The sequence below is a fragment of the Panthera onca genome, chromosome A3, assembly GCF_046562875.1.
Source record: "Panthera onca isolate mPanOnc1 chromosome A3, mPanOnc1 haplotype 2, whole genome shotgun sequence".
In the NCBI taxonomy this organism is placed as follows: Eukaryota; Metazoa; Chordata; class Mammalia; order Carnivora; family Felidae; genus Panthera; species Panthera onca.
The window spans coordinates 25344642-25415601 of record NC_138341.1 but is presented as its reverse complement, the minus strand read 5'-3'; the positions used below and the strand labels follow the sequence as shown (position 1 = coordinate 25415601).

Here is a 70960-nt window from a genome sequence, read left to right as displayed (position 1 = left end):
GTTTACCTATGAGGTATGTGCTATGCCCTGGAAGGAAAATAAAGATGAGGAAGCCTCAGATACAGCCCCAAGTAGCACACAGTCTGGTAGGAGAGAGAGGACATGTATGTAAATAACCTTTATATAGGTGGACCATGATAATGGCTGAAGAAACTCAGGAGCAGCAGAATGCTTTGAGGATTCAGAGGGGACACACTCATTTATAGATGGAGAAACCAGAGAAGGCTTCATGGAAGTGGTGTTTGTACTGGTGCTCAAGGATGGTGTGTTAGCTTTCCATTGTTAGCCTAACAAGTTACCACAAGTTTAGTGCCGGACACAACACCTTGTAAGGTACAGCACAGGGCTATAGTGAACAATACTGCATAGCCTGTTTGAAAGCTGCTAGGAGAGTTACTGTGATGAAGTTCTGTAGGTCAGAAGTGCGAGTATAGTGAGGCTCCTCTGGGTCCCTTGCTTAGTTTCACAAGGTCAAAATCAAGGTGTTGGGAGGGCTGCGTTCCGTTCTGGAGCTCCTGGGGATGAGTCTCACTCAGGTTGCTTAGTTCCTTGTGGTAATAGGACCGAGGTCCCATATCCCTGCCAGCTGTCATCTGGGGGCCTGTCTTTGCTTCTAGAGGCCACCACATTCCCGCCTGTGCTTTATATGTCACCCTCTTCAGCAGTGGGAGGTGAGTCCCTCTCAGGCTTTTAATCTCTCCTTCTGTTACATCTCTTCTGACCCCAGCTGGAGAAAGTTCTCTGCTCTTAAGGGCTCCCGTGATCATATCTCCACCTGGAGAGTCTAGGCAACTCTCCCTGTTTTCAGGTCTGTAACCTACATTGCACCTGCAGAGTCCCCTTTGCCATGCAAGGTAACTAACATGTTTACAGGATCCTGGAATTAGGGCGTGGGCATCTTTGGAGCACCATCACCTGGTGCCTACCCCTGATGGTTAGAATTTACACATGGTGGGCCACGTCAGAGGGTTCCTCGTGCAGAGGGAATGGAGAGGACAAACCGTGGAGGCAGGAGACCACGTGCAAGGAGAGTGAGAACAGCTGGCTTTTCTAGAGTATAAAATGGCCAGCTTCCTCCAAATGATGAGATACGTGGGCAAGCTCTTGGGTAGAGTCAGACCTTTTGAACGAGAGTAAGGCAGCCACAGACCCCCGAGGGCCTGGAGAGTGACGTGCCATTGCATCAGCACTGCGGGTGAAATTGCTGTGGTAGCGCTTCTACGCTTCCTGCGCAGATTTCCTTCCTCGCGATTTAACCGTGTAAAAGCTGGGCGCCTTCAGTAAGTAACTTTTACATATTATTACATATCCGTTGCACAAAGTAGTGACGAATCAGAAGAACGTAATAATCACCCATCACCCGAAACTCTCAGAACTGTTGCTATGTGATATGCTAATGCTAATGCTTTGTGAGATGCCTTTAAAAGTTAGTAATGCATGCACTCAGCTTTCCATGTCTATTAATATTTTCTCTCGATGTTATTTTTAATGGCTATGTGGTTTTCTATTGTATGGGTGGCACCACAGTTTGTTTACTGCGTTCCCCGATGTTGACATTTGGCTCCGTCCCAAGTTGTTTTACTATCATAAACAACTCTGAGATGAACACGACAAGAGTTGTTTTTACGGGGCATGTTGACCAGGATGTCAGCAGACCCTCGGCGGGACTGCAGAGGGGGGGCCTGGGTGTGGTCCCAGCTGTAGGGTGTGTGGCCCCTCGCCCAGTTTCTTCACCCAGGCCTCTCGGCTGTGCCCAGGTGTGTGGTTTGTTGTTAACTTGATCCAGCTGCTCCTGAGGGTTCTGCCTGGGACCCTGGAGCTGTGGCAGGAGGAGGGGCGCGGAGCAGGGGCTGAGGGCTACGGAGGGCAGTGGGAGCTCAGGTGCGGGGGGGGGGGGGGGGGGGGGGGGAACCTGATGGGTGTGGGGGGCTGGGCAGGCCCAGAGTCCTGGTGAGAGGGGGCCCCTAGGGAGACCCAGCCGAGCTTCCCAGGAGGCCTCTTGGAAGTTGTTTCCCTTGGAAGGAAAGGGAAGAAAACAGCAAAGGCATGTTGCTTTAACAGGCTGTAGGGAGGATGAACAAACCGTGGCTGCAGGCTGTAACTAGGACAGTGACAATATTTGTGCTTCCTTGGCTGCTTCCAACTCCTGCTACCCTGTTTTCTCCTCCCCTGCCTCCAGCTGCCTGAGCAAAATGGAAGGTCTGAGTGGGAGACCGCACAGGGATCTTTCTGGGGCCATGGAAACATTCTGTTAAATGGGGTGTGCGTTTTGCATCTATTAAAACTCACGGAATGGTGCACTTAAGGGCTATGTATTTCACTGCATATAAATGATCCTCAATATTTAACAAAAAAATTAAGGGTTCTATGTTTGCAAACCAGCAGGATCTTGCGATTTTTGTGCAAGGGAACATAAATGGTTTAAGGCGGAGTACAAACAGGAAGGAAGGCCCAGGAGGGGCTGACCTCCTCGGTATCCAAGTGAGGGGATCCCTGGTGAGAGGCTCAGTGTAGTGGGCTCTGACCCTCAGCCCTCATCTGCACGAAGGAGACAAAGCCTGCCTTGCAGGGGGGTGCTGTGGTGCAGGTTTAAGATCCTGTATAAGACAGCCGAGCACCGGGTGTGACAAAGGACAGGGAGTGAACATGTGGGAACCATTCCTAAAACTTTGCCAGGGATATCAGGCTGCCACTGTGCTCTGTGATTCCCTATGCAGGATGGGGAAGAGTCAAGGGGCCCCCTGGGAAGAGGGGAAAGAAGCTAGACCTGGGGATGCTTCTAAGTATTTCTGAGTGCCAGGAAAACCCCCATCCAGGACTGCTACCCTGTGCCTTGGCAGGGTGGGCAGTAGGGGAAGGGGCGAGTGGGGAAAGACTCTAAGGGGGCGAGGCAGGGCCCCAAGGACTTGGCAGTTCTGACCGAAGGAGGTAGCACGGGGTGCAAAGCCAGCAAAAGGGAAGGGCCGCGTAGCCCCTCGTGGCGCAGTGCTGGTCACATGACTCTTCTTGAGGCCGGCCAGCCCCACCCTTTATTCTGCCGCCTGTAAAATAAACCTGGTTACAACAATAAAGTATTAATCTAAAGTAAATTTTGGAGAGATTATAGAAATACACATCTACTTTAGCTTTAATATTATTCATATTTGAACAGCAAGCTGCACGTGTTAAAGTCTAGTTCCTGAGAACACACGTACAGGCTACGCTTGTGTTGATATCTGTACCCCCTACGTACTATAGGGCTCACCACGCACCCTGTAATAAGTTAAATCAACAACGATGAACCAACCGTAAGTTATTACCAAAGGCTTAGAAGAGCAGCAATTTAAAATCATGACAACAGGGGTGATCCTCTGATTATAGTGAGTCCTTCTAAACCTACTGGGGACCTGCAGTGAGTTTTTTGGACACATGCCTCATAGAGTCCACAGGATGGCCTTGTACTGCATGGCTGCCCTCTTCCTGGGGAGAACAGTGAGTTGGGGTCCACTGTAAAACTGAGTAAATTTCATTAAAATTTTTTAAAAAATTTATTTTTGAGAGAGATACATAGAGCGTGAGTCAGGGAGGGGCAGAGAGAGAGGGAGACAGAATCCGATGCAGGCTCCAGGCTGTGAGCGGTCAGCACAGAGCCCAATGTGGGCTGGAAACCACGAACCCGGTGAGATCACGACCTGAGCCGAAGTTGGATGCTGAACCGACTGAGCCACCCAGGTGTCCCTAAAACTTAGTAAGTTAATTTTTTTTTTATTAGAGAGAGAGAGAGAGAAAGCATAAGTGGGGGAGAGGGACAGAAGGAGACAGAGAATCTCCACACTCAGCATGGAGCCCAATTCAGGGCTCAATCCCACAACCCCTGGGATCATGACCTGAGCCAAAATCAAGAGACACTGAACCAACTGAGCCACCCACGTGCCCCAAACCTTAGTAAATTTTTAACGTGAGTTTACAAATCCCAAATAATAGTAATTCACTTAATAACTCATTAGATAGGTATTTGCTAAGTAATCTTTTGATGTAAAATGAAATTATATACAAATGAAAGGGAGGGTCGGTGAGTGATTTACCAGAACCCTCCCAGCACTCCATGGGACTAAATATTATACACTGCAAAGCCTTGGCCTTGAGCCATGGACTTGCCTCAGCTGGTTATTGAAAATGCAGCTTCTAGCCCCCCGCCCCCCCTTAGAGAGATTATAGGAGTTAAAAGTGGGATCTAGGAATCTGCACTTTAAACAAGCTCTTGAAGGGATGCTAATGTTAAATGGTCCACAAGTAGGAAATGATTGAGAATGCCCCGGAAAAGAGGGGGTCACTCTAGGCCAGGTGCCGTGCACACCTGCTATTCTGAGAATGTCTCCAGCATGCCTGTGTGTTTCTTTATGAGTTTTGGGTGGATCGGGGGTTAGGCTGGTTCCTACAGCCAGAGGCAGGGAAGGCAGTGAGGAAGGGCCCAAACACGGTGGGCTCTCTATTTGGGAGGAATGTTGTGGTTGGTCAATGAGTGGTGGCAGCCTAGAGAGAACTCAGGGCCTCTCACTGAGGGTGGGGCTGAGGGATGAGAGACTTAGAAGTTGAGGAGAGAGGGGGAGAGGGAGAGCACCATGGAGAAGGCTGGAAGTCCTAGGGGAAGTAGCAAAGGAAAAGTAATGCACACAGCACCAATTACCTACCTCATTCACAGCTCTGAGCTGGGCATTAGCATACCCTCCTACATGTGGGGAGATGGTGCTGGGCAAGGTTAACCAATTGGCTAAAATGAATATGGATGTCAGGTTTCCATTCCAGGCTCATACAGTTCCTGAGCTCTTCTCTTTACCTAATGCTTCGTAAAGCAAGTAAATGATTTGTAGCCACTCCAGCCAATGTTTTATCAGTATTTTATTCATGTACCCGGCATGATTGAGCTTCTACTAAGTGTGAGGCGCTGAGATAAGGGCAAGGGTTTGATTGGTAAATTAAAAAGACACTTTCCGAGACTGAGTTATGTGTAACTCTAACTTTGCAAATAGTTGCAAGAACTAAAAAGGAAAATCACAGCCTTCATAAGCAAGACAGCAGGGGCTCTTAATTTAGACTGGGGGAATCAGAAAAGTCTCTGCAAGAATGTGATATTTGAGCTGAGACTTGAAAGATGGGTAGGAATTAGCCAAGCTCAAGTGTGAAGAAGAATGTTCCAGAACTATACTCCCCAAAGGAACTTTCTGTGATGATAGAAATATTCCATATCTGTGCAATCCAACATGGTAGCCACAAGACACATGTGATGATTGAGCACTTGAAATCTGTCTAGTGTGACCGAGGAACTGAAGTCTTTTTTTTTTTTTTTTAATGCTTTATTTTGATTTCTGAGAGAGAGAGAAAGAGAGTGAACTAGTGGGAGAGGGGCAGAGAGAGAGGGAGACAGAGGATCCAAAGTGGGCTCTGTGCTGACAGCAGCAAGTCTGATGCGTGGCTTGAACTCATGAGCCATGAGATCATGACCTGAGCTGAAGTCAGATGCTCAACTAATTGAGCCACCCAGGCACCCCAAGGAACTGAATTTCTAATTTTATTTAATTTCAGTTGATTTGAATATATATATATATATAGAGAGAGAGAGAGAGAGAGAGAGAGAGAGAGAGAATGAATGAGAATGAGTCACATGTGTCTAGTGGCCATTATATCGGGCAGCACATCTCTAGAGCCAAGTGAAAGTTTGTGCAAAGCACTTGAGTTCAAAAAGGCTTCTAGAATGTTGGGTAAAAGGGGGAGGCAGGAGGCGGGAGCAGGCAAGGCCTGGAGGGAATGGTGTTCAGAGTGCAGGCACCTGTGGGCTTCATGGGGTTTTCAGTTTTATAGCTATGGGGACATTGAAGGGTTTTGAGAAGAGGAATACCGTGGTCAGTTTTATATTTTAAGAAAATTGCTCAGGCACCTGGGTGGCTCATTTGGATTGAGCATCTGACTTTGGCCCAGGTCGTGATCTCACAGCTCGTGGGTTTAGGCTCTGCGTCGGGCTCTGTCCTGACAGCATGGAGCCTGGAGCCTGCTTTGAGTTCTGTGTCTCCCTCTCCTTCTGCCCCTCCCCTTCTCATGCTCTGTCTCTCACTCTGCCCTGTGGCAAAAGCATTATAGCAGGTGAAAGTGGGAGAAGAGAAACCAAGGATGAAGAGATGCTGGTGGTTCACTGGAAATGATGACAAGTGGGTGGATTTGTGGTCTAGTTTTCAGGTAGAATTGATGGAACCCATGGTTTGAAAGGCATAGAATCTGGCTTCCTAGATCTGTGTTGTCTAATATGGTAGCCACCAGCCCCTGTGGCGACTCACATTTAAATTCATTAAAATAAATGGTGTTGCTTGCCTGCACTGGGCACATTTCATGGGCTCAGTGACCACATGCGCCCCCTGGCTGCCATTATGGGACAGCGAAGCTTTAGTGACCTTTCCCACCATCGCAGAAACCTCTACTGGATAGTGCTGAGGTCACTAGGAAAAGTATTTACAGTAGGATCTAGAAGAGATCAAAGAGGTCATCAAGTCAAACACCTTCATGTTAGAGGTGATGGGCCAGAGGACGCTCAGCTGATGTCCCTAGAGTGGTACATACACCAGGTTCTCAGCCAGCAGCCTCCTCCACTCGCAAGCTTTGTAAGCATCACTGGCAGAAACACCAGCTTCCCAAAGGGTTTTGCTTCTCAAGGGAAAAGCCTTGCTTCAAGAACAAGAACAGAGCACTTCTTGCTTTTCCCCAAGTTTTGTCCGGAGGAGGGGGATGGGAGCAGGGGAGAAGGGCACGCGGATGGCCTGATGACCCCATTGACAGAAGGTTAAGTAAAGAGCTACTGGCAGTGGCTGAGTAAGCAAAGCCCTCTGGAAGTCTCAGGCCTGATTCTGATTCAGACCATTTAATCATTGCATAGTAGCCTGGAGAAGGAAGAGTGAGATACAAAGAGCAAGATGCAACCGCCATTATTGTTTCTAGCTAGCATGGCCCAGTGCTGGAGGCCCAGGGACCAGGGTTTCCATCCCTTCTGCAGAAAAGAACTCACGGCCTTCTGAGACCACATTGCACACAGTGGGGCCCATTTTGTCATTCAGCCCCATACCCTCGCTTGGTGTCTCCAAAGACATCCCAAAGAAGTGGGTTCCAAAGAACTACCACCGGCTTACACTTTACATATGAGTCTAGACCCCAAGTAGGTCTTGTTTCCAGAGAAGCAAAAAGAAAAACAATAAGGAAAAAAAAAACCTGAGCTAGCAAAGCTTCCTGGTGACTTGGTAATTCTGGGAACAATGAAGTGAGTACACAGGAAGTAGGTAAAAAGAGAAAGAAAAAAAAAAAGCCTTGTTATTGTCACCTCTGAGCTTTTGGTTATGGTCAGGGCTTAGTTTCAGATAAGTCAGGTGGTAGAAGGGGAGGGGGAGGCTGCCTGAGAGCGGGCTTGGGAAGTTGAGGAACACACAGTGGAAGCCAGCAGATGTCTAAGGGCCTGTGATGCTCCAGGACTTTGACTTGCTGAACCTGAGACAGCTTCCCTGTGGACAGTGGCATGGGTTTCTCTCCATCTCCCCTCCCAGCTCAGGCTGCTCAGGACTGCAGGACTCAGGTTCGTGGCTCACAGCAGACCGCCATATTCCCCCTTGATGAAGGCAGGTGTGTTCTGATGGCCTTTCAGCTTCTCCTGCCACTCTCTGCCTTCTTGGACTATGGGCAGATGACCCATTACTATGACACAGTAATATGTCCTCTCCTTCAGTCAACGCTTGGATTCACATCTCTCCTATTAGTGTTGTCATCAGTGTTTGAACAGGACAGCCATTAGCTGAGCGCTGTGTGCTGGGCACTGTGGTGAATGCTTCTCATGCATTAGCTCAAATAAACATCTCAATACTCTGTAGGACTATGTTATCTCCACTTTACCAGTGAGGAAAGTGAGGCTCAGAAAAGTTAGAGCAACCATATGATCCAGCAATAGCGTTCTTCAGTATTTACTCAAATGAGCTGAAAACTTATGTCCACACAGAAACCTGCACATGGATGTTTATAGCAGCTTTATTCATAATTGCCAAAACTTGGAAGCAACCAAGATGTCCTTCAGTAGGTGGAGAGATAAATAAACTGTGGTATAGCTAAACAGTGGAATATTATTCAGTGCTAACAAGAAATGAGTTATCAACTCATGAAAAGACATGGGGAAACCTTAAATAGATATTACTAAGTGAAAAAAGCCAACCTGATAAGGCTACATATTGTAGGATTCCAACTATATCCCATTGTGGAAAAGGCAAAACGATGAAGACAATAAAAAGACAAGTGGTTGCCAGGGGTTCAGGGGAGGGATGGATGAATAGGTGGGACACAGAATTTCCAGGACAGTGAAATCATTCCCTATGACACTATAATGGTGGATACGTATCATTTTTTATTTGTCCAAATCCACAGAATGTACAATACAAAATGAACCCTGATGTAGGCTGTTGGCTCTGGGTGACGATTTGTCAGTGTAGGGTTCATTGATTATAACAGATATGCTGTTCTGAAGGGGGAGGCTGTTGCAGGGATTGAGGTATATGGAATGCTGTGATTTCCATTCAAGTTTTCTGTGAACCTAAGAGTGCTCTAAAAAATAAAGTCCATATTAAAAAATGTTTAAGTACCCGTCCAAGGTCATAGCACTAGTGAACAAGGGGACTGGGACCCAAGTGCTGGACTCTTTAATTCCAAATACAGTAAAACCTTGGATTGTGAGTAACTTCTGCAAGTGTTCTGTAAGATGAGCAAACATTTCTAGTAAATTTTAACTTGATAAATGAGGGATGTCTTGTAATATGAGTAGTACATGATGCCAAATGTCACATGATCACAACTGTATCAATGGTTCTTGAAATTCGGTTTGATAAACAAATGCTTTGGATTACAGGCATGCTTCTGGAATGAATTATGCTCACAAACCAAGGTTGTTCTCTACCATATCCTTCACCTTCATGCTATCCCACCTCACTGTAGTCTTTTGTACCTCGTAAGTAGTTTTATTTTTCACTGTGATTCCATGATGTGGCCATTAATTCCATTTTCCAGATAAGGAAGTAGGCTCAGAGAGCCTAGCCAACTCACTTGAGTCACCAACTTGATGGCGGAGTAGCTGAATGGGAACTTGAATCTATGTCAGCGGATTCAAAGCTCTGTTCTTATCAGATAACACCTTGACCCTCTGATCTAGAAACTCAGTTGGCCTCGAAACACAAAGTAGTGTCTTGACTGATTGCCTCCACCTCCCAGGTACTATATTGCCCCATGTTGAGTTATTACATCAGCTGCTGAAAGTGGATGGAGCCCTGTGAGTCCAGGACTTGGGTCATGTCTCCACCAAGGCAAGATGCACAAAAAAACAGCTTTGTCACTGGTCCACACCCTGAATAAAGGGGTGTGTGATAAATTCAGAGAAGGGATCAGGGATGTAACTGGGCTCCCTTCACTTCTCACCAGAGAAGGCTCAGTTCTTCCTGTGAAGATAATGTGATTCTGGGCTGGCCAGACCTCCTGGTTTTGTGGGGGGAAACTTGTAACAGGGATGGAGAGGCTCTTTGGAAACACTGGGAATATTCAGGACTCCCTTCTTTCTGTGTCCCCTCTTTAGAGGGAAGTTTGACAATGCCTTCTCCTCCTCTGTGGGCTGAGAATGTGCCTGAAATAAATCCTGACTACATTGGTCTTCCCCCTCCTCCTTGTCTTTCTTCCCTTTGCTTCTAGGTCATGCCCCCTTCCCTGTTCACTCAGGAAAGATGGAGGCTGCTGGCCATGTCTGTAGGATTCCATGTCTTTCAGGCTGGCACCTCTCTTTCTTGGCCAAAATCTACACTCTAGCTCAATGATTTCACTGTTCTATGGGGCGGTGGGGGGACAACCTGCAAGACAGTAAAATATTGAGTGCACAGCCACCCTGCTGTGGAAGAGGAACTCAAAACTTAAGGTGATAACCATTGAGGCTGCCAATGTGGAGTTAGGCAGGTTGTGCACTGTCCAAAGGTGGATGGTGGGGGAAGGAGTGATGAGTGGGGTCTGAGATAGAGACCTGCGTGTCTTGACCGAGCCGTGCCACCTCAGTCCAGAGAGGTGTATCTAATAAACACAGAAGTGCCAGGTGGCCTGAGGTGGTTTAAAGAGCAATGGTGATCACTGTTCATAATCAGCATTACTGTTATTTTTATTCCTAAATACTATTTGGCATAGCATGGAAAGGGGCTGGGCTTGGGAGTCATGTCCTGGGTTCAATCTAACTTCTCCACGTACCAGAGGTAAGAACTTTGTAAGTCTCTTGGCCTCAATGCATCACCCCAAAATGCTTCCAAATACATATGTTCATAAACACACACACACACACACACACACACACACACACACACACACACACACACACCAAAGAACAAAGGCTCTGTAAGGAAAGCAAAGCATGGGTCACCATTCTTGTTTAACAGAGGTAAAGTTAAGTGATTTGCCCAAGGGCACTGAGTTGTAAATGGTAGAGAAAGGATGGAAGCTGATCTTCTCTCTTGGCTCCAGCGCAGCTCACCCCCACCCCCACGTGCACACAAAGTGCTTCATACCTGTGTGTACCAGCATGATGTTCAGAGCACTCACATGTTCATTATCTTCTGTGAGTCTCAAGGAGAAGCAGGTGAGGAGGATGGTGGATGCATTTAGGGTGATCAGATGTCTGTTTTATCCAACACTAGGGCATGCGTATCCAGCATTAGCCATGAGTACAGTTAGGGAACACAGTTCACCAGCCATTTGCTGAACGATATTCTTTAGTTTTTGCATAGACCTTTGCAGTTCCAAATGTACTTCCAAATATAATATTGAAGATCTTGTTTGATCTCTACAGCTCAGGAAGGAAGTGGCTGTTTTGCAGATCAGGGGGTGGGGGCTGTGAGGAGCAGGCTGGCCGGAGTGCGCCCATCTGAAGGGCCAGAAGTGCCACCCAAATGGCGTTATAGTGCTGAGCCGGCACCTTCCCCAGGACACCCTTTGCCAAGTCCATGGCTGCCTTTCTGTGTATCTCTGTATCCCCACCTATTCTCTCTCTCCCTCTCTCCCCTTCACACACACACACACACGCATGCACACACTCTCTCTCACACATTCACACTCACTCACACATCATTAGGCTATAGACTTGGACCTCCCGCCCCCCGACCTGGCCACAAACACACATCCTAGAGGTGGGGTGTAGACTTTGGCCCCCTCCATACATGTACACACACACACACACACACACACACACACACACACACACACCAGCTGTGGGGTGTAGGCTTGGACCACAGCCTGCTCCCTCCAGGAAACTTTCCTTTGCCTCAGCCCCTCTCCAGGGCTGGCTGTCCCCTACACACAGACCCGGGCCTGTCCTCATCCTGAAAAGGCAAGGAAGGTACTGGAAGCTAGAGTCGTGGAGGAGGCATCGGGGAAGCAAAGGTACCAACTTCCCGACTTGGTGGTCACATAGGCTTTTCTGTTTTTACTTCATTGGACTTGACAGCTATCGGGGAAATACACAGAACTTAGCTGGGTTTCTTTCTAAGTAAGAATCAACAGGGGCGCCTGGGTGGCTCAATCGGTTGAGCGTCCAACTCAGGTCCAGCTCAGGTCATGATCTCGCAGTTCGTGAGTTCAAGCCCCGCGTCGGGCTCTGTGCTGACAGCTCAAAGCCTGGAGCCTGTTTCAGATTCTGTGCCTCCCTTTCTCTCTCTGACCCTCCCCCGTTCATGCTCTGTCTCTCTCTGTCTCAAAAATAAATAAACGTTTAAAAAAAAAAAAAAAATCAACTGTCCTCCTATATCATGTCTTCTAGGACCTTCCAAGCCCCAGAAACACTTCTGTTTGCAGTCTCCTCACCAAAGGCCCTCAGAGCAAGGCATGAACGCCCTGTGGAAGAGCTCTGGATATTTTCAGTCATGGAACATTCATGTGACCTGGAATGGGAAAGGGCTTAGGGGGAGCTCTGTGGGTTTTCTCTTATTCCTAGACCCTCAGTGGAGCAGAAATTCCAGGCTGTGTGTATTTTTTTAAAGGTTAATTTATTTTTGAGAGAAAGTGGCAGGGTAGGGTAGAGAGAGGGAGACACAGAATCTTGAAGCAGGTTCCAGGCTCTGAGCTGTCAGCACAGAGCCTGATGCAGGGCTCAAACTCACGGACCATGAGATCATGACCTAAGCCAAAGTCTGACGCTTAACTGACTGAGCCACTCAGGAGCCCCTGCGTTGTGTGTATTTAGAGAAGGCCACAGGAACCCTGAGAGAGGAAGGTAACACACTGGCCTCCATTCTGATGGGTACCTGGGAGTGCAGAGGCTTCTCCTTTCTATTCCTGATGCTCCAAACCCAGGACTCTGTCCAGGGGCTCCCCTAGCTGTGCCAGGGAGAGAGGGGAACCTGGCAGCAGAGTCTCTCATGGGCCTGGCTTTGGACCTGAGCTGTCACCCACATCTGCCCCTGCCAAGTCTGCAGGTATTTCCAGAATGTCTCTTGTGGGTGTGCTGTGCTTTCCTCAGCCCCCGGGGGAAATTGCTGAACTCTGGGTCACTTAAGGAGGGACCTGAGAGATGGTGATGCCAGCCTGGCCCCTGGTGCATAGGACTACCCAGTAAATACTCAGGAAGTGGGTACTTATTCCTGGCTGATATCAATAGCCCGTTGCTGACTCTGTATGTGAGCTTTCATTCCAGCCCCAGCTATAGCTACACCAGGCCACGTGGCAGCCCCCAAGGGTGTGAAAAGAACAGAAAGCAGGCATCACGGTCTGCTGATTTAATTACTGCTCTACAGAGCAGCCGAGGTTTGGTCTGGAAAGCTCCTAATGGCAGGTCTGTCTGTGCAACAAGAGCAGACATTGTGAGCTTTAAATAAGGGGTTGACAGGCCACTGCTCACAGCAATGTCAGACCAGCCAGTCAAGGCAGACTCCTCTGGCTTCCGCTCACTTTCTTTTTGGCCTCAGGCCTCAGGCATCAGGCGTGGTGCTCAGATGAGCTCCACACTGGCCTGGAGGAGCCTGTGGCCAGGATGGGTAGAGTGAGATGGGCCGGCCCCTCTGCGAAAGCCGAGGCTCTATTGTGATGTCCAAAATGTGCATGTTCTTTTCATTTATCCACTCAAACGTTTATCAAGCTCCTAGTGTTTGCCAAATGCTGTCCTTCCCTGGGGATGTGATTGTGAATGGGGTCCTTTCCTGGGGATGTGATCATGAATGGTGAATCTGGTGGTGAATGGTCCAACACCCTGTCTTTGTGAGACTTTTTGTTCTCCAGTGCACTTCAGCTGGTGCTTGTGCCTGGCTGTGAGTTCACGGAACAAAGGAGGGCTCTCCAGCCAGTGTTCTTGTGCATTATGTGGAATTTGGCCCCAGGTCTAAGGTGACTTCAGTGTTGACCCTCAAAACCCCCAGTGAAGGAGTGTGGTCCTGTTTGCATCCTACTCCCCAGGCAAATCATGGCTGCCCTACATGGCCCGAGGGGCCAGGCAGTCCAGTGGCCACAGCTCATGCTCCCCCAGGTGGCCACTTTGTGCATATGCGTGTGTGTGGTTGGGTAATTTCATTTGTGTTCAAGCTAGAGGTCAGTGCCTCATTTATCCCACTTAGTTTTTTTTTTTTCTCCTGAATCGGGATTATTTTCTTTTTCTTGATCAAGTTGAAGGCCTTGCTTTTTCTTTCTTTTTATGATGCTAGTGTAACTTTATTTAAAAAATTTTTAATTTAGAGATAGTTGACATGTAACATTATATAAGTTTCAGGTGTGCAACATAATGATGTGTGAGAGAGAGAGAGAAAGAGAGAGAGAGAAAGTGAGAAATGATCACAATATGTCTGTTTAACATCCACAACCACACATAGTTACACTTTCTTCTTTCTGGCCCAGATGGCCAAACACACACAGCATGTGTTTGGTGGAGGAAGGGCAAACTTTTCTCTGTAAGGACTGGCTGTTATTTCAGATCTTCTCAGGGAGGAAACTCCTAGGCAGCCGACGCATTTCCCGGGGCATGTATGTAGACTGAACTGTAGGATGTCATGACCCATCCGCTTGCATCGGGGCTGTTCAGAGATGCCACGCAAGGCCTCTGTCAGGGCTCTGGGGGCTGCCCCGCTCCACCCCTCCTTCCACCCAAGCCAGCGAGAAGCAGCCACGCCATCTCCCCACGGACCGCTCTGGGTACATCCCTTCCTTTGGCCCGCATGGCATTGCTCTTGCCCTTGAAGCCTTCAGTCTGGTATGGCTGAGAGTGAAGAACCGTGCAATGCGGTGATGTTAGCATGTAGAGGATTCAGACAGGACACCTGAACACCAAGGGATCAGATGGCTGGTTCCCTCTCTCTGTGTTATTCTCCATTTACTCTCCCAATTTCTTGTCTCACATGCTTTCATTTGAAACTAATAATGAGGGCCAACTCCGTGCCGGGTGCTGCATTTGTATGAATTGTTTGGCCCAGTATCTCCATGGTCTGACCTCAGATCTCCTGCCCTAGTCACTGCAGTATGCAGACCCTCCAGGACAGGTGATGCCCATGTCATGCATGCCTCATTCACGGTCAAGGCTAAACTTTGTCCTTGAACCTGTCATTCAATTAGTTCAAGAAGGTGGCTGACATTTTTTTGTTTCTTGCTTGTAAGACCTGAGGCTCTACCTCTCCATGCCCTTGGGTGAAACCTGCCCAGGCCTATAGCCCACAGGTCTCATAAGCATCACTTGCCTTTTCTAGATCCACCATCATAGATGCCCCCAAAAGGGACCCTCCCTAGGAGGGGGGTGATGGCAAAACTACCCATGAAGTCCTGCTCCAATGTCCATTCTCTGCATGATCTTTAGGCAAGTTCATAAAGCCTCAGTTTCATCATCTGGGAAATGGAAGTAAAATGAGAATCTACCTCATGCTGCTGTTGCTGAATTATATGCCGTATCTTGCTGTAGGCATTTAACAGAGTTGACACATAATAAGCACTCAACAATTACTACCTATTATAGGTCCACAGCCTGTTATCTACAGCTATAAAGTAGAAAAAGCTCTGAAAATTGTATGGTTGGTGTCAAAACTCATTTGGAAGCAAAGCCTATCCTGAAGTGGCACACAGCTATATTTAGAAACGCTAATGAGCGAGTGCTCTGGAGCCCGCGGGGGCTGTTACATGATGTACACGCCGCATTCCCCGTCTAAACTCTGAAGCATTCTGAATTCTGAAACACACCTGGTTCCCAGGGTTTCAGATAAGGGATTGTGAACCTGGACTACTTAGAAGTGCAGAGTCAGTATGTCCTCTGACTGACTTTCAGTAGCAGTGACTGTCAGCTCTGGAACTCTGAGAGCCAAAATCCTAGAAGGAATAGAATTAACTCTTTTCTCCTAGAAGAAGTCACAGATGGGTAGTGAAGGGCAGAAAGGACCAGGGGTGAGGCCGTCAGTTGAAACAATATATTTCTTGCTTCTTTGCTCTTGTGATCATTGGAGAGTTTCTACAGGGATCTGGTCCTGGAAGAGAACTATCTTTTCAGCCCATTTCCGTTCCCAGATCCCAGGGTGCTCTGGTCACTTTCTGCTTGTTCAGTGTTTTGCTAGGCAGAGCTGGGGAAAGGAAAGCAGAACAATTGTCTTGTCTCCAGTAATCTCTGCTCTTACTGAGGATAAAGGGTGTGCACTCTTGAAACAGGTGGGAAATACGTTAGAAGATTAGGTTAGATCAGAATATATTAGAAGATTAAGAAATCAATGTTCAAGTGAGTAAAAGAACTAGTAAGTACTGTATGTAGGAGTCCAGAAAGGGACCCCCAGGGTGGAGGGGCTAATCTAAGGCCAGTTAAGTCTTAGAAAAGCCCATGGAAGGAGGAATAAAGGAGAGAAGAAGCAGCACTGACATTGGAACAGAAGGAAAAGTGGAGACTTTGGAACTCAGTCTATACCCCTTGAGTCCCAGCTGTGTGGTTTGGACAACCTAGCTAACTTTTCTGAGCCTCCACTTCCTCACCTCTAAAGTAGAGATAGAGATAGTTGATCTCACTCCAGCTACGGTTATTATACATGTTAGGTAAAATACTATATGTAAAGAGTTATCAGAACACCCCTTCTTCTTTTGGTGGCCATTGTCCTTGCCCTTTGTCTTTCAGAATCTTAGCTCTCATTGGTTCCATGGCAAAGGCATATCAGCCAGGAGGAAACAAATAACCAAACAACCATTCAATTGGTCAAAACCTCGAACAGATCTGCCTCTCCCCCCACCCCACCCCCCAGGGCAACATTTGACAGCTCTCTGGCACTCAGCCCCTCCCATCGCTGTAGTGAAGTCACATCTTCCATCACACAGTGGACTGGGAGAGGCGGTTGGCCAGTGGAACTTTGCCCTCAAGTCAGAGATATTTGCTCTCAGGAGATCTCATTTTATTTTCTTCTTAGGACCTCTTGGCCTATTGACACACAGCACCACCCCATGAGAATATTCCCCATAGATGCCAATTGTCCTGCTATCTTGATTCCAATGTCCCTGTCCAGCTTCAATAGGTCATAAAAATACCCAAACTATATAAATCCTACATATCAACTAGGGGAGAGGTCAAGGGGAAATGTAAAACAAAGGAGAGCAGAGGTTATCCTGGTAGAAATGCAGGGTGAGAGAAGGCTGAACCTTATCTAATATAGTAGGAAAAGGGGAAGAAATAGCCGCCAGGGAGGAGTTAACACCAGAGCCAGCCACCCAAGCAGGGAGCTCAGGAAGGCTGTCTCAGTTCTGAGGGGAAGCATCCGCACCCCAATATCAACACTTTGGAGAGCTGGAACAGAGATGGCTTTGGCCGAAGGGAAGCTTTCATAGTATAGCAGCAGGAGTCTGGGAGCATTATCATCATCATCTAGCTTCATGAAGGATGAAGGTTCACAAGGATCCTTTCTCTTGTGGGGGCTGGTCAGGAAGAGCACATGGGCCTCTGTGGCCGGTGACAGTGGGGACAGCAGTCTGGCTCACGTAGACAGGATGCTTGGTGGTTTAGATGCAGAGATTGGGGGATTTTGAACACTGAACTGAGACTTCATCTGCAGTCACTGGGGTGCCGTTGGGCATTGTTGAGAGAGCTAACTTGGTGACTAAAAATGGTGTGAAAGGAGCCCTGTGATGACAGATGAGTGTGAATGTTTAAATGAGGAAGGGAAAGAAGTCAGGGAAACTAGTAGGAATAAAAAGGAAAGGATGGGCCCTGGTGAATTTTTGTTTGTTTGTTTATTCCAATTTGTTTTATGTTATTTTATCCACTTAAGTTTTTATATGATTTACTGAGGTGAAATTCACATGCAATTAACCATTGTAGAGGGAACAATTCAGTTGCACTTAGAATAGTCATAATGTTGTGTAACCACCACCTTTCTCAAGTTGTAAACTTCTCCGTTACTCCAAAGTAAGACCCTGTACCCATGAGACAGTTTCTCTCCATTGCCTTCTCCCTCCAGCCCCTGGTAGCCACCAGCAGTCTTCTTTCATTATGGATTTATCCCTGTGAGATGTCGCATCAATGGAATCACACAGTATGTGACCTCTGGTTTCTGGCATCTTTCACTCAACATGTTTTTGAGTTTCATCCACATTGTAGCACATATCAGTACTTCATTCCTTTTAAGGGCTGAATAGTATTCCATTATGTGGATAGACCAGATTTGTTTACTCGTTCATCTTTAGTGGACATTTGGGGTGTTCCACAATTTGGCTATTGTGGACAGTCAGTAAGAACATATGTGTACAATCCTGATGACATTTAAAAAAATTTATTTATTTATTTTGAGACAGAGAGAGAGAGAGAGAGAGAGCAGGGGAGGGGAAGAGAGAGAATACCAAGCAGGCTCCACGCTGTCAGTTCAGAGCCCAATGCAGGGCTTGAACCCACAAACCATGAGATCATGACCCGAGCTGAAACCAAGAGTTGGACGCTTAACTGACTATGCCATCCAGGCACCCCTCCCCCTCCTGATGACATTTGGAAGATGACTTTAATGCTGTGTCTTTGTGTGTACTTTGCCTGGATGCTGTGAACCTCTGACATGTACTTCAGAGGTTAGGGGCCCAATTTTAGTCACTGGTGAGCCAGGACACTGGCATCAGTAGGCAGAAGAAGCTATATATTGAATATCCCCCATCCTGTTGAAACAGCTCCAAGTCAGCTCAAGAAGCCTGGGAGAGCGGGAGAGCACCGTCTGGTCGCAAGCACCTTAGGTTGGGGTCAGAAGGCAGGCCAGTTTTTAAGTGGTGGCCCTGCCACTCCCAGGCTGGGCAGTAGCTTGTACGTCTCTCAGGGTGTGCCGTGACCCCTGCTGGCCTTCCTCATAGTGCTGTTGAAAGGCTGAAGGACCTGTCTTCTGGAGGGGCTTCTCAAGCAGTCAAGGATCACGAATTTGTGCTCTATTATTTCCCTGTTAGATGATGTGCAAGCTGACACTTCTGAGTCACCCTCTGTACACGCATGTGTTAGTCACAAGGCGTTATTTGCAAGTATTAGAAAATGAACATGTTCAGAAGGCAACTGGGTAGCCCACAGAATTGGAGAAATGAATAATCGGGCTCACAAGGGCAGGGACTGCACAAGAACTGGGTCATTTTTCTGCCTTGCATGGCTCCACTCAAGGTTCCCGCTCCCAGGAGAGGGTCTGGATGATGGGCTACTCACTGGACCAGGGGAGGGCAAGACTTCCTGACTGAAAGCTCCATCAGGCCTGCCCCCTGGGGGGGGGAGGAGGTGGCTCTCCAAATGCAAACAAGGGAGCTGGTACCAGAAGGAAGAGGAAGTAAATGCTGGGAGGCCCCAGAACCTCAAATGTCCACCAGAGACAGTCTTCGAACGGTTTGTGCAGAAGCCAGCTGGGGCTCTGGTGCTGCCCTTCTGTGCCACGTTCCGCACGTGAGGTCCAACAGCTCTGCCCGAGAAGTTCGGACCAAATGGCATCTGGCAACTAAAAATACCCTGGGCTCCGGGGAACCAGCAGAAAGAGGTCTTCCGAAGCCAGCCAAGGTCCTCGATGTATGTAGGAAACTATTAATCACACCCTGTGATTCTTCTTGGCAGGAGTTGTCTTTACACTTTAAAAATAAATCAATGTGAACTGAGGCCCACTGGCCCCTCCTTTCTTTAATTATCCATGCCGGAAATAGTTGGTAACCCCCCCCCACTGTCCATGCCCCCCACCCTCCAGCAGGGTGCCCTGCTCCATGGGAAAACAAGAATTTCTTATCAGGTCAACAGGAAATTCTATTTTTATTGATGTTAGAATTAAAAACACCAAAGGGAGAGAAAGCACTCTCCTATCCGAGGCGGGCACTAAATTTATCCCCTCCCTGAGGCGCTCCCCTTCGAAATCGTTAACTCCCAGCACTCAGTCCTGGGTTTGCTCCCAGGCACGGTGACGCAGGAGATGTGACATCCTGACTTGTTTTTTCCCTCTAACCTGGGGCAGCAGTGCTGCCATGAAGGTCACATGTGGCTGCAGGAGGGCCGTGCTCCATGCAGGCCATGGTCAGGCCTGGGGAGCTACGCCAGAGATGCTCACAAATCTGCTGAGACGGCTACCTCAGAGGTCCTGGCCAAGAGTGGCCCTTCAGCGCCAACACTCCCTTCCCCCAAACAGTTAGGAGAACGGCATTGGTTTGCTGTGAGAAACCAGCCTCAGGAAGATCAGGGAAGGAAAGCCAACATTTACTGAGGCCTGACTGTGTGCCGAGGATGTACCTGGCAGGGCCAGGCCTTTCGATCTTCCCAGCACCCGTCAAGTCACATCAGCACCTTCCCCATTTTACAGGGGAAAGAGCAGAGACTCAGAGAGGATTCTCGGGCATTGGAACCTGGGTCAACTCGATTCCAGAACCCACACTCTTTTCTCTTTACCACCAATATCTTGTTTAACATCCTGCTGCAGTTCAGAAGCCAAGCTAACGGAACCAGTGGCCACTAGTGGGGGCGCTGCTGGCTGGGGGAGGGGCAGCCCTGCAGGACTCCTTTCTCTTGGAAGGGACATCTGTCTGTTGTGCAGGGAGGCTGCCTCCGCTTGGCTTTCAGTGTAGCACAAATAAGCACCTCCTGCAGAGGGTGGTAAGAAATTCTCTCAACATGCAGCTTGCTTGGACTGAAAGTCACGTGACTCCTTATAACGCTGCTAATGTACCCTGAGCCTTTTGTCTGGGATTGGTATAAACCAACATCTTATTTGCTTGCCGAGTGGCACTTTTTGGTCTCTTCTGGGTTTTGTTTTGGTTCAGTTTGGTTTTGGTTTTAGCGGTACAGCTAAAAGAATGTTGCATAACACCTAGGCTTTAACTCTACCTTGGAGGCTGGGATCTTGATGGAATTCACTTCTCATCTTGGGGCTTCAGTTTCCTCATCTGTAGTAATAAGAGGCTGTTAGAGCTGTGCCCTCAATCCAGAGGCCATGAGTCACAAGTGAGTACCCTAAATGTGACTCATCTAAACTGCGATGTGCTGTAAAATGTAAAACACACGCTGACTTTCAAAGATAGTGTCCCCCGAAAGAATGTAAACTTTCTCAATAGTAATTATATTGATTACCTGTCAAAATGATATTAGTTTGGGTGTAATGGGTTAAATAAAATGTATTATTCAAATTAATTTTACCTGCCTATTTGTTTTTACTAATGTGGCTATTAGATCATTTGAAATATATATATATGTGATAAGAGTGGTTCTCACGGGCAGGTCGAATTACACCTCCTGGGTTCCTTTCCATCTGTGGTCTGGTCAGTTAACTTGTGCAGCCTCAGGTGGAAGGGGAGCTTCACTGAAGGCTCTTGAGGCGGCAGGGACCCCCGCCTCTGGCTCTTCCTCCTCTGCTGTTGCTCCTATGTCCTCCACGTTGCTGGCTCACAGTGGAAAGGGGCAAGTCCACAGCCGCCAGTGTCCTTGTGAACCGGTGTCTGTGGCAAAATGTTTGCTCTGACAGGCACTGCACCAGCTCGCGGGATCTCTGCCCCCAGTAAGAAGAGGTCACCCGTACTCTGAGATCCTTCCTGCTCTGTGGTTGACCATCCCCTTAAGAATGCGAGGCATGTGGCTAATGGCTGAGGGGCAGCCCCAACTTTGCCACCGTGTTCAGGAGTATGAGATAGTCTGCCACATGTTAGAACCATGATAAGTGTCTTAACTTCCAAAGAATTGGTTCTTTTTGCGCAGAGATGACCTAGAGAAAGGAGATCAAACGACAAAAGAAAAGGGCTTAAGAGCTAGTCCTGGACAGAAACACAATGACCCGGTTAAAAGGCTGAAAGTCTTAGGATACTCAAGAATGGGGGTGTGATAAGAAAAGACAAAAGAAGCCCCCTCGGGACGAAGCAAGCCCACACCTCTCCTTGTAGGGCACACCTACTGCCAAGAAACAGGTACTTTTGCAGCATCAGTTAAGGTCTGTGAAGGTTCATTCAGGGAGGGACAGCTAACGGCAGGGTCTGGTAAATGAGACCAGCAGAAGCTCCTGCCTATGGGCAACTGTGAGAGGACCTAGAAGGTGGGAAGGGAGATTCGAGGGTGGGTCAGCGCCTCTGCCTGGCCTTTGCCCCACCTGGAGAAAGCAGTGTTGGTCATTCCCACGGGAGAGCTGGGATACGCCGAAGACCACTGTGGATCACATCGTAAGTGCCTCCTCTGTGCAAGGCATGTAGTGAACGCTGTGGGGAAGATCATGCACACAGAGGGGCACATAGCAAGGCAGACTCAGAGGGGTTTTTGTCCCATGTTCTCATTCTAGAAGAGGAGAAACTGAGGCCTGTGAGCAGGAGTGACTTACTTAGGATCACATAGCTATGTCATGGTGGGAAGGGGTTGGGATCCCAGACTCCTGTTTTAGGTCCTTGTCTCACGGATCTACAGAATGGTGTCAGGAAAGAAGCATTGGACCAGAGGTTAGGGGAACCTAGTTCTAGACCTGAGTCTCTATTAATGACGGGACCTTGGGCAAGTCCTTTCACTTCTCCCAAGCCTTAGTTTCCTTGCCTGTGAAGCAGAGGATGGGACTAGGTGGCCTCTTAGGTCTCCAGTTACGGCCATCAGGACAAACTAGATTTTGCCGTGATGACAAACACCCTGCAAATCTCGGTGGCTCAGGAAACGAGGGCGACTTGGAGAGCCAGGAGGAGGGGCGTGTGCCTTATCTTCTAGGCCCTGAAAGTTCTGAGCAGGTCTGTGAACTTGTAAAGCAGTGTGGGGATGGCACCAGCAGCGCCAGAGAAGGGGTGGGGGAGACCAGGTAGGAGGCCACCGCTATCCTCGGAGCAGGAGGTGACGGGGAGGGGGGGTTGGTAGTTGACGGTGTATAAGGAGGAGGAGGGAGAAATAAATATAAGCAGGAGGTTTTGAGTTCATATGACTAGAAGAAAGGGGTGTTATCTACAGAACGAAGGAAATCAGGATAGGGAGCTGGTCTGGAGTGAGGGAGGTGGGAAGGTGCCCTCAGCTCTAGAAGGAGGGGGTCTGCTCTCTTCTCCAGGGAGGGCAGAAGGCAAGGGAGTGTGTGGAGAGCCCTAGACAATTGTCGAATGTGCAGGTGGGCTGAAGCCGTCCCCCTGGGTGTGAAATTTCAAGCCAGTTTTCCCAGAACCCCCAGAGGGGATCCTCTAGCTGTCCAGCCTGGGCTGTCTGAGCATGTGCAGATGCCCCGAAGGGCACCCTGTGACTATCCTGAGAGGGAAAAGGGGTAAGTCCGAAGGCTTGGGGGGGCTCCCTCCTGAACTCTAAGGTGAGAATCAGGCTGAGTGACAGGAAGGATACTTCTTCCCGGTCTAGAATCATGGCCAAAGGGATGGGCAAAGTGCCTTGACAAACGAAGGGCAACCCCATGCATCAGATATCCCAGTGCCTTGACAAACGAAGGGCAACCCCATGCATCAGATATCCCTTCTCACTCCCGACTGGCCATTTTGTGCATTTTGTCCAGATCTCAACTTGCCATGTCTAAAGCAATGGCCCTGAGTTAATCTAGAAAAGATGTTGACACACCCTCTCAACCCCTGCTGCTCGTGAGGATCTGAGACTCGGAGGATAATTACTTAAAGTAATAATGAAAAGCAAAACAGGAAATTCTTATCTGTTTTGGCAGGAAATTCTTTAGCTGCATGGAAGGTGCTGCTCTGGGGGTTGGTGCCCTCCAGGAACTGTTTGGAAATGATTTATGGTTCAAGATGGTGCCAGTCCTTTCTCAACCCACCACAGTAGACAAGGGAGGGATAAGCTGGACCCTGGGAAGCAGAGCCTGCCCTATCTCGGAATGTGCGTTGCTGTTGATAACACGTTCATTGTCTCCACTCATAAGTTATGGTCCTGTTTTCGTCTTGCCCCTGGAATGGGACATGCCAAATTCAGGCAAAATAAAGATGTTCCATTTCAAACTTGTTCCTTAGTATATACTTATGAGGAGTCTGAGGTAGTATGACTTAGGCGGGGAAGGTTTACATTTATTGAGGACACATGAGGTCCATGTACTGTGACCCTTATACACATGTCGTGTTGTCTTCTCTAATTCTGGGTGTTATTTTCCCCAATCTCATGGATGTGAAAATTGAGGCTCACTGACATTAAGTAATCTGGCTTAAGTCACATAAGTAGTAAAGCTTAGAACCAGAAGAAATGATGCTTTCGGTAGACTCTGAATTATCTGAATCTACTGTGTCCACGGCACCTGGTGTTATGGGCTGAACTGTGTCCCTTCCAAAATTCATATGTGGACTCACCCCCAGTACCTCAGAATATGACTGTATGTGGAGATACGGTTTTCAGGAGGTAATTAAGGTTAAATGAGATCGTTAGTGTGAGTCCGAATTCAATGTGACTGGTGTTCTTATAAAAAAGAAGCCATCGGGACACAGAGAACAAAGAGGAAAGACTATATGAAGATACATGGAGAAGATGAGCCAAAGAGAAAGGCCTCAGAAGAAACCATTGCCCCTTGATCTTGGACTGCCAGTCTCTAGGACCGTGAGGATATGAATTTCTGTTGCTCAGGCTACCCAGTCTGTGGGACTGCATTATGGCTGTCCCAGCAGCCTCATACCGCTAGTCTCTTTCTGTGTCTCATTACCTGTTGGGCGTTATGTCCCTCTGTTGGCTCCTTGAACACTTTTTATTGCACTTTTATCTCAGAATTTGCATCAGGACAAGGCCAGTGTTGAAAACAGTCTGAGGCTCATCTTGAGCTGAGGATCACAGAAGATCTGTGTTCGCGCCTGCCTTGTCCACAGGCCCTTGGCTCTCCCCTGACATCTGAACAAAGTGTTGCTTGTGGTCAGAAGATCTACATTCCCTTAGCAGGCCTGCCATAAACTGGCAAGCTCTTCTACTCTCTCAGCAGCTTTCTAGATCCCTATTTGTTTGCTTGGCAAAGGTTTTGTTTTTAACTGATTTTTTTTTTTAATGTTTATTTATTTTGAAAGAGAGAGAGCAAGCTTGTGCATGTGACTTCAAGCAGGGGGGAGGGGCAGAAAGAGAGGGAGAAAGAGAATCTCAAGCAGGTTCTGCACTGTCAGCACAGAGCCCAACATGGGGCTCGAGCCCACAAACCATGAGATCACGACCTGAGCTGAAACCAAGAGTTGGAGGCTTGAGTGAGCCACCCAGCTGCCCTGTTTTTGACTGATTTTTAAGTATCTCCCTATTAAAGGACACACATTCTCCAGCTCACCACAAGCCAGTAGGTCTATTGTCTTAGAGCTCTCTGCTTGACTTGTCTCCATTCAGGTCTACACCACGTCTGGCTCCCACAGCCTCTGTTATGGGATTCTAGGATGGTTTAGCACACAACATATACCATGTGCTTGGCCTCATAGGTAGCAGACTTCTCACGGCCAGAGCACAGTCTGCCACCATGACACGTTCTCTGTGACCAGTGCTTTGCCCCTGGTGTGCTGCCATCTTGTCTGTCTTCACACCTCCGACTTACTTCAAACTTCTGTCTTCACGAACTTGTCTCTGCTCACATTGTTTTTATACCTAGGTTGGCATTGACTGGGTTATAGGCTCTGCACAGGTCTGACTGACCTTAGCGATTCCACATTTGTCCATTAATTTATTCATCCATTCAACAGATCTTTATTGCTAGGCTTTCCAGTATGTCTTTTTTAAGTGATTATTTCCTCCTGTGCTGCCAACTTATTTATGGCATGTCTAAGAATTTACAATTCCTTTTTTTAAGGTTTTCATTTTTTTTTTTTTTTTTTTTTTTGAGAGAGAGAAACAGAAAGCATAAGCAGGGGAGGGGCAGAGAGAGAGGGAGAGAGAAAGAATTCACACTGTCAGTGCAGAGCCCTATGCGGGGCTTGAACTCACAAACTGTAAGGTCATGACTGGGACTGAAGTCAGACGCTCCACCGACTGAGCCACCCAGGTGCCCCAAGAATTTAGAATTCTTTATAGTGTGTCTAAGAATTTTGTTTATCCTTCTCATTCGATTAGGCTGGCCCTGGGCAGTAGGTGTTACACCCATTTTACAGATATAGGAATGAAGGCTTAGACATCTTGAATTACTTATCCAGAGGCACATGGCTAACAGCAGCACAGCCAGGGCTGTTCCTGATTTTCTAGACACCTTGTTTTCTTCTAACTCCTGCAGGTATAAAGGGGAGAGGTTTGTCAGCTTTGGAGAAGTTCCTAAACTCTGAGAGAAGATTCACTACACAGGAATTGTGTGCCTAACCCATGCTCCTGGGAAGCCACTGTAGAAAAAAGTGGGTCCCAGATGGGAGAGGCTGGGTATGACACAGTGTCAAAGGGAGATTTCAGGATGTGAGCTCCATAGCGATGTCACCAAATGGGAGGGGAGGAAGGGTGAGGGGACATTCTAGAACGTCTTTGGGCATGCTGCGGGCCCGGGTGCTTCCTGCCCCTGCAGCATTTCGGAGAAGCCTGGCCTGGGGCCTCGGCTCCCAGGAGCTGTATTTGTCAGGAACTGAGGAGTCACAGTGAAAGCCTGAGTTAGAGAGTTGAAGAGTTGGAGAACAGAGAGCTGGAAGGTCAGTGACCAGAAGGCTCTAGATAATTCAGTGAGCCAATCAAGAGCATGAAATGAGAACTAGCATAGACACCCAGACTTCACCCTGCGCCAAACTCATTGAGCAATTGAGAATGTGTTTCTATAATTCATACACCCACGTGTCCTTTGTGCACCAGGATGCTTCTCGGTAGCATGAAAATGGGCGTATAGAGAGAATTCATTGTCCTTTTTCGGTTAGCCTTTCTGCCTCTTCCAGGATCCTATAAATCTCTCTCTCCATCCCCATACTGTCCTATTTGCATTTTGTAGGATGACTTATTTATCTGGGTTTGCCTGGGTCTTTGCCAGTTTTAGCACTGAAAGTCCCACATCCCAGGAAACTTCTCAGTTCTGGGAAAACCAAGATGGTAGGTCACCCTAAAGATTTTTCCCTCCACTGGCTCCTTCCTCACCTGCGAACAGGCCCAAGACTCCTCTTCTTTAAACAATTCTGCTTCCCCTTGATGTCCTATTCCACTCCCTTTCACCTATGGATTGCTAGACTTCTTCCACATGGAATCCATAATCTCACTATGTCCCTTTACTTTCCAGACAACTCCTGAACCTTCCCTATCGAACTTCACCAGCCCTCATTCTTGATAACCACTGGGTTCTGGGATCCCATTTTCTCCTTCTGGCTCTGAAGCTGCTGCTTCTCTGTCTCAGGTCTAGGGCATGAGTGCTCCCTCTGCTCTCTCTCTGCCTATTTGCAACACCCCTACAGGCTCAGGTCTTGGCCCTGTGCCCTCACTGATCTGCACAAATGCCTATACGGGTCGAGCAGGCAGGTAAGGTGATCTATTAGGCAGACTAAGGATAGGAAGAACTGGAGATGATGTGCTCCATCTAGAGAGGTTTTCACATTAGCAGATTTTCATGAGAATTGGCCACCCTTGGTTTGAGTGCACAACTTTTTTTTTTTTAACGTTTGTTCAGTTTTGAGAGACCGAGCCAGACAGAGAATGAGCAGGGAAGGGCAGAGAGAGAGGGAGACACAGAATCAGAAGCAGGCTCCAGGCTCTGAGCTGTCAGCACAGAGCCTGATGTGGGGCTTGAACCCATGAACTGTGATATCATGACCTGAGCTGAAGTCAGACGCTTAACCCACTGAGCCACCCAGGCGCCCCTTCAGTGCACAACTTTTGAAGTTTGGCTATTACATGAATTAAGGAGAAGGAGACCTTATCAACCAACCTGGGAATAGAATATTTCCACCCCAAAGCATAGAAGGAAATCTGGATATATCTTTGGCAAGAACTCTGAGTTTTTGGAAATCTCCTGTCCTTGACTTGGGAGAAGAGTTCTTGTCCTTACATTGGCATGAGAAGGCTCTCTCTTCACCTGCCTTTGCACCCTCCCCACCCCCAACCCCTGACAAGTAATCAAGTTCCTAATCACAAGGCTCTCACAGTACAGCCAGGACCCTGATGGGGACAGGTAAGAACCAGCTGGTCAAATCCTGGGAGCTCTGTTCACATGGAAAGCAATTCTCCTAGTTGATAAAGGCCTTTTCACTCATCGCAGGCTCATTCATTTTTCCGTTGGAATTCAGGGGCAGAACGGTGCACTCCAGTGAGTGATGATGGTCGGAAACTAATGAACAGGTAGATCACACCAAATTGCAGACATGAACAAGGTCAACAGCTTGATTGGTTAAGCTATTTTTAGTATCCAGTGTTAAAGTCTAGAAAGCACTTTGAAGAATAGTTTGTCTATTCTTTTTGTCTCTAGTGGAGCTGTATGAAAAAAATCTCTAATTTTCTATATTCTAATTCCTATTTCTCCGAGTTCACGTCCTTTTCTCCTGAAAAAAAGACAAAAACAACAAAACAAAACAGAAAACCTCCTTCGTTCTTTTATTAAGCATTTTTTTGTGTTTAAAAAAAAACTATATAGTTGGATATAAAACAGGTAGAAGGTATACTTTTTATCCTTAAAAGTCTCCAATTACAGATGGAAAGACAAGGCATACATAAGAATAACAACTCTTGAAAAGACTTCCTGTTGCTTTTCCTAGACTTGCTGTTTAATGGACGTCAACTTTGAGCAAGTAACTCTGACATCTCATCTGAGACTTTTTAAGTTTCTTGCCTGTCTAATAGGCGTCATAAGACTGCTTACATTACGAGGCTGTTCTGGGGTCCAGATAGCCTGGTATACAGTAAGTACTTAACAAATGTTAGCGATCATTAATAACTTTAATTCTTACAAAAGTTCTGGGGGTAAAAGCATCATTGTCTTTATTTTATAGGTGAAGAACACTAATATTTAGTCACTCGGGGCTAATATATGGTAGATTTTGGCTTCCAGCTTGGGTCTCTGACTCCCTAGAATCAGTAGTTATGCACAGCTGGATGAGTACCTTCCCCATGCAGGGTAATAGTGCCTCCATAACACCAAGAGCTTCTGGAAAGTAAACTAGAAGGCTTTTGTGCTTGGGGAGGTGAATTTCACAACTGGTCCAAAAGTAAGTGATGGTTTTAGAAGTTGAGGTTATGTAGGTTTCTGGGTAACTGGAGTCTCCAGTGGGGAAAGGGAGCCACTGACATCAGGCACCAGCTTGCCTTCCAAGATCTGTCCTTGTCGCCTTTGCCTGCCTCAATTTCAGAGGATAGAAGAGGCACAAGGTTTGAGTATGGGAGAACTGGAGAACTCTCCTCTAGTGGCCAGAACCTCAGGCTTCCCAGCACTGTTGTGTGTCCCACACAGCCCTGCTGTGCTGGAAACTTCTCTGGTGGCAGACCTCCCGGGACTCAATTGTCCCAATTTGTACAGCACCAAACACCCAGCCTCAGGTTAGTCCAGGTGGTTTAGGAGGAAACAACAGGCACAGGAAACTCTAGCCTGCCTTCTGGTACCATATAGTCTGGTTGGCAGACAAAACAAAGACACTTGAGACCCTTAATAAGCAGCTCAGCTTTTTGTTATTAGATGCTGACTTTGTGGGTACTATCAAGTTCAGGAAAGGGAGAGCCACTGTGGACTTGGAACCGGGGCTGAAAAGAGGGGAAAGTGGTGACAGCCAGAGCGGGCTCATTCCCTGGCCATTTTGTGTGGAAGCGTGTCCAGCAGGCAGGGCCGGGAGGGAAGGGTATAGAGCCATGCCTTGGCCCCAGTGCTACAAAGAAGGGAGGGGGAGGAAGGCGATTGCTATTTATTGAGCACGTCTTCTGTGCAGTTCCATTGCAGACGTCCTCCAGTTTTATTCTCGGGACAACCCTGTGACAGTGGGTTAATTATCTGTAGTTTACAGATGGGGTTCAGAGAAGGGTTCAATTACCTGCCCAGATGATATGCCGCAGAGGCACTGGTAATGCGCTTGGTGGCCTTGAGAGAGGACTGTTTCATAATATGTAAACATCATCCTGAATCTTCAAATTGGTCAGCTGGAGGCACTTTTCAAAGTTGCTTTTCCAAAGCCAGAATTGCTTAATAGAAGCAGGATTGGAAGGTTCTGTTACGGCATTTTGCAAAGTTGTTCCTGAGGACTCTCCAGAGCTTTGGTACCACTTAGAGAACCAGGACAAAACTGTTAACACACACATGCACAAATAAACACAAACAAGGCATACACACAGATGAACACAGACTCACTCTCTCTCTCTCTCTCTCTCTCTCTCTCTCTCTCTCTCACACACACACACACACACACACACACACACACACACACACACAGATGCTGAATCCCTGTAGACACTGCAGTACTCCCAATACATACTTTGCCAAAAATGTTGGATTAGGGCCAGAAACTACAATAACTGAAATAACTTTGTAAGAAACCCTTGCAGCCTTGCGGGCAGTGGGAAAAGCCAGGGGAAGGGCATTAGAAGGATTCTCTTACTTTTCTTGCTTGTTTAATGTTCACAGAGAAAAGAAGCAGTCTGAAATTGATCACCCTCTCCAACCCAAGCTCTTTTTTCATTAAAAAAAAAAAAAAAACAAAAAACAAAAAAAAAAAAACAAGACAATGGTTTGAGACACATGAATGATACATTTGGTTTTCAAAGGAAATTTTATTTTTGCATTGGGAGACATTTAAAGACTTTTTTTTAGACTTATCTAGAGAGTTGCATTTCCTGAGCTGTAAAGGAAAATTCTTTCCCTTCTCGCAACTTATCTCCTTTTCTTTCAACAACAAGTCATCTTGAGTAATTTTTTTTCCATGCCCAGACCAAACGGGACCCACACCAAAGAGAAGTGACCTCAATTAAAGAACCAAAGTGGGGTGCTGAGAAGGGGGTCTGGGGACAAGGGAAACCCTGTGTGCCCAAGATGAGTTGCCCTTGTAAAGATAAGGACATTGCAGATAATTAATTAGATGAGTATCTATTTACATCTTTTCTCTTTTCTAGACCCAAATTCCTCCAACTCGAAACTCAATCCCTCACAATACCCAACAATCATGCATTTTATTTTGCCTACATGAGATAGGAAAGAGCCAGGGAACCCAGCTGGTTGACCCCAGAGTTCATGCCCACAGTGTGTCTGTCAACACTGCATAGAGGTATTGAGCTCCACATGTACAGGGAGGGCCTGACTTCTTTCTTCCTTTCTTAAAATTAATAAACTATTTTCAGAGAAGTTTTAGGTTCACAGCAAAACTGAGCAGAAAGTACAGAGTTCCCATTATACTGCCTGTCCCCACGCAGACACCTGCTCCCCTCTCTCAGCACCCCACACAGCACGGTCCATTGTTACATAGGATGAGCCTATGCTGATGCATCGTCATCATGCAAAGCCCACAGTTGACATTAGCTTGCTCCTCGTGTCCCACATTCTATGGGTTTTGACAAGTGTGTATTGACCCTACTTTCTTTTCTGATACAGTTCTATGTGCCTGTTGATAAGGCAAAGTATTGTAATAACCAGATAGTGACTGCAGGAAGATAATGCATCCAGAAGAAATAGGTCCTGACATGTGGGTGGCCAGGGACAGTCATAAGGTGACAGAACTCCATTGGTGGGTGTCTGAGGCTGCGTGGACACGATGATTTCCAAGGGCCCATGCAGCTCCAGGTTCTGCGGTTCTACAACCTGGCCATCCACAGTCAGGAACAGACCTATGAAGCCGTGTTCCATGGGGGCGCTGCTCCCCCATTCTGCCCACTCTGCCCAACAAATCTTTATCATAATGATCAGTTGGGATTCATGGTGTCCAGGCTTCTATTTATTTGATAGTATCTTTTTAAAAAAAAATGTTTAATGTGTATTTATTTCAGAGACAGAGAGAAACAGAGCATGAGTGGGGGGAGGGGCATAGAGGGAGACTCAGAATCTGAAACAGGCTCCAGGCTCTGAGCTGTCAGCACAGAGCCCAATGTGGGACTCAAACCCACAAACCATGAGATCATGACCTGAGCCGAAGTCAGACGCTTAACCGACTGAGCCACCCAGGCGCCCCTGTTTGATAGTATCTTAAGAGGATTGTTTCTTGCCACACTTTGCAAAGATGATAAAATGATTGAGTGTATAGAATAAGATCTGCATGGCTTATTACGCTATTAACTGTGTATAGCATATCATTGTTTATATAATAAGCTTCATATAATATGCAATATGGCTCCAGTATTAAATCTGATTCCCATCACCAGGGCTTTTATATCAAATGTAGGAACGTTAAAGCATCTATATGCAGTCATCTGAGCTCCCGCTTAAGGACAGCCTCTCCACCCATTTTGTTCCTCAGGACGCGTCCTTCCCTCTAATGCTTACTTCTTGAGAAGCCGGGGCTGGAGTTGCGGCCCAGGAAAGAATACTGTCTCCCCTGACTACTGAACTCTGTCTCTCAGAGCTGTGGCACGTCCCAGAATGAGAGGGATTTGCTTTTGGTAAGAAGGGCAGAAATTACAGATTGAGGATGGCTTGCAAAATGGTGTCATTCTGCGCAGAGTGAGAGTCTTGCGGCCTCTCACTCGTAAACAGCCTTCTGGCTGGAGCCACCTGAGGTGTAATTCCGAAACTATCTCTGGCTTTTCCCATGGCTCCAGCTTCTCCCAGTAACTCAAAGTGGCCTGCCAAGTGGGGTCTGGTGCCCCGTGGCACTCATTCCCTGGCAAGGCCGCTGCCCCTATTTACATGGTCAGCTTACTAGTCCCCGTGAGGCCATCCCGATCTGATTTGCCACGGAGGCATTGGCTGTTCAATTATGCCAACCCGCATTTATTGAGCAGCTCCTGTTTGCCGGGCCCTCTGCCGTAGGTTGGGTGCCCCGGGGGAGCCAACTCTGAGATGGAGTTTAGCATGCAGGAAGTTTGTTAGAGAATGCTCTTGGGTTCAACACTGGGAAAGGGGAGGGGAAGGAGGCAGAGTGGGCGGAGGCGGTCACCCTGCTGCCGTGTAGTCACGAGGGCTCAGCTAACCCGCCGGGAGTTCCGAAGCCCGGATGGCCCAGCACAGCTATTCCAGGTTGGGGGATATTTCCTCACTGACCACTCAAGGATGCAGCTGTCCCGGGAAGAGGGTGTGGCCCCCACGGAAGCAGATTTCTGCAGCCGAGAGCAATTTCTGGGGTCAGCCGGAAGTTGAGGGCTGGCAGCTAGCAGGACTGCCTGCGGCGGGGGCAATAAACACTCCAGGACGACTTAGGGGGTGCGGCGAGGCGGCCACAGGACCGTGCTCGGCGCTCTGTGCCCTTAAGGAGCTTATTGTCTGGATGGCAGAGTTCAGTAATGCCAATGACAAAGCTAGCAGGCGGTGGCAGGCAGATGGAGGGGAAGAGGGTGGAGGGAGACGGGTCACATCTGCTTGGGGAGAGTATTTGGTCTTTTAATTTTTTTAATGGGTATTTATTTTTGAGAGAGAGCGAGACGGAGCACAAGTGGGAGAGGGGCAGAGAGAGAGGAGACACAGAATCCGAAGCAGGCTCCAGGCTCCGAGCTGTCCGCACAGGGCCTGACGCAGAGCTCGAACTCATGGACCGTGAGACCATGACCTGAGCCGAAGTCAGAGGCTCAACCGATTGAGCCCCCCAGGCATCCCTTGGGGACAGCATTTGAATTGAGTCTTGGAAAATACTGCCTCGAGTTTTGTCATTACCCTGTCCAGGTAGCCTGATTGAAATGGTTGGTGCATGAAGTGGGGCTTCGTTTACACAGACCACTGAGCCCAAATCCCAAACTAGACGTGAAGTCCGTCCCTGGGACTGAGGAGTGCCGTCTGGTCCAGTGCTGCGGCTCAGAGGCGGTTTGCTTGCTTTCTCTTTATCTCAAGAAGTTCCAGGAAATGTCGCTGAAGAGTTCAGGGCTGCTGTTATCTCAGGCCTCACTTCCTGTGGCCACTGGACACGCCAGGGTATCAAGAGGACAAGCCGCATCTGTTCTGGGGCCTAGGCAGCGACTCTGCTCTGGGACAAGAGTGCCAGCTGACCTCCCTGGAGTGAATTCTGTCTTTTCGTTCCGCGGCATGTTCCTGAGGAGTAGGATTTTCTGCAATGAGGGGAATTACTGTGGAGCTGTGGAGGCATTTAGGAAGCAGATAAGATCCAGAGGGGAAGGCTGCATGTGAGCAGGTGCCGGCATGGGGTCGTGCCCCAACACCTGCCTGACCCTGACGCTCTCACCTTCTGTGCTGCCACATTGCCAGGAACCTCTCTCACTGGGCTCCTGCTTCACTCCTAGCTGGGATTGACCTGTGCCCAGAGTCCCAGCAGCAGCAGATCCCACGGTCACACGAGCAGACCCTTGGTTCCTCAGATTGGCAGAGCGAGACCCAGAGCAGACCCTTGCGAACGGTGCGTGTGTATGTGTGCGCGTGTGGGGGTGTCGCTGGCCTGCACAGGACAGAAGCCGGGTCAGGAGAAGGGAGGTGCTCTGGCCTCCTGGGATGGGGGTGGGAAGGAGAGCAGGAGCAACAGGGAAGAAGGTGGCAGTGGCCTAGAAGGGAAACCTGGACCGAAGTCACATTTTACCAGTTTCATCATTATGCCAATACGTGTGAGATTTTCTCCAAGGTGAACCGAACCCCGGTCCTGCCCCAAGATGGGACTGGGGTGCAGTGAGGGTCATCTCTCTACACTGAGCTGGCCTTTGCTACTTAAACAAGGATTGAGAAATGCTAGGAAAAGACACTGGCTGGCAGAAAAGGAGCCTTCACCTTACACAACAGCGTGATCTGGAAACTTTGTGGAGGAAGAGGTTTGCCATCTGGGTTGTGTATTCAGTGTGCCCCGGGGTCAGCCGTCACCTGTGAAATTCTCCGGTGGCCTGCATGGGAGTCCATCATGTCGCCACCCTCCCCTGCCAAAACCCACCTGGATGGGTGCTTCTTGAGCATCCACAGCCCGCTGTCAGCACGAGCTCACGGTGGCCAGGAGGCCAGGCAGGGGCCACAGAGGGCCAGGCCTGCAGGTCCCCATCAGTCTCCCCACCCCGGGCCACCATTCAGATATGCAAGCACTCTTCTTCTTCCCCGATCCTCCACAGTCCCTTTCTTCTCTGCGCCTTTCCAGGGCTTTCCTTCCTGCCTCCACAGTCCCTTTCTTCTCTGTGCCTTTCCAGGGCTTTCCTTCCTGTCCGTGGGATTCTCACCCCTTCTGGAAACGAACCTCTTCTCACCTCTTCTAGCAACATCAACAGCACTCACACATGCGTTAGTATTCTGGGGAAACTGTCCCTCTCTTAGCATTCCTCATGATATCTCGGAAACGTTGAAATGACCCCCACGTAAGGGGAAAGTAGATGGAGGCAGAGAGGCCACACGGCTTGTCCTGAGCTGGAATCCAGGCGTCTGTTGTCCCCTGTCAGTCACCTGCTAACCTGGCCTCAGGCCCTGGTTCCACCTTAGTGCTTCAGTACATCCCCTGGGGTCGGGGTGTGAAACCACCCTGTGAAAGTGAAATTCTGAGTGAGGAGAGAGAACTGCTGTTTTTAAACATTTCTTCCGGGCACCTGGGTGGCTCAATCAGTTAAGCGTCTGACTTCTGCTCAAGTCATGATCTCACCGTCCATTAAGTTTGAGCCCCGTGTTGGGCTCTGTGCTGATGGCTCAGAGCCTGGAGCCTCCTTGAGATTCTGTGTCTCCCTCTCTCTCTTCCCCTCCCCCACTCACACTCTGTCTCTCTCTCAAAAATAAACATTAAAAATAACATAAATAAACATTTCCTTATCCTATGGTCTCAAGTGTTCTAAGTGCACACATTCCTACCGTCTGGATCCTTAGAAAAGGATTATTACCTTGAAAGTTCCCCAGCCATCGTTCCCTCTGGAAAGCCCTGTGGCACCCTCTCCTCCTCACTTATGCAGCAAGAACCACTGCAGTGCATCTTTCACACACACACACACACACACCCTCCAGGAAGCCTCCCCTGCTGCAGTCCGGGTCCCCTCTGCCCATCGCAGCAGTGCTCAGGCACCATGGTTAGGTAGGCAAACACTAGGTGGCACATGGCAGATTACCACTGTTTCATCTGTCCTCACAAACAAGACTCCCAGCTTCTTGAGCGTGGAAAGGCAGTTGCAAAGCCAGGAAGATGTTGTGTTAGCTGCCAGGTCTGCCTCTGGCGTGGTCCGCTTCAGCAAACTCTCCCATGAGTGTATCTGGTTGGCAGGGCCAAAATCACATCCTGAACCTGGTTGCAAGGGGGTCTGGGAATTATAGTTTGTCTCAAGTTCCAACCTGCACACCCTCTGCTTAGCTCTAGGCAGACAAAGGCCCTGTCAGTCCCCAGCATCTATATCATTGCAGCAAAAAGACAGGTCCCCTCAGTGTCTGACTCCATTGGTGCCAAGTTCCCCAGCCTAAATGGTGATGTTGAAGGGCCAGCAGTGATGTTCGGAGATGTTACAGAATGTGGCTCAGGCAATGAAAGATGGAACAATTCTCACATGTCTTCAGCTCCAGGTGACCTTGGTCGTTGAGAAGACAGGAGCTCCGTCTCCCCGAAGTTCTCTCCTTTACACCCACTCAGTGAGCTAAACTACCGGAAGAACTCACCGGGTACCTTGGTCATGATAGTCTAGGTTATGAGGTGGGATAAATAGCCCACGACCACCAGTGTTCTGGCATTAACATGACCAGGGCTTCCATCATGGTCATGCCACCTATCCATGGCAGACTGGTCAGGGACTTCCGAGTGCCCCAGGGCCCTGGGCTGACTGACCCCAGCTCCCTCTTCACACCCGCTCCTGTATGCATTCCTGGCGAGGCAGGAAAAATAGAAGGTGGCCAACTACACACTCGCTTCTACAAGGAAGGGACATGTTGTTTATACTCGTGTCTCCCTAGCCCAAGCAAGTCGCACAGTTTGCCCAGCATCAAGGGGGTAGAGCTCCAATCTTCCTTGTGCTGGAAGGATGGAGAACCAAAGTGTAGTGAACGACACGATCACCTCTGGTGGGAGGTGGACAGGAGAGCCGTGCCCTGTCCACTGTCCTGGTTCCCTCATGGCTCCAGCTGGGGCAACTTAACATTCCTCTATTACCATGTTTCTTTTTCCTCCAGGCACTGAAAAGTTCAGCTTTAAAGATACTGATACAATTTTTTCTTGAAAATGGCCTGTGAGAAACCATCACAGTCCCCAGAGGCAAAATTCTCATCATGCTTTTCTTCAAATACATCTGTGGTTCTCAGTGGGTCATGATTTTGTGGGCTGGGAATGCTGCGTGTTTACTTTTGCATAAACACTCTACTTATCTTTCCTGAATTAGGGAGAGAAGGTGACTGGCACGAAAGACGCAGCTGGGCCAGTTTCTCAGGTTCAGGTCAAGTGCCTCACCCCCAGCCAGGCTTGCTCGGACCACCTTCTCCCCAGCTGGAAGCCATCTGCTCTCATGAGTCCCTACTTGGCCTGTGCTCTCCCCACCCCCCACCCCTGGCACATTCTCCTGCTGCATTATCAACGTTTGTATAAATGCCTCACTTCCCCCACTAGCTCTTCGAGAGCCAGAACTTGATTTGATCCATGTAGAATTGTCCCTGCAGCACAGATGGTGTTTACTAAGTATTTTTGAATAGGTCAGAGAATGAATCTCTACCTTAGGGCTTTTTCTGCTGGACAGTCTCCGTGTCTTGTGACTCAAAGAAAGAATGGATGGATGGGTGGGTGGGTGGGACAAATGAAAGAATAAAGGATTGAATATGTATAGAGGCCAGTTAACCTCTCATAGGGAAAATAAGCAAGCCTGTTCTCTCCAGATGCTTCTGCTGATTCTGACCAGCTAACACATAAATATAGACTCAGAGGGGACAGGTGGAAGTGGGGTGACTCGGGGCAACCTCTCTCCACTCTACAGACTGGGGCGGGGGCATAGGGCATTGCTCTCCTTGACGTTTTCCGTGGCCCTGGCTGAGTAGTGTGGGGGAAGGAGTGACAGGACATTGGGTCTCTAGGGATTCCCGCCTGTGAAACTGCTGTGCCCCTGTTTTCTACCTCAGATAGTTTCCAGGCTGAGGCCCGAGCCTCAGGCCCCGAAGCCTGAAGGAGGTCAGTAGGCTGAGACAGCAGGAGCCAGAGGGACGGCCCCAGAGAAAGTGCCTCTTGAATGTTCCCTCGACCATGGAGAGGAGCCTCAAGCACCATTTCCTCCTTCTCGGGAGATCGGCACCACGCCCCCCACACGCTCCCCTGCCCACACACTCCCCTGCCTCACAGGTCCCTCAAGGCCAGGCCTGGGTCTTGAAGAGGCAGGGAGGAGAGGCGGATATATGCGGGGCAGGAAGGTGCCCACGGGTCCAAGTGGCAAGGGGAGGAGGGGCTACACACACCCTTCTTTCTTCTGCGATAAAAGAACACAAACTTTACCTCTTTTCGCTGCCTCCTTCATCTCAAAGAAAGGCATAGAGCTGAGACATGGTCCCTCTGCTGTGCTTAGCTCTCAACTTAGAGGAGGTTAGACCTCTTGGCTTTGGTCTTCCCTTGCCCTTCATTCCGTGAGAAAGTGAAATGTGCATGCAGAAGGGAATGCAGAGCTGGGGGCCATCTGCACTCCAGAGGGCAGTGGTTCCCTCCGGTCAGCCTGGACGGTCCCTGGGCCCGGAGGCTTCAGGCCAATGGGATGCTCCCTCCCTCGACTTCCCCCAGCCTCCTTCGGAATGATGCTCTGTGGCCAAGCAGGTACCAAAGGATAAATGTGCTATATTAATGTGAGTACGACGGACAAATGCACTGCAGTAGTAAGCACGTCATAGATACATAGAATATTGTCTCTCTAGTCTGAACATAGATAGAAAATAAGTTATACTTGTTTTTGTTTTCCATCACAGTAGGAGGATAGCATACGAAGTGATTGGTTCAGTGGCCACAAAGCAAGCCAAGGGAGAAACCATAAAGGAGGGCGTAGGGCACTGAGAATGGTGGCCATGTGCCAAGGACGCTGCAGTCGCAGGGGCTCCCGCAGGGAACAGGACCTCAGACCTCTCAGGTCAGCCTTCTGAGTTAGCACGAGGTCCCACTTGACGACAGCCGGTGGCTGCATCTGAGCTGGGATGATTCAGGCCCCTGGGTGGGCGGCGGAGCGGGGACGGGCGCAAACAGCATCCAGCAGGCCAGCCCACTCTCCCGCTGGCGCTATTGGACTTCTGTGATTTTAGGAACACGGGCCGCAGAGCCAGACGGCACGGTTTGCTTCTGTGATGTGACAGATGGCCAGACTGATGGCCCACCACATGCTGGCTGGCCCTCCTCCCTCGCCAGCCTGCTCTGGGAGGCCGCGGTGCCCTGCGTGCTTGGCCTGTTCTCCAAGGTTCATAGCCCACTAGCGATGCTGGGATCCTGCACATATCGCCACAGCAGAAGGAAGGGTCTGAGGTCCTGGATCTGAATCCTCTACCACATGTGACCTCTGTGACTTCGGGAAGGTCACCTGAATTCCTCTGAGTCTCAAGTTCCTCATCTGTAAAGTGGGGGGGACTGATGCTTACTTCCTTGGGGGCTGGCAAGGGCCGAGCGGGATGCTGTATGTAAGGTGCCCAACACGGCTGGCTCCTGGCACACAGGAGGGGCTGGATACATGGGAGATGGATCTGAGCTTCCAGACATCAGGGCTGGGTGAGAAAACACCAACCTCACAAAATCTGGGGAATAAAGCCACCCTGACTGGCTTTGGGTTGAGGATTTAGGGCAATTTCTTTACCTTCTTTCCTGCCAATTTTTTCTCCTCTCTCCAGGTCTGGGATTCTTTGAAATGAAGTAGGGGTAGGGTTCAAGGGCAGGTCTGCCGAGGCAGACACAGCCCGAGCCTAGGAAAGCACACAGCTCAAGGTCGTGTCTCTTCACATCTGGGACCAGGTAGAGGATGCTTCTTCCTTCCCCGCCATCCCTCCCACCAACCCCTGCTCCCCACAGCAGCCCCTAACTCCCATCTCTCAGACCTGGACCATTTTTCCCCACTGGGAAGCCGAAGAGTAGGGGACGGCACTGAAAACAGCGAGTGCCTATTGAGTGACAAGCATTTTCCATCTGTTCTGAGCCCAGGGAATCTGGAGGTGGATGGGCCACCCGCGGACAGGTGAACTGCCTCTGCGGGTGGTGGGAGATGGGAGGGAAAGAGGGATGGAGACCTGGGCTTGAACCTGGGGCCCTGGGAGTACTCCTGTGCTTCTACCAACGCTGAGAACTTGGAGATGTGTCCAAAGACCAGCCTGGAAGCCTGGGGCTCCCTGTCCCCTCTCATCTGCAGTGTACTTCTCAAGATCTGTGTGTGTATCTGTGTGTGTGTGTGTGTGTGTGTGTGTGTGTGTGTGTGCGCGCGCGCGCACGCACACATCTCATTCTCCCCCGTCCCCTCTAACACCTGCCTGCTCTGAACCTCCTCCTCTGTCCATCATTCAGCAACTTTCCTCTTGGATGGAGGCAGCAGGTGGGCGGGCAGCTCGTTGGGCAGCTCGTGCCCCTCCAGCTTGACCTTGATCAGGTGGTTGGCCAGTGCAAACTCCTCGTCATCCAGCATGCCGTCCTTGTCAATGTCAGCCAGCTTCCAGATCTTGCCCAGCACGCTGTTGGGCAGCTTGGAACGCACCATCTCCTTCTTGGCATTGGCCCCTGTGATCTTGCCATCCACCGGTGACAGGGTGTAGAAGATCTCGTCGTACATGGGCTTGTCCCTGGCCACCACCCACTCGGCGTCATCGATGCCCTCCCCAGCCCCCTCCCCATAGCCATGCCCGAAGGGGCCGTGCAGGGTGCCCTCGAACGCCCCGCCCTTCACCATCTGCACAGGCCGCTGTGTCTCCTCCTGCCGCACCAGCACCATGAGCTGGGCGATGTCGTGGGCCAACATATCATCCACCACCTCCAGCAGCTTGCTTTTCAGTGGCTGGAATTTGCTAAAGTCCTGGGCCTGCAGCTGGTCCTGGGAAGAGGAAGAGAAAAGAAGGTGAGCGTAGGAGGCAAGGGAAGGAGCTATTTCCCCTTGTTGGGGATGCTGCCTTCTGCTAATGCTGGAATGTTCACAGCCCTGGAAGCTAAGCTGATCGCAAAATAATGAAATATTGAAAGATATGAGAGAGGAGAAGAAAAAAAGGCACATTGGCTCTTGGTGGAAGTTTTCAGGAGAGGACAGTCGCAGGGTCTAGGGAAGAAAAGGAAATGGAACAAATATTGGTTTGATCCATTTATCTGGATTCCCTTTAACATGCTGGAAAGCAATTACATCTCTCTTTCAGCTAGTTTTGGCTATTGAAGGATGGTTCCTGAATGCTTTGTCCTCTGAGACCGAGGCGTATGTGTCTCTGTGCTCTAACCATGGTGGTAATACTGGGGAGCACTGCAAATGCCTCACTGCGTGATCTCATTCGCTCTTCCGGGGCCTTTCTGAAGGAGGGGAATCACATTCTATCCCCATTAAGGGAAGGAAAGACGGAGGCACAGGCAACTGAAAACAAATCCTAATAGAAGCCAAGGCTCATCTCCAAACCAGTGAGTCTTACTCAGGCTGCTCATCGGAATTAGCTGGAGAGTTTTCAGATACCCGCGTCTCCCCTGAGGGTTCTGACACAGTAGACACAGGCGGGCAGATTCTGTAAAAGCCCGCCTTCCTGCCTTCCCGTGACACCCACACCACATGGTGGAACAAATATGTTCCACTTGGCGCATCTCTGCGATTTTGAGGCGTCTGAGTCGAGAACACCCGGCTGCTCCTTGGTCTTTTCAGTGACAAGGTGAGAGCTTTCTGCTCCGGCCGTTGGCTCTGACCACAACAATCTCAGGACACTGGGCAGAGGCCAGTGCACAGAAATCTCAGGGACAAGCACATCGAGTTCCCGGCAGAAAAATTCAGAAAACACCCACGGCGACATTTTAAGAGCGAGTGTCAGCTTGTGCGTTTCTCACCTCCCCTCTAAGGCAGGGCCAAGCCTAGGAGGCAGGTGGGGGCCGGTGGGGGTGTGCAGGGCAGAAGCAGACTAGCCCAAGGTCCCTGGCATCTCTCTCAGCCTGTCCACGTCGAGGTGTGTTTGGTGGGCTCCCAAACGGGCAACCTAATATCTTCCAGGGGGCACAGTGGGTGCTCCCATCACCCCACATCGATGGCCCACCAGGACGGCCATTTACATGGTTGGTTCAGGGCACCAGACAACAGATCCTAACGTGTGACTGGCAAACAGATGATAAGGTGAAATCTGTATGCGGCAAAAGGATTCCTCACATTAAAAATGGGGTCGTGTGGTCCCTTTCGAATGCTGTCTTCCTAAATGTTTGCTTCTAGAGCACAACATTCTTTTCTAATTTTAATTTTTTTATTTTAGAGAGAGAGAGTGCACACGCGCACATGAGCAGGGGAGAGGGACAGAGGGAGAGACAATCTCAAGCAGGCTCCATGCCCCCAGCATGGAGCCCCATGCAGGGCTCAATCCCACGACCTTGGGATCATGGCCTGAGCCGAAATCAAGAGTAGGACGCTCAACCAACTGAGCCACCCGGGGGGGCCCCCAGATCGTTACATTCTTAACAGAAAGAGAAGCTGAAAGTTGAAGTATTCCAAGCCACAGCTGAGTGACAAACCTGAGTTATGTTAAAGTAATTCTGAAATTAGTAACTGGCTCGTGGTAGGTGGTTCCAGGAATGAATGGATACATGAATGCATGCACTATTTGAATGTCTATTTTTTTCTCTTCCTTTTAGCACATAGGAAACTAAAAATGCCTGTTTGGGACCGTACTGATGTTCTGAACCTCCAGTCTTAAACTGAGAAATGAGTTCCCAAGCCAAAGATCAAAATCAGCAACGAGAGCAAAAACAATTATTACAACTACATGTGCTGCTATTCTTAAAAAAAATTTCCTAATTCTCAGAAACCTTTTATTTATTTTTTTAATGTTTATTTCTGAGACAGAGACAGAGCATGAATGGGGAAGGGACAGAGAGAGAGAGGGGGACACAGAATCCGAAGCAGGCTCCAGGCTCTGAGCTGTCAGCATAGACCCCGACTCGGGGCTCAAACTTACAGACCACGAGATGATCACCTGAGCCGAAGTCGGACGCTCAACCGACTGAGCCACCCAGGCGCCCCAGAGAAAGCTTGTATTTTTAAATAATTACAGAACCATGAGATGCTGCAAAAATTGTACAGAAGTAGATCCCCGTGTTCACCACTCAGCTTCCCTCAGTGGTGACATCTTACCTAACTCGAGGCTGCGTTTTAAGAGCCAGGCCCTGGGCTAAGTACCTTGCAAATGTTATCTCACTGATGATGCTCATAGCGTACATCTAAGGTGGGTGCATCGGAGCCTGAGGTTACAGATGAACAGTCAGAGGCTCAGAGAGGATCCAGTTAGCATTGGTGTGGTGGCTTCTCACTTGGACTGTGGGGATAGATTCTGGCTTTTCTACCAGCAGCCTGTGTGAACAGCACACTCAGAAAACTGCCAGCCATTAATTACACGGGTCAGTTAGCTTTGTAGACCTCAGTTGGCTCCTCTGTAAAAGGAGGAAGAAGAATGCCTCCCTCAGAGGACCGCTTTGGGGACTAACGTGAGAAACCAGGTGTGATGGTGCTAGGCCAAGATAGGAACCCACGGTGTACCCCAAAGAGAGCAGGCTTCAGTGCAGACTTCTGCTTCTTCATGGCTTGTGTCCCAAACTGCTCCCAAGTGGGAGCTCAGAGGTAAACTTAGGCACTCGAGGGCCTGGAGACCCTGTGTCAGGTGACATTCCATATCACGTGGCATGGCAGGGATTCCAAGCTTTTGGTGGCCGTGACTGGGGGAGGTCTAAACTGGAGGTATCGGGTCCCAAGCATCATGATACCCCAGCCTCCCTGGGAGCAGTGGGGCTCTGTGTTCTCCCCAGACCCAGGTAGGACACCTGCTGGGCCAGCGGTGGTCCAGCATGGAGGGCAGACCTGGGGCCATCTCCTTGCCTTCTGATTCTGGGCAATCGGACTGTCCCTTGTCCTGGAGCCCCAGACCCCTAGTTACCTGCATCCTTTTCAGGTTGGGAAAGTCCCCAGGTGAGATCTGGTGCTCACGCTCGATCCGGCCGTAAATCTCAGCCAGGTTGTTCACCAGCTCCTTCTTCTTATTATCCTTTCCGAATACCGACGGCATCTCCTTCTTCAGGGAGCTGATGATGTAGGCATGAACCTGAGAACCAGGAGAAGAGAGAAATCTTCCGATCAAGACCCTTGGTCCATTTCTTCCCTCCAGGGTGGCTCTGGCCCCCTCTCTTCCCATAAATCCCTCCTCCTGCTGCTACCTCTGCAATCATTTCCATCTCACCCCCTTGCTCTCTCATCGCTCGCAGCTCTGAGCTGTCTTCCTAGATCACGTGGGAAAGGTGAGACTATGGGGGGAGGTTAAGGTCAAGGCAGTTCTAGGGATGGTAATTACTGGTGATGATGTTGAGGACGAGGAAGCCAGCAACAGCTAACGTTTCCTGAGCACCTCTGACGATGCCAGGCACTGTGATGGGGGCTGTTACATTCCTTGTCTTACTTCACCCTCCCACCCCTTCATTTTACAGACATCGAAAGAGGCACAGGGAGACTAAGGACCTTGCCAGGTTGGGATCACATTTCATAAACTCCAATCTGGCCACCTGACGCCAGGGCCTGTGACCAGAACCACCACACTATCCTGCCCCAAGCTACTGGGGGGGCTCAGCTGGTGCCCATGATGCAGGAGCTAGAGGACACCGACCACCCCCCTGGCCCGCCCCAGCAGGCGATAGCTCAGGGTTGCAGGCGGCAGCCCCTGACCGACCCACCCCGAACCTCCCCGTCTTCCGGGGGACAGCCTCACCTTGGCCAGCCTGGCTCTCTTGATGAGGTCGTTGAGCTTGCGCAGGGCAGCATTTCGCGGCAGACTCTGAATATCTCGGAACAGGTCCTGCTCCTCCGCCTCGAAGAGCTTCCGGTTGTCGGGGATGAGAAGGGGGTGGGACCAAAAGGAGCCGATGTAGACCCGGATCACCTCCGGGGTGTTCACAATCTTCCCCAGGGACCACATGAGGGCCCCGTACACCCGCATCAGCTGCTGCGTCTCGATCTGGTCCGCCTTGTTCAGCACCACGCGCATCTTGTCCTCGTGGTTCTTGAGGGCCTTGATGACCTCTGAGAACTCGTCAGAGATGTCCAGCTTGTGGGCGTCAAAGAGCAGGATGATGCGGTCCACCCGCTCGGCAAACCACTCGAGGACGGCCGCGAAGTCGTACCCTGCGGCAGAGGGGCGGTCAGGAGGGGGGGCCTCCGTGGCACAGGGAGGGGCCTGGGGACAGGAAGTCAGGCACCGGACACAGAGTCTAGGGAGTCATGCCTGGGTTCCAGCCCCCCCCTCCCCCCCACACGTCCACTCTTTGGCCTTGAACATGTTAGTGTTCCTGAGTGTTCTCTCACCCATAGATGGACATACTAATAGCACCTGACTAATGGAATTATAAGGACTAAATACACTCCGAGCCCAGCACATAGTTATTAGTAACATCATTATTCCCATTTAGTCTTCTCGTTCAGGCAAAGAGGCTCTTTCAGCGACAGGGCTCAAGAAAGTGCTTCGGGGGTGGGCTCTGCCCAGCAACCAGGCAGGGGTGTGGTCAGTGCCACGGAGATACGGGGGCACAGTGACTCAGCCAAGACCACCTTGCTGGTAGGCAGCCGCTGGGGCACAGAACCCAGCTCTCCAACCCCAAGTTCAGCGCTTGCTCTGGCGGGCAAGACGTTCACTTCATGGCCCCATTTCACCCCCGCAGCATCCTTTGAGATACGCAGGATGAGGAGACTCACCCCGGCTTTTCAGAGGAGGAAACAGGTTCAGAGATGAGGTGACAGTCAAACGGCCCCTAAACGGTGGGGCCAGGGCTGGACCACACCACCTGGGCCCTGGGCTCCCCACACATGCGGAGGGCAGCTGTCTTGCACGTGGCCACCTCCCTGCCTCTCCACCCTTTCTCCTTCCCTCCCCAGGGCCCAGGCCCACCCAGTAGCTCCCACAGAGTCCAAGAGGCCTGTGCATTCCTGCTCCAGGCAAGCCTGCAGGCTGCACCCACTCTCCTGCTCTCTGGAGCCTGGAACCGGCAAGCCTGCCCCCCTTGGTGGCTGGGGAGGGCAGCAGGGATCATTCCCAACTGTGGCTGTGGCGTGCAGGCCTCGGGCAGGGCAGCCCAGAGAGCATGCTGCAGCTCCTTGTAAACAAATCCCAGAGCGGCCACTCCCAGTCGGCTGGGCAGCTAGAGCCCAGCACTTAGTCGACAAGGAAGCAGAGGCTCAGAGAGTGTGCAAGGCCCCCAAGGGAGGGGTGGAAGCAGGGTCATGTCCCCCCCCCCCCAAATCAGGCCCTCTGGTCACCCCTCCATGGACTCAGGAAAGCAAAGGGGCTGAAGAAGCTGTAAAGAAAAGAGGCTCCCGCCTCTCCCACCTCTCACCAATCCCTGATGGCACCAGCCATTCAAGGCGGGGGGGGGGGGGGAGCACGGCAAAGGCTTGGGGGGAAGTAAGGGCAAGGCTGACCAGCCCCCACTTCGGGGTGGGGAGGGACAGTAGTAGCTCAGTGTGGCCAGAAGATGACGGCCCCTGCCCATTCCCGTCAGCCCAGTGTTCTCGAGGTAGGATGTGCTCTGAAGGGGTCGCCTGAGTAGCACTGGCCTGGCAAGCTTACTTCTAGTTTCTTTTCAGCCATTAAGGTGCTGTGTGTTCTTGGGCAAAGAGCCTTCGGTCGCTGGTCCCCGGTCTCTCTGCCTGTCAAAGCAGGGAGCTGGACAGGAAGACCTCTGAGCTTCCCTTCTCCCTGCTTCTAAGACCAGAGGGGTGAGGGTGGAGAGCAGGATGGATGAAGGGGAGACACGAGGAAGTCCTTGCCAGACAGGGAGAAAGGAGGCTGGGGGTCTCTGTCTTAAACACCTTGGGGGGCCTGTGTGAAATCTGCTCTTGCTTGAGGACAGGCTTCTGGAAACCTTTTCTGGGATTTCATAAGCACAGAGGTTTCCTATTCATCTTCCCACTTTTGCAAATTCTGCATGCTGTGACGAGTGCTATCAAACTGCAAGGTCCGTAATGCCAGGCGCTTTCTCCCGAGGTTTGGCCACGAGGACCCGAGGACCAGGTGATGAGGGCGTAGGCTTCCTCAGAAGCTCAGCCTCCTGCTCCCAGCTCTTCAGAGCCTAGCAGCCTCCAGGACAGGTAATTGTCTCTGGGATGGGGGGTGGGGGGCGGACAGTTCTTAGGCACATCCAGGAATGGGAGCATCTGAAAGGCACAGATGGACCCATTAAGCAAAAGGCAGGGGACTAGCTCTCTCGTTTATCTTCCGTGTGACCTTAGCAAATCTGAACCTCAGTTTTCTCAGCTGTTAAATGGGGATGATAACACCTGACCAATGAGGGGTCAGTGATAGAGCCACGGCAATAGGATTCAAGAGCACAGGGAGGGCCCGGATCAGTCTGGAGGCTCTGCTCTAATGTCTGGGGTGATAGGTCCCCTTCCCTGGCTGGTCTTGGGAATGGCTCTGAGACCCCCAGCAGGGACTCGTGAGCACCTGCAGCAGCTCAAGGGCTTATAAGACACGAACTAGGAGGTGGAGGGAGATTTAAGCCCCGAGAGACTGAGCAGCAAAGCTGGTCTTCTCGAAAACCCTGGGATTACGTGCAGCAAGTCTGGCTCCAGGAGATCTGGTCTGCAGGCATCAGGCCCAGAGACCTCGCAGCCTGCAGCGACCTGGGGCTCTCCCCACTACCCTCCAGGCTCCAGAGGACTGGAGAGAAAGCATTTCTAAGTAATGCCAGGCAGGAGGAAATCAATGAGACAAACACAATAAGCAAGGCAACTCCTTAATCACCCACCGGCTTCCCGCATATTCTGAAGAGCAAAGCAGGGACGCTGACAGGCAGCACATTTCTTTGTATTTTCAACCACACCGTCTCATTTGATCCTCATAACTGTCCACATGCCAGGAGCTACACAGGGCACACACATCTTACAGGAAGGGGAGGGGACAGAGAGGTTAGGGGCTGGCCAAGCTCACACAGGCAGGTTGTGGCGAACTCGGGACTAGACCCCAGACCCTTGACTCGGGTCCACACTCTCTTCCTATGCATAGCCATGTGTGAGGCTGGAGCTCAGAGGTCTGAGCCCTCAAACCAGGCACTTGTGGTGGGTGCATAAAAGGTCCTATCCTGCCTCCCAAAATCCCTTTTGAGATTTAAAGACATTTTAGCAGAAGAGAAATAAAAGGGCATCAATTTTCAAAATGTGGGAAGAGTTCAGATGCCAATGGGGAACAAACACCACACTACATGCCTCCGAGAAGTAACCTTAGAAGTGGTCTGAGAGACTCATCACAGGCCTCTGATGACCATAAGGCTGCCGGCAAGCCCTTGCGACATGCCTCAGGACTCTGCTGCTCTGCCCTGGCTCATGGTGCCCACACAGGAGCATAGATACAGCATGGAGTCTGGGGCCCCACTCCAGTGAGGGTCCAGGGACAGGCCAGGGACGTGAGGCTGCCAGGACCAGCCTGGACCCTCCAAGGTGTCCCTGGGGGGACCGGAGATGAGAGCCGGCCCCATTCTACTCCCCAAGCTCTTCCTGGGCAGGTGATGATAAACCACTCAAAAGCCGCTAGACTGGGTCTAAGGAGACCAGCCTGCGTTGCAGCTTTATAGCCTGGGCTTTTCCCTGCTCTGGCCCTGCTGAGCTCACCCGTAAAGGAAGGGATCCACGGGGAGGAATGTGAGCCCCAGGCCCAAGGGGGTGCTTTTCTAGGGTGGGGCCTGTGGGGATTCTAGCTGACAAGTAGCCAGGAAATGAGGGTCCCAAGTGTGAGGACACTCAGGCTTCCGGAGCCCCTCCCACTTCTGCTGCATTTTGCTTCTTCCCAGTAATGAGCCTGGGGCTGGGCACATCCTGTCACTTCCAGGAACTGCCTCCTCTGCTGCCCATCCCAGGTCATCTTCATCCAGAGACAAGTGCTGGCCCAGGACCTCCTGAGCTCAGATTCCCGGACGTCCCGTTTCCTCTCTCCCCCTCAGACACCCACCCGAGGCCTGGGCGCAGGGGCCATACCCTGAACAAGGGCCACGCTTCTTCCAGCTCTGGCCCAAGGCTGGGTGCTCCCTCCCGTGAAGCCTGAGGCCTGGGGAGCCCTTGGGAGCAGCTCACTTTCCAGAATGGGGCACCCTGGGGCCACCGGGCGAGAGGCGGCTCTGTGCAGATTTGATAATGGTGCCGCTTTTGGCTGGTGAGACACAGCACTGTGCCTGGCATGAAGCTCAGTAAATGGAGCGTGGGCTGGATTGTAGGCTCTACGCGCCTCTCAGCTGGGTGAGCTTGTACAGGGCACGACCCATGGGGCCATGTCCTGTCCTGAGCTGGCTAGAGGAAGGACAGAAACACCAGATCTGTGGTATGGCCAAACCCAGAGCTCTGAGGGACCCAGGCAAGAAGCCGCACACAGAACATTTGGTTCTGTGCACACACGGGTGTGTGTGTGTGTGTGTGTGTGTGTGTGTGTGTTGTCTGGGGGGGGGGGGGATAGTGTATATGGAGGGAGTGGTGGGTGCGTGTAGACGTGGGGGTGTATATGTGTGTAGGTATAAACCGGAACTGCCAGGTTCTATGGCGGAGAAAGGATGAGAGAGGTTCTGCATACTGGAAACTTTCCTGACACCTGAGGGTATCTGATGCCCTTTCATTCCTGGTCTCCTTGGAGCGCTGAGGGCAGCAGTGCCCGGGCTGGCGATACAGTGCCAGTACCCAGCTCCCAGCTCTGGTTTTTATCACAGGCTGCAGGGAAGGCAGAGGACTGACTGGCTTGTGTAGCCATTCGTGGGCCATCACTTCTAGAGGTCAGTGTGGGGTGGGAGGGGACAGGAAGGCAGGTAAGGAAACCAAGCACCCAATTTGCTGAGGGCAGCCACTGAGGTCCAAAGATGAAAGCAGGCAGGAAAATACAAGAACAGGGAACAAATGGAATGGGACAGGAACTGAGGAAGGCAGGAGTCCCTAGAAGTAGGCTGCCATATACAGCTGCACAGGCTGTGCACTGCATTCATAAGGGAGGCCATTCATACAGATTACTCATTACTGCATAATGGACAACCCTGGCTGGCAGATAAAGGGGAGAGAAGGGAGCTCACTGTCATCCAGGCCCAGAGCTGATGTCTGGGTTTCCATTACCATCTGTAGGCCTCACAAGGTCCTATGATAGGTATCATTATCCCTTGTTACAGAAGTGGACACAGGCTCAGGGGAAAAAATGTGGCCTGTTGAGACCCATACTGGTTCTAAAAACTGGGGCTTTGACCTCCCAGTCCAGTGCCCTTGGAAATCCCAGAGGCTGAAGTCCTCCCCGGGCCTACCTGCCAGGCTGCACTGCCTTACAGGTCTATGTGCCACCTCCCTGCTCCCCAGCCCCCAGGTAGTTCAGATTGAAAAGTCATGGCTCTCCTGAGCCTTCCTTAAGGACACCCAGGCGGCTAGTGTGAAACAGTAAATCCCCTTTAGGCCTAAACTCAGGATGGGCCCAGATGAAACTGGGGCAGGGCGGGGGAAGGGGGGGGTGCTGGTAAGGAGGGAGGGGAGTATTTAGGGAAACAAATAGAAGCCACACGGAGAGCCACCAGAGCCTCCCCTCCACAAGGGTTGGACCCGAGCACCGCAGTGCTCATGAAGGTCCAGAGGAGAGGGTGGGTGAGCCTGTCTTCCCAGGGCCGTGGGCTCTATGTCTCCAAACCAGCTCCGCCTCAGCCCCAGCACCACCCGGAGCCCAGGCTCCCCCACTGACGTCCCACTGATTACATGGCGTGTTCACACAAGGCCCCTCCTTTCTTCTTCGCCCCTCATCCCAGGTGTCACCTCCTCAGTGAAACAGGAGGGAGGGGCAGGGCATTTTTGCTGGGGCCTCTACCTACCCCTGCTCCCACCTACTCCAGACTGAGGTCCTGACAGCAGGCTCTGTCTTTCCTGCAGGACAGACCGGGGTCCAGAGGCCCTGGAGTGGGCTGCTGACCTGAGGGCCTCTCCCACCATCTTCCCTGTCTACCCTCTGTCAGGCTGGCTGTACCCACCCACACGGCCATGGGGGACACCCCCCCTCCCAATGCCCAGGGCTGAGCTGGGTCCTGCCACCCCAGAGAGCGACCTGCTCCCCGCAGAGAGGAAGCCGGGCCAGCTGGCAGGAATGCTCAGGGAGGCCCAGCTCTGAAACTATGGGCCTGTACCCAGGCCAGCACCAGTGGCACTTGGACCCCCTTAGTACAGACCTGGGGGCACTGGCTTGTTGCCGGTGAGGCAGTGGGCTCTCCTCCTGGGGGGCCCGGGGCTAAGTGGGTGCCGGCGCCTGCAGGCCATGCCCTTGGAGGAGGTTTCTGGGCCCCACCATGGCGGCACAGACATGCTGCAGGACAGACCTTGGCGGGCTGCAGAGCACAGGGGCCAAGGCACAGGCGGGAGGGAAGCAGACAGTCACCTAAGGCCACTGCCCAGAGAACCTCTCTGCCAGTCCCAAGACTTCCCTTCCCGGAGGCTGACTTCTGAGTGCGGACTTGGCTCCAGTCCAGCTCCTGGCTCCAGTACTGGGGTGGGAGTGGCTTGGCATGGCTCACCAGAGACACAGCCCAGAAAGGGCAGGGGGGCTACCCAGGGCACACAGCAGGAGGTGGTGGGAGAGGCTGCGGTGGGGTGCCAGGGGCAGACTTTTAGTTTTGTACAGCATCGTCTAGCATTTTAGAGCTAGAAAAAAACCAGTGATGATGATGATGATGATGTTTATTCATGCTTACTGGGCACTTGCTATGTGCCGGGCAGAGGGTTTTTTGTACCTATATTATTTCTTTTAATCCTCAAACAAGCCTATAAGTAGAGAGAACAATTTCCCCCTATCTTACAGAGGTGTAACTGAAGAACCCTGCCCGAGCTCACGCAGCTAGGACGCGGCAAGGCAGGCTCGGCACGCTGGCCGTCGGGCACCGAGGTTCCATCCGCTAACTGCCATGCCTGGGGACCTCCCTTAGTGAGCAGTCACCCCATATCTGTCTGGAGTTTTCAAAGTGCTGTTACATACCAGCTCCCCACTCTTAGGCCCAGAGCACGCTCGCCTCCCCACGTCACTGGATGAAGTTCTCTGCAGGCATATGCCTTCCCTGCAGATCTCCCCAGGCCAGGGACCACAGGACCTTCAGAAGCAAACCAGGTCTGGCCCGGGGGTAGTGCCTCTTGGGGAACGAATCAACCCGATGAGGTAAATAAGGCAGATAATTGCTGGGTCCTTTTACAGAGGAGGAGACGGAGGCCGGCTGTCGCCTGAGCCACAGTGGACCCAAACTGTCCCCTGGCCCCTGCCTAGGACTATCCCCACAGCACACCAGGTGGTGTCAGCTCATCAAGGTAGGACAGGGTCCTGGGGGTCTAGCTCATATATATATGCATATATATATTTAATGTTTATTCATTTTTGAGAGAGAGTGCACGCAGGGGAGGGGCAGAGAGAGGGAGACCCAGAATCTGAAGCAGGTTCAAGGCTCTGAACTGTCAGCACAGAGCCCGATGCGGGGCTCGAACCCACGAACTGTGAGATCACGTCCTAAGCCGAAGTCGGACGCTTAACTGACTCAGCCACCCAGGCGCCCTGGGGTCTAGCTCATAGTACAGAAGCAAGAGAACATACCGGAAAGGACACAGCACAGAACCAGAGTCCATCCTCGCAGGTGCGTCACTTACCTCGGCTGATCCTCTGTTTCTCCCCGGAGAGGATCCCTGGGGTGTCGATGACGCTGATGCTCTCCAGCACCGGGTTGGGCAGCTGGGCACACACAAACCTGCGCAGGGCGAAAGCAAACCCGCACTGTCCTCTCACCGGCTCCCGCACACCCTCACACGTGCAGACGCACGCCAGCCTTCCCAGCCCTGGGGGGCGGACGTCCAGAAGCCTGGCTGCCTTCTGACGCCGACCCCCAGGCTCCAATCCAGACTCAGCCTTAGCACCAGGCCTGGGACCTGCACTTTGAGGAAGCTCCCTGGCTGATCCTGAGGCAGCCGTGGTCCTGAATTCGTGCAGCCCTGTTATCAGGGACACTAGGATGTCCAAACCTCAGTTTCTGCCCCCACAGCACACAGTCTGGTGGGGAGAGGAGGCATGTGCATGGGCCACCACAATATGAGGTGGGATGGGACCAGCATGTCGAGGGGGTCAGGTAAAGGGCTCGGGAAATCCAAGGTGCAGAGATGGCTTCCAGGGACAGCTTCTTGGAGGACGCGGCATGGGAGCTGGCCTTGATGAAGGAGTCCCACCACCCGGGAACATTTATTTGGGCTTCCAAATGCACCGCTATCGAGATAGTAGTCAAGCCTTGTGAAAGGAAATATTTCTAGGGCTACATCCTGAAGTCTCAGAACACCAACTGGTAAACCTAACGTAGGCCCTTCTTCAAGGCCCCTCTCTTACACGCCGTTTTTGGCGGAAGCCAAAAAGGGGTCTTACTATCTCAGATTCAGCGGGCCTCTGCTGCCCAGTGAGATGGCAGAGAGGCAGGGTAGGTGAGGAGGCTGGAACACGCGGACGGGGGCATTAGGGAGGGCTTCACAAAGGAGGCCAGAGTGGCCAGAGTAGGGCCGAACAGGGAGGCAGGGTTCACATCACGGGGGCCTTGAGAGGTCTGAGTTTTATACTGAGGGCAACAGAAACCCATTTATACCGAGGAACATTTTACGCAACAGAGTGACTCAGTCAGATACGACGGTTGTCAGCAAATCCGGTTCAGTTCGTCAGATCTGTATGGAGTGCTTGCCATCTGTATGGAGTGCCGGGTGCTGGGCTAGATGATGGGCTGGAAGAGAAAATGGCACGGCCCCTGCCCTACCGAAGCCCACGGCTCCTCAGGCTCTGTGGCACAACCAAGCATCCTACAAGAAACCCCACATTTTGCTGAAGCTGGCCTGAGCCTGGTTTCTGTCACTTGGTGACCAGGTAGCTGTGTGCATGGGGCTGGTTGGGGGCGAGGGCTGTGACTGAACCTTCACCCAAGCTGAGCTCCTGGAGTGAGAAGGGCAGGGGGCTGAGGGTGAGCCCCACTGAGGGGGACACTGGGTCACAGGAGCCAGAGATAAAGGGGACAGAGCCAACAGGGAGGCCGCAGGAGGGCCAGGGAGCTGAGAGGGAACAGTGGCTGAGAGAGACCCATACCAAAGAGAGGCGGGGTGAGGTAATGGTGGGAAGTGTCTGCTGTTCACCATCACTGAGAGGTTATGGTGACCTTCACATGGGCAGCTGTGATGGGGGAAGCCATGCTCCCCAGGTGGTGGGGGAAAGGGGGAAATGAGGAGGTCTAGTCAAGAAACTTGAAGGTGGTAGGGTCTGCTCCAGGGCTGTCAAGAGGAGATATTTCTACATGGGAGAGGGGGGAGAGGGTGGTGTTGTTGGAAAGAGGGAATCCCTGATGGTGCGGTCCCTGAGGAGCTGGCCCAGAAGCACCTGTGGGGGGGAGAGGAGGTAGACGCGGAGCGGAAGAGAGGACGCAGCTCTCTGCAGACCGGTGGAAGGGGGCGGGGACAGAGGCAGGGGAACACTCCATGGATCCTGGCTTCCACTTTCTCTAGAAGAGGAGGCAAGGCCATCTGCTGAGGGAGAAGGAGGCTACGGGGGTTGGAGCATGTTTGGAACACGACCCCTGGGCAGCACTGAGATGGGAGCCAGACGTCTGTGGTGCAGCCTCCCTGGGTGTGGCTGCGGGGAACTGGAGGCGCCTGGAAGGGGGCTTCCTTCTTCCCTCGTGTCCTTCCAATGGACATGGCTGGCAGGTCCCCCTCCAACATCAGTCTAAACACCCGTCCTTTCAGCTCCTGAGTGCTCCGGGAGGAAGGCGCAAACCTCACAGTGCTCAGTCTTCTGCTCCTAGGGCTCCTGCAGCGAGCCATATTCTTCCATTCTTCTCTGCTCACTGGGGTTTCTCCCCCCAGTTTTCTCCTGCCTGAGATGTCCTTTTTTCCCACCCAGACCCTGGAAAAGGCCATTTCACTCATCACTGACCAACCCATGTCAAATGCCAACTTTCCCCCAGAGGCCGTGTCAGTCCTCTTGCCTGGGAGAAGCATATTACTCTTAGCCTATTTTATAGACGGGAAAGGCGAGGCATAGAGAAATTAGGTAATTTGTCTAAGATCCATGGTGCCGTTTTGATAGGATTTGGGCCCAGATTATCTGATGTCAAAGCCCATCATCTCTGCCTTTACTCTAAATACCTCCTATTAAAGAAAGTAGTTCAAATTGTTTAAGTACAACGCACATGCGAAACTGTGGCGTGGCTCTATATGACAAGCATGATTGGGGGGCAGCCTGCATTCTGGTTACGTAGAATAATAACGGAAATGTTGGGCCAGCCTGCCAAGCATTCCCTACAGCTTTTGCCACTCACATTGACACAATACCCCTGGTGACTGCAGGCTTACCCTTGTCCCAGGGGAGGGGAGGTGACCTGTCCAAGGTCTCGCAGTGAGTTTAGTAAAGAGGCAGTGCTCAAACTCAGGACTTCCACCATCAGCCCACGGTTCCTTCCACCCAGTAAGAACAACGTCCAGGAATAGAGAGGAACCTTCCTCTACCTCCTTCCAGTTGGATGCAAACCCCTTCCCTAGTACAGTTGACCCTGGAACAATGAGGGTGTTAGGCACATCATTTCCCCCACCCTGCTCGGTGGAAAATTCTCATATAAATGGACCCACGCAGTTCAAACCTGTGTGGTCAAGGGTCAGCTATATAGACAAAAGCTGGGAACTACCCAGAATAGCCCTCTCCACTTTCATTGGAGGGAGGTTTAGATTAGGGGGGAGGTGATCTAACTCTGGTACCCTTCCCTGTTCCATGATCAGGAATTAGCCCTATATCCCTAATCTGTAGTGACTGACTCAGTTACACTCCCAGCAAGAAAGGAACAACCAAGAGACACTGGGTATGGAAAAGGCACCGAGCCTCCCAAACCCCTCCTCTTCCTTCCCATACTCCAGGAAGAAAAATAGAGAACACCCAGGACACGTGCTCCCTGAGCACTCACCTGTTCAAGAAGGCATTGCCAAAAGCGTTCAGCTTCCTGAAAGGTTTCTTAGGGTCCACCACCAGGGCATTCCCAGGGATGATCCCCTCCACCTGTCCGTGCATCACGGCAATGAAGGAGTCGGTGGTCGGCTCGGGCCCAATCCGCATGCCTGGGAAATCCTGTTCCAGTAGGTACCTGGCAGAAAGATGCACGGTCGTAAGGCAGGGACTCTGTTCAAGCTGCACGTCTGCCACAGGCAGGTGAGGACGTGAGTCGTGGCAGAGGGGCAGAGGGACCACGACAACATTCCGCAGTAGGGACGCGTTTTCACGGACGGAGAATCCAAAGACCTCTCGTGGAGGAAGTGGGATTTTAGCTGCACTTAAAATATCTAATCTGTCCCCCTGGTCTTTACCTCTTATCCTCTCGGAATCAGTAGTTGGAGGGCGAGGAGATGCAAGATTTGGCTCAGAAACAAGGTGTGGGTTGACACGGATTCCTGCAGGGGGCGCAGTGGATTTTACAGGTGGAGGCAGCCAGCTAAGATACTGGCAGTGAGGCTAGGTAGGAAAGAGACCATCCACAGACCGTGCAGGCTTTCCGTAGGTCCATATGCCAGCCATTTAATATGAGACATAAAGACAGCTCCTGCATCACTAGTGTGAAGGGACACTGCGCCAGGCCCATCTCCGTGCCGTCTACGAGCGCTGGTCCCACTGTCTAGCATCACTATGAGGCTGTGGCCTGTACGTACATCTCTTTGCTCTTCTTCAGGCCTAAGCAGTGAGAGCCCAAGGCCACTGCCCCTCTCCACAGCCCCTTTTAGAAGTCAAGAGCAAAGGCACACAGCGAGCCAGAGAATGAAGAGAAGGAACACGGAGGCCTCCTGGGCCAGTGGTCCTCAGCCCCGGTGGTGCGTTTGAGCTACTGTGTAGCTGTAGCCAGTGGTGCCCAGGTCCCAGCCCGGAGGTCCTGTCCCCCCCGGCTCAGGGGTGGGGCCCGGGCCACCGGACTGTTCTAGGAACTCCCTTGAGGATTCTAACGTGCAGCCCGGGGGGACATCCTGCTCTAGACAAACCTTCCCATTTCACTGATAAAACCACTGACACCGGCACTCGATAGCATTTCCACCTGCCAGATACTACGCTCATCACTTGGAGGACGTCATCTTCGACAGGCTTCACGGCGGCCCTATGGGCAGGTACTGAGGAAGCCGAAGCTTCGTAGGGTTATGTGGCTTTCTCCAAGTTAAACAGCCAGTAGTACAGCTGGAATCCAAACCCCTATCAGTCTAACACCAAATCCTTTGCTCTCCGGCCGTCTTCCGCCCTGACAGCAAGCTGATCAAGGCCCCACAGTTTGGGGCAGAGCTGGGACCGGATGCCATGACTCTAGGGCCTGAGCTCTCTGCCCACCTTACACCTCCCCAGAACGGGCCTGGGGCATGGGTCCTGCTCTGCCCAGCAGGCTGGTAGCCGAGGGTTTCCTCTGGCTCGTCGACATCCTCCTTGTGCCTTCGGGAAGTGTTCTGAGCTACTCGTTTACTCTGAGGCACAGGGCGGTTCGAGCCGGGTTGCTACGGGCTCCCTCCCCAAGGAGCCAGCAACAGCTGCTGCCCAGGAGGCCACCCCCGCCCGCTCTGGAGGGTTTTCCGCCGCCTTGGGAAGCCTCTCATCTCCCTCCCAATAATCCAAGTGTGAAGGCAGGATTCCCTCCCGTCAGAGGACCATTTTGAAAGCTGGCTCCTGGGTTGTGCTAACAATAAATGACAGCAGCTGCACACTTGGACAGTGCATCTGGCTTTCTCAAACACACCTTCTTTGGGGCCTCAGAGGAGAGGTAAGGCATCTTAGCAGCCCAGGGCCAGCGACCGAGTCTCTCTAACTGTGAGGGACATGCCCTTCAGAAGGTACTTGCCCTCTGCGAACCTCATTACCTCGCTCCATAACCTGAGAGATTATAGTTCTGGTTTATGAAGCACCTGCCATATGCTAGGAGATGTTCTAGACTTTCCGTGCCTTATCCCACTTCATCTTCCCATCTCTGATGTGAGCACCATGGTCCTTACCATCAAATGGGCCTAATAAGAAAGCCTATCTCATAGTGTTGCATTAGATACAGATGCCAAGCACTTAAACAAGCACCTGGCACCAAGATTACCACTCATTGTAAAAAAGGAGGAGACATGGTCACACAATGTGCCCCAGGATATGCAGTCAGTAAACAGCAGAGCCGGGATTTGAACCTGGCACGTGGGCTTAAGAATTCATGCTCCTAACCACTACATTCACTGTTTCCGTTCCTGCCTAAGGTCCCTCGACCAGGAAGTGCAAAAGGGCTGAGCCCCCCTAGGGGACCAGAAGGAGGCGTGGAACAAGAGGACCCCAAGGGGGAATGATCTGGCAGGAGGCTGGCCAGGGGCCAGGCTTTGGTGCTCATAAACCCAGGAACGTACTCTTCTCCTGAACACCCACCACTGGGGTTCACCACCCAGTCTCCATGAGTGGGATGTGGTACACAGAAGTGGCTGCTATCGGGGACCAGAGCAGGGCCAGGGCCACTGGCTCTACAAGGCCATTCTCGGAACCTGAAGCTGCTTCATGAGAGTCAAGGCTGTGCCCGGGAAACCCCACCCATTCTTGCCTGTGCTGGGAAGGGGACACCTGTGTGGGCCTGGGTCCCGCAGGGAGTATGGCAAGTGTGAATTCTGAGGCTGGAGGAGGGTGCCAGATGTCACCAAAGGCCTCAGGGACAGCCGAAATAGAGACGGATGGAAAGAAACATTTCTGAGGCAGCCTCAAGAATGCCCAGCCTGAAGAGGGCCAAATGCAGTGACGATGTATCTTCCTGACACAGGCACCTCAGATTCCAGCCCCGAGAGAGACGTGGTGTACCAGCAGATGAACAAAGGGTGACGCTTCCCAGCATCACAGAGGCCACTTTCCAGGATGTTCCAGAGCCGCAGCCTCAGGCAGCCAAGCGAGGGCCTGGAGGCTGGGCCCGCTGTCCTGGCGTCTCGGCTAAACCCACATGACCTCCAATTTGCTGACCACACACGGGTCTGGAGAAACACAGAATCCCATGAAGCCACCAGCAAGTCCAGGGACACAGTCGGGCCAGGCAGAGAACCCAGGGCTTGGTAAATTCTCAGGGACATCTGCGTATGGCTTGCAGCAGCGAGCGCCCCCTTAACAAAGCCACCACTGTGTCCAGAAAGGAAAACCTATTGAGAGAGCTCATCACTGCTTCTCTATGGGGAGTGATACAGATCGCCTCTGTTGCCAGGCAAGAAACGTTCCCACAGTAGTGTAAGAAAAGAAAAGTGAATTCAAGCCTGGGTGGGAATGGCTGAGATGGGGACACACAAGAATCAAGAGGGCCAGGCTGGCGGGGTACCCGCTGTGGGGTAGGTGTTGTTCTGGGACCTTTACCCAAATGACTCCACTTAATTGGTCCCAGACGCACTATGGGATGGCAGCATTATTTCAGTTCCACAGTTGAGCAAATTGAGGTAGAGGTTGCTCAACTTTGGGGCCAAAGAACACTACTGAGAGGCCCTAAGAGCTGAAAAGATTTGGGTAGCCCTCCTCCCCCCAGCCATCCCATGCAAAATGAATAAATACTAAACCACAATATAGGTGTAAGGAAGTCCCAGGAAATTCTGATTTTTCCCAGGAGGATGAGTTTTCTTCATGTTTTTTTTAAAGCAAATTATTTTCTAACACTTTCCTCATTTGTTTGTGTCCTGCTTGGCTGGCAATCTAAGCATGTGGCCTGCTTTACTGGTGACCTAAGCCCCCAGGGTAAAGGCATGGGGCCAAGAATCTTAACCCGGTCTGCCTCTGGACTATCCATGTCTGCAACAGCGGGGGCCAGACCTCAGGCTGCAGCTCTTACTTTACAGACCTTTAGACTCGAAAGGCACATGTCACTTTCTGCTCTGTGTTCTAGGTATCTGTGTTGTACATCTGTATCTTTGGTCTCAGTCTCGGGGTCTGAGCTTTTGAACGGGGTCAAAACAGTAATACTTGCCCTATTGGGTAATACTGGCCTCAGGAGGTTTTAGGGACACCGGAAAGCACCCCATAATCACAAAGTGAGGTAGTGGATGGTTGATCCTCGATGGCCGTGTTGAGGGCTGAGTCGGCTCTGTGCTCCACGGAGCAGCCACCCCTGTCCCCGCCACACAGCAGCCTCTGCCATGGGACAAAGCAGCCCCAGCACAGAGGAGACTCGTGGCTGGGCTTTCGAGCCTCCCATTAGCCTCCCCTTGCCTCTGTCCACCCTGCCACAGGTTGACCCACCCAGTCCACGACTAACCCAGCACTGCCCACAGGATCCCCTTGCCACCCCTCCTCCAGCCCTTGGAGGTAGAGGCAAGATCCTCGCCTCCAAAAGGGCTTCCCCCACCCTCCTGAGGGCCGGTCTCTAGGCCTCTGCGTATAGAATCAGCTTGAAAGGGGAGAGCAAATGAGAAAGCCCTAAGCACAATGCTTGGAACATAACTGGCACTATATTGGTTCTTTCCCTTCCTAACTGGAGAGTAGTACTACGAGGTGTTCGTTGCGATTCACATGTTAGAGGTGAGGAGACTGAGGTTTGGACAGGTTAGGCCTTCCTGACAAGGCCTCTTAGCTAGGACTATTGGAGCCTGGATTCTGCTGAGCCGGACTCTGCTCTTTCCATGGCCTCACTCCATTGTCAATGGGAATGGATGGAGGCCTTTCTCCAGAGGTCCCCTCCTGCCGGTGAAAGCTTCTCTTGATGACCTCCAGACACCTGACTTTCAAGGCAGATCTTAAGCCGGACCTGAGGCAGGTGACCTAGGGCTGTCTACTCCCTTGAGTAACACTCAGGCCTTATAAGAGGTGGGCAGATTTCCACTCTGCCCCACTGAGGGACCAGCAGACCAGAGCCCTGATGGGAAAAGATGTCCCCTGACCTCAGCGGGAGGATAGGAGTGAGGTGTGGCAGGCACTGTGGCTGGTAGGATAGACCTTGCAGAGGTCACTGGGTCTACGTGGAATGGTGGCCCCTGTCTCTAGCCGTTTGGCTTTCTGGAGGATCATCTTTCTCGTGGTGGTGATGCTATAAAGCTGGGGATGAGGCCTGGGCAGGGGGGATGCCAGGGCTGTGAGGAGAGATGGTGCAACACAGCCAGATGCTGAGTCACCTTTGTGGAAGGATGCAGAGAGCCCCCTGAAGAAGTGGGGGAGTCCAAAGCGCCCACTGAGTAGCCCCCCACCTCACCCCTGCAGCCCCACCACGTGCTCATACTTCAGAGTCTGAGTCTCGTTGTAGAAGGGCCGCGGGATCCTCAGGACCAGCCCAGACCTCCCTGTGCAGACCCAGGCAGCTTAGCTCTGCCAGCCTCAGGCCCCACACTTGATCCCATAGTCCTCTCCTTCAGCTCCGCGACCACCCAGCCAGGCCTCCCTTCTAGCCCACCAGAGCACCGGGGTCTTCCTCAGCCCCCGGGGCGGCCCCAGATGCAGCTCCGGGACTGGGGGCGCCAAGTGTGCAAGGGAGCAAGGGTTGGAGGCTGCTAGGGCCAGTCAGAGGAAGAGCGAAGGGAGGGGATCAGCAGAAGCAGGAGGAAGGCTGCCAGAGCCAGAGGGACACAGGGCTACTGTATCGAAAGAGGCAGCTTGTGTGGAGGGAGCAGCCGCTAGGCCAATTGATTGTTTATTTTGTGAGTCGGGGTTGCCGGGCCTTAGGCCAGGGAAGTTATTTCAGGCAGAGAGCATAGCACATTAATTAGTTATTAGAAGAATGTCCTTTTCTGCACGTTCTTCCTGAGATGAGAAATAGACCCTGTGGCAAGTACATATAAATGAAAGTGGATGGACACTCAGAAGGCAAAAGGCCAAGGGCCAGGGAATGAAGAGGCAGGTCTGTTTCCGAGGGAAACATCCCTCACAGGTCCAGGCCTGGCCGGAGCCTGTGAATCACGGTGCTTCAGGCAAGAGGCAGAGGGAGGGAGCACCGCCTTAGCTACTCCAAGTGGAGCCTTCTTTGCTCTGGGGAAGGGGTGTGGTCTCACCTTACCCTCTTGGAAGGCAACTCAGAAATAGGATTCTTAACACCAAAATTAAACATAAAAAAATTAAAAACAAAGCAAAACTGCACAACCCTTGGCCTAGTGATTTCACTTCTGGGACTCCCTGAGAAAACAGTGCAACGTGTGGAAAAATATTACTTGTAGAGCGAGTCGACAATAGCAAAAAATTAGAGACAACCTAAAACATGCAAAAGGAGCGGACAGGCTAATGAATAATTTGTATATACATATAGTGAAATATCATGCGGCTCTTAAAAATATTGCTTACAAAGACTTTTGAATTTCCATAAAAAATGCTCCTCCAAGTGAAATAAATTAGCATATAGAATTACATTATGGCATGAGCTCAACGGTGTTATAAAATAGCTAAAAATACTAGAAGGATAGATATATACATATGATATTTAAAATGGTCTCTCCCGAGTCATGGGATTATGGGTGATTTTTTTTTTCTCCTTCCTCAAATTTATTCTTGTCTCCATTTTCCAATGGGGGAAAAATAGCTGTTCAGTGGATTTAATGAAAAGGAAGGAAAAGATATAATTTGGTTTTGGAGGGATTCCCTATGCTGTAAGCCTTGCTACTCTGCTGGTGGGCTCGCCCTCAAGGCGGGTGGCTTTGACTGCAGGAGCTAAATTCATTTACTACAGGATCCAGGAGGGAGAACTTTTGTACTTGGGGGATAAGAAAGCGAGGGAACTGCCTCCCCCCACCCCCCTCCAGCCTTCCTGTCTCTCTTAGATAAGGAATAATCCTTGGGCAACTCGACTCTGCCCCTCTCTTAGGCCCAGTTAACAGCCAGCATGACTCAGGCAAAGCCAGGGGAGTGTCTCAGTCAAGAGTCACTTAAACCTGTAGGCTGCTTCAGGATCCTGCCCCCAGGGACACTTGCCTTTTCCCCCTCACTCTCCCCTCCCACTCCGTGAACCTCTACTGGGAGCCTCCCATAGCTGAGACCCCAGGCAAGGCCTCAGGGAGCGAAGGCACAATAGCAAGTTCTGGTGCTACCGAAGGAGAAGCTCTAGATAATAATAATGTACTAAGAGTTATAACCGAGGCGTGTCCGGAGGGCCAAGGAGGGCTGTGCAAGGGCAGGAGTCATCTGTAAATGGGAGGACGCGGGCTACAAAGGAAACCTTTGTACAGAACCTAGGTAGCTCTGAAGTGCCTTTGGCAGCAACTAAGGGAAATGGATCAGATCAGGGTTCTTGCCCTGAGATTACATGTAAATTTGTGTATGTGCATTTTTCTACAGACAGGGCCAAAGCTTTTGTCAGAATTTCAAAGGATCTACTGACCTTTTAAAAAGTTGAGAAAGCAATGGATTAGATTCATTGCGAAGAGCCCTCGGGCTCTAACAATGTCAGCTACCCAAAAGCCAGTAGCTGCCCACCCCCTACCTCCCGCACTTCTTTAGAAATCACTCAGCCCCTCAAGGGCTCTAACAATGTCAGCTACCCAAAAGCCAGTAGCTGCCCACCCCCTACCTCCCGCACTTCTTTAGAAATCACTCAGCCCCTCAAAGCCGCGGAGCCCAAGGCTGTCCACCCTACAAAGAAAGGCAAGCCCGATCTGGTGTTCTGTTCCGACAGGACATGTTAGCACAGGGCAAGCCCTGCTCCCAGGCTTGTGTATAAGCTTCGTTGTTAGGGAAAATTGGTAGCTAGAAAATTAGGAAGCTGACTGTTAACTTTTCTGCTCTCCTTGCCAAACAAAGCACAGTGCTTTGCATGTTGCAGGTGGCCCAACTATAGTAAGATTTGATTTGAATAGAAACAGGACCCCTGCTTTGAAACCTGCAGGAGATGAGCACCACTGATTTGGGGAGGCCACTGCACCCACTGCCTCGATAGAGGGCTCTGACTCAACACAGAGGGCCAAGGAGCACCTGCAGCAGTTTGGCAATGGCTGTAAATGAGGCCAAAGAAAACCTCCTGGCCTTGAGAATTGTGTGGACTGAGGACTGGGGAGGAGCCTATCCTGTAAAGATGGGGAAGACTGTCATTACTCCGGTGAGCAATGCACAGAGCTCTCTGAATGCAGGGTGGACAAGCTGACTCCCCGAGGATTCCTCCGGCCCTAGGATTCTGTAACTCAAGGGAATAGATGACTCACCATCAAAGCCACAGGCATTTAGCCAAGCGCGTCCTCCCATGCATCTAGGACCAGCCTTCCAGGTGGGCCTCCTACCCAGTTAACACAGCATGGGACCGTCATTAAGGCCTCGGCCTCGGTCATTTCACCTGCTGAGTCAAGGGGCTGGCTGAGACGATCACCAGTGTCCCTTCCACCTCTAAAAGACTTTAATGTTATTACTAAGCCATTATGATCAAACAAGGGAAAAGAAAAAGGCATTCTGCTTCTGACACTGCTTCTGTCCAGTCTCTGAGAGACAGATGTAGGTCTGCTCAGAGAAGGAAACTGGTAAAAAGGACAAGTGGCACTACCCAGCAAGGGCTCCAGAGTCCCCAGCCCACCTCATCAGTGGCAACTACAAAGCCCCCAGGGGAGTGGCTGAGCCCTCTAAAAGGCAAGGGAGGTGGTCCTCGCCACCGAGGACATGTCCCTAAAAAGTGAGGGTGTGAGACTCCCCCACCAGCAAAAGGTGCTCTTGTGACCAGGAGCTTTCTCACTTGTGCCTCCTGGACCTCAGGTTCATCATCCATAAAATGGGGAGAATAGGGATGACTCTGAACTTCTAACACATCAAACCGACCTCTTGAGTGAAGGGCAGGGAGGCACTAGGTAGGGGAAGGGGCGGGGGCAGCATTGAAATCGTGGGGGTAAAGCTTTGGACACACAAACACCAGAATTTCTTCAGCGCCTTCAGCGGAAGGCTTCCGGTTTTTCCCCATGCAGGAGGGGTCACCGGGAGGACCTAGGCGTGGGGCGGCTCACCTGATGAAGGTGGTCTTCCCAGTGGAGTACTGGCCCACCAGCAGGACCATAGGCTTGTTGTCGAAATCAGCATCCTCCAGGGCGGGCGAGTGAAACTCATGGAAGCGGTAATGCTCTTCCAGGGGCAGCAGCTTGGTCTTGTAGAGTTTCTTGAGCCCCTCGCTCACCGTCTGGAAGACCTCGGGGTCCTTCCTCCGGCGGTCGTCGGAACCCAGCCAGCTGAACATCGCGGCCGCCGCTCGCCCCCGGCGCTCAGCCCCGCGTCCGGCGCCCTCGGCTCCTGGGAGAAGGGGCCCCGCAGGACCCACCAGCCGCTGCGAGCCGCGCCGCCGTGTCACCCGAGCGCGGGGCTCGGCCGCACCATGGCCGGGAGCGCGGCGCGGGGGTCCCCGGGGCGACGGGAGCGCGCCCTGCCCAAGCTCCTGGAGCCCAGCCCAGCTCCCGCTTCAAGCGGCGACCCAGGAGCGGGGCGGGGGGGGGGCGGGGGGGGGGAGGTGGAGAAGAAATTATCTGCGCCGGGCAGAAGGGCTGCGATCTCGGAAATGAAAGTCAAACCTGCAATTAAACTGCAAGATGCCGGGGTGCGATGCCGGGTCCCCGATCTCCCCCCCACACCGCTTGCGGACCTCCCCTGCCCGGGCCCTGGTGCAGCGAGAGGATGCTTCGGCTCGGCTCCTGCGCGGCCGGCCGGCCCAGGGGAGGAGGAGGAAGCGCTGGCTCGCCCGGGGACAGCTCAGCATCCGCAGCCGCAGCCCGCAGCCCCAGGCGCCGGTTTAAATGCCAGCCGTGCAGGAAGCGGGCTCGCGGAGGAAGTCCCCGAGTACTGGCAAGGCCAGCCCGGCCCGTCGGCCTCGGTGCCGAGAAGCTGAGCAGGGCGCCGCCATGTGTGTGGGCAGGCGCTCCGCTGGGGACCGGCGACCGCAGCCTGGGAAGGGAGGGATGCGGAGTTCTGTGGGAACGCTCTGGCATTTCAGTCCGGGCCTCTGGAGGTTTGATTTGGGAACAGCGCCCTCTCCGGGACAGCTGCGAAGACAGAGCTGGCCCGCTCCAGCCTCTCCCAGCTTTTAAACAGCCCTTGCTTTAGTTGCAAGAAGCCGATTCCTTAGGAAGACCGGCAGGTACTCTAGTATTTGGGAACATTTTCCTTGGGGCATGGAAACAAAAGAGGCCAATATCAGGTTACACAAAAATGACCAGAACTGCCACTACCCAAACTTTTTGCTGGATCTAGGGTGAAGTCAAAACCATTCCCATTCATTCATTCATTCATTCCAATAACACAAAACAAAAGGAGCAAAACTGCCCCCAAGCGTGGAGCCGGTGTTATGGGGGAAGACACAGTTCTGGTGACTGTGGATCCGAAGTCAATCACAAAGACCAGCACGGACTCTCCCTTCCGGGAGCTCCGTGAGGAGGCAAGAGCAGAGGGTGCGCAGGGACAATCTTTTTGTCTGTATAACCTGAGGAAGGCTTCCCGGAAGGCATGACTATGTGCCGGATCTCAAGTGATGAATCAGAGAAGCAGGGAAGACATCCCACGCCGGGTAAAGGGGAGAGTCTAGGGATCAGGAAGGTGGAAGGGAGTGACCCAGGCCAGGACAGAAGGCTCAGCTTGCCAGAGCAGAGATCATGTAGGGGATGAGGAACCATAGCACTGCAGTTACTCTTACTTGTTAACTAGGTGCTTACTGTGTGCGGGGGCCTGGGCTAAGTTCTTAGCGAGCGTGTAGCATTAAACTTGCACAGCAGCTGTGATGCGGAACGTATTATTTCCAGTGTCACACTGAGGAGGATGGGGGTGGGAACACTTGGCCACGTGTGGGCAAAATTCAGTACGTGTCTGTACGGAATTTAAACACCATAATAAAACCAAATCGACGTCATCGGCTTTATACTGGCTCCACTCTAAGCAGTGCCAGGGATAAACCACTCCTCCCCACCGGGGCAGATGGCTCCCATACACTGCCTTGCCACAGATCAAGACCCAGCAGGCTAATGGTCCAGGCTGGACTGCTGATGCAGGCAGCGGTCAGGGAGGGGCCGGAGGAGCAAAGGAGGCGGGAGGCCAAGAGACTGGTTTGGAAACTTTTAAAAAATTTACAAGACAGCGGCAATTAGGATAGGGAAAAGGTCGTATGCAAGAGACTTGTAATGGCATAGAACTGACAGACCTTGGTAGGCAATAGAGGAAATGAAGGTAAGGCTGAGTCTGGGATGACTTCAAATTCTCTACTGCAGGAGATAAGACGGTTGGAGATGCTGGCCCACCAGTCAGAGGAGTCGGGAAGGGGGCAGAGTTAGCATTTAAAGATGATGTGTTCAATGACTGGATCATATGGTATTTCTATTTTTAGTTTTTTGAGGAAACTCCCGACTGTTTTCCACAGTGGCTGCACCAATTTGCATTCCCACCAGTAGTGCATGAGGGTTTCTTTTTCTCCACGTCTTCACCAACACCTGGTATTTCTTGTCTTTTTGATTCTAGCCATTCTGGCAGGTATAAGGTAGTATCTCATTGTGGTTTTTGATTTGCATTTCCCTGACGATCAGTGATGTGGAGCATCCTTTCAGGTGACTATACTTTTCATGGCGAGCAGTGAGTAGTGTATAGAATTGTTGACTCATGATCTTGTATACATGAAACAAATATACGCCTGTATGCTAATTGTACTTCAACAACAACAAGAAATTAAATAAAGATGATGTGTTTAATCTGAAATAGGTTGTGGTCGCAATAGCCATGGGAGCTCTGAGTGGAAGAGTCTGGTGGAGCTGTAGGGATTTGGGTGGGGCTATCAGAGATGGGTGCTGGCTAGAATCTCTCCAAGTACAGCTCAGATCTCCTGACTCCCTCCTTGAAACCCAGAGCCGATTGCTTCTTTGCAGCCCTGTTGGAGTAACCACTCAGGTGAATGTTTTGCCCTGGGTGTTGATGTTAGCACTGGCATCTGAGCATAGGGGCGACTTCCAAAATAACAACTCACATGGCTGGCGTGGGAATGGAGCCATCAGAATGGAGACACCTGGGGCACCTGGGTGGCTCAGTCAGTTAAGCGTCCGACTTCAGCTCAGGTCATGATCTCACAGTCCATGAGTTCGAGCCCCGCATTGGGCTCTGTGCTGACAGCTCAGAGCCTGGAGCCTGCTTCAGGTTCTGTGTCTCCCTCTCTCTCTGCCCCTCCCCTGCTCATGCTCTGTCTAAAAAATAAATAAAAACATTTAAAAAAATTAAAAAAAAAAAAAAAAGAACAGAGACACCTGACTTCCCAGAAGAGCCTAGCCTAAGGTCCCGTGCTGTGCTGGGTGTAGAGATACAAAAGAGAGCAAAAAGATATCACAGTACATAAAGCCAACATAACAGCATCTATATAGTTAATGCCTGTACATCTATAAGAAAAAGGAAAACATTCGAATAGAAGAACCACTAGGAAAAAAATGCCAGAAGACACAAAAATTCCTTCTACAAAAGTGTTTACGTGAATGTCCTATAGAACATAAGAAAAGATGTTAAACCTCATTAGTAGTATCTGGAGCTTGGGAAGGTCTGGGTCTGTCCAGGATGGCCAGAGTGCTGGGGAAGAAATCAGGGGATTCCACTGTGGAAATATTTCAATATTTTAGTAACCGGCACAGCCACACTGTTGTGTGCCACTGAATGTCAGCCCCGGGTGTCTAATTTCCTGAGTGCCTGTTGACACGTCTAACTCTAGCTCTCAATCCTGCATGGTTATTTGGGAAGGAACAGAGCTGTGAGGCAGCATTCCTATGTACTAGCAAGAGTTACAAAGGAGAATCTTTTCAGAAGATACAGTTTCCAAAAAAAAAAAAAAAAGGAAAAAAAAAAGCTTAGGGATAAATCTAACAAAAGATGTGCAAGAAAATGATAAAACTGAATGGAGAGACCTTTAAAGAAGTTCTAAGTAAATGGGAGAGCCGCACCATATTTAATTATGAAAAGATTCCGGGTCTCAAAGATGTGAATTTTTTACAGCATAATTGCTAGATTCAATAATTGATAGGATTTAAATTAAAATCTGAATAAGGTTTTCCCTGGAAGATAACAAGGTGATTCTAACAATAGTCCAAGAATAGCTAAGGTATTGAAGAAGAAGGAAGAGGAAAGAACTGAAGGAAGAGGAGGAGGTGGAGGAGGAGGAGGAGGAAGCAGAAGGAGCAGAAGACAGTACCATGAATAGAAAACAACTGGGTGAAGGGAACTTGCCCTAGTGGACGTCATCATCAAGTTGCAGTGGTGAAGATGGTGTGGTTTGGGTGCAGGGATAGACCAAGAGAACAATGAGCCAGCAAATGTGGAAACCTGATATGCAGAGAAATTACAATAGAGGCCACACGTATATTGCTACAAGGTCAGGAGAAATGTTTTCAGCAAAACAGCAGAAGTATAAACTGCAAAGGAAAAGATTAATAAATTTGACATTGGTGAATATAAGCACTAGTATTCAATTGAATACACAAAGACTGTGAACAGATATTTACAACACATAAAACCTTGGGGCACCTGGATGGCTCAGTCAGTTAAGCATCTGACTTGGGCTCAGGTCATGATCTCACAGTTTGTGAGTTCGAGCCCCACATTGGGCTCTTTATGTTCAGCGCAGAGCTCCTTTTGGTTCCTGACTCCCTCTCTCTCTGCCCCTCCCCAGCTCGTGCTTTCTCTCTATCTCAAAAATAAATTAAAACAAAACAAAATGAGAAACCTCATTAGTAGTTAGAGAAACGCCAAGCCACCATTAGATAACACTTTACACCCACCAAAGTGGCCAAAAATAAAAAAAGTTGGATGATACCAAGCGGCAGCAAGGATGTGGCACATTGTGTGATGCGTAGATTGGCACAAACGCTTTGGGAAACAATTTGGCATTATCTGCGCAAAGCTGATAATGTGCGCGTCCTCCACTCTGCAACTCCACTCCTAGGCGTGATCTGGAGAAACTCTGCACACGCACCCAGAAAGATCAGTATGAGGCTGTTTATGGCAGCTCTGTGTGTGGCAGTAAAATATTATAAACAACTGAATTTCCCTGACCAAGAAGGTGGATAGACACATTTCGCCGTGTTCATTTCATAAAATAAATTTCTTACAAACAAAATAGATTTCGTATAATAAAATAAATATGACACAAAAGGGAAAATGAGGGAACAAGGGCCACCGATGAGCAAACACAGCGCTGAGTGAACAGAGCAAGGGGTAGGCTGTTATGTGTAGCCTAACGTCACTTCTCTCAAGTTTGAAATCTCACAAAAACCACAGTGAGTTGTTCATGGATGCATAGGGGTTTTTGAAATGTGCAGTGAGGAAATATAAAACAGTCAGGAAAGGGGTGTCCTCTGGAGACTAGGAGGGGAAAATGGACCTGGAGATAGGCACACGAGGGGCTCCAACTGTATTTACAATGTTTTATTTCTTAAGTTTGGAAATGGATACTTGGCTGTTCGTTTATAATTCCCCTAGTTTTGAAAAAAAAAAAAAATCTGGTCGTTGGATGCACAAAATTCGATTTGTTTCATAGTCTGTGCCTTCAGATAAACTCTTTGTATCTGGCTTTTCCAATGCATTTTTTCTTTCTTTTACTTAACCCATTTTAAAATAATATAATGAACACCCGGTAAACCCATCATCCAATCCAAGGACTAGGAAAATAAGCGATAATTCACACCTACTTATGTGTTCCTCCCCTATGCTGCTTCCAGCCTACCCGGAATTTGGTGTGTTCTACTTATTTGCTTTGTATGTTAATGTTAGCACATATATGTGTAAGTCTAAACAACATATGTCATATGGGCATTGCTGATGCCCAGGGCTTTGGAACTCGATAAACAGCGTGCCAACTGTACACAGTCTCCTGGAACTCAGTTTTTTCCTACTCACCATTACGTCAGCAGGATTACTTTGCAGCCCTCTCTGGTTCCTGGGTGCCCCTCTCCTGCCAGTGCCTCTCCCAAACCCAACACCTATTTCCTGTACTCTGTCACCCCGCTGGCTCACGGAAGTTCCCAATCAGACAACACAGAATCCTGGTCCCCCAACATCCTTGCCATGTGATCTTGGGAAAGTGGCTCCACTCTCCAAGCCCTAGCTCCCTGGTCTCTGAAATGGAAAGCATAATAGGATTTTTCAGGATTGGAGGAGAAAATGGATATGGAGTGCTTAGGGCAGTGCCCAGTCTGTTGAAAGTGCTCAACATACACTGTTAGCTCTTCACATGATGGTCACCATGACTTTCAGTCACCGCGTGTGCGCTGCCCTGGGTTCTGGACCTGTTTAATAAGCAAGCCCATAAGCCAGTGGGTAGTTCTTTTGGTTCTTTTGTATCTTGACTGAGGATGGCTCACTGACTCAAAAGAAAACAATTGCTAATAGCAGAATCTGTGGCATTCACTGTAGGTTCTTGGGAGCGATACTATCAAATCAGGGAGTTTCCCTTCTCTTCCCCTTTCTCTGTCCTTTCTCACCCAGATCACCAAGGTCTGGCCAGAAGGAGAGGGAGAGAGATGGAAATTGTAAGGGCAACTTGGAATAAAGGTTTGAGTGGCTCGGGGAGGCTGGAGGAGTTAGGATAGTTCAAG

At 50.9% G+C, this 70960-nt stretch overlaps 1 protein-coding gene across 1 annotated transcript; it reads right to left on the bottom strand.

Moving 5' to 3' along the window:
- Positions 1–38077: 38077 nt before the first annotated feature.
- EHD3 (EH domain containing 3) lies at positions 38078–65311 on the bottom strand. The gene is made up of 6 exons (XM_060652130.3): positions 64373–65311; positions 55432–55608; positions 52106–52203; positions 44199–44611; positions 43377–43541; positions 38078–40312 (listed from the first exon to the last, which is right to left on the bottom strand). The coding sequence occupies exons 1-6, from the start codon at positions 64597–64599 to the stop codon at positions 39785–39787; spliced, it is 1608 nt and encodes a 535-aa protein (XP_060508113.1). The 5' UTR covers positions 64600–65311; the 3' UTR covers positions 38078–39784.
- Positions 65312–70960: the final 5649 nt, after the last annotated feature.

Coding starts and splice junctions, on each gene's coding strand:
- EHD3 (XM_060652130.3), bottom strand. CDS start 64,599: ATGTTCAGCTGGCTGGGTTCCGACGACCGCCGGAGGAAGGACCCCGAG. Junction 55,609..64,372: donor GGGAAGACCACCTTCATCAG/GTGAGCCGCCCC, acceptor TCTTTCTGCCAG/GTACCTACTGGAACAGGATT. Junction 44,612..52,105: donor GAAACAGAGGATCAGCCGAG/GTAAGTGACGCA, acceptor CCTCTGCCGCAG/GGTACGACTTCGCGGCCGTC.